We start from the raw sequence: 69,245 nt of genomic DNA on the forward strand, positions 1-69,245 counted from the left end.
TTGCCAAACATAGTTAAATTCCTCAACTATGGACCGACGGACCTTTTAACAACTTCAATGGATGAGTACCTATTAGGAGCTCGTTGGTAACTAGTGATTTGCCTTTACACTCGGTATTTTCTCTTCTTCGGTTTTTAGCGTTTATCGTGACATAATCGAAACTTTCTATCCTTTTTATTTTGTTCTTCAGTTTTATTGTCCTGAATTATTGTTGTTGGACTAATGAATCAGTTCCGCATCATATTTTATCCGACCAAGTTTTTCTCCCCCTTCCAAATCCTTTGCTGGAAAACTTGAATTAAATGGAAGTAGAATAATCATATGAATGGACAACGGTAACTTATAATCCAAATCCTCTAAGTGAAAAACACTGGCATCTGCCCTTCATTCATTGGTTCAATTCTTATTCAACCCATGATCGATACCACGGTAAGCAAAGGAGTAAACTTTTCTTCCGCACGGTGAGAGAGAATCTAAAAAAACGTGGCGAGAGATGATTGGGCAAGATGTAAGGTTGATGTTCCCAAGGGGGGAACTGCATGAGCGAGAAGGTGTGCGTGAGTGTGAAGGCCAGAGTACAAGCGCGTCAGGCGCTTGTGTCATGCGACAGACACTGCAGGGCCAGTCAAATGCTTCACGTCTGGTCCCACACGTTGCCAATACTATTCCTCGGGTCCCACGCACTACGCGTGATGCAAGATCAGACCGTCAATTATTGGCGGCCGTGCAACGTAGATATTTCTCGCGAGTGCGTTGTTTCAACTGTTTTTATATTTTCAACTTAGAATGTGTTAAGAAAATAGTTTCACTCAATCAATACACCCATTAAATTCTGAGCCCCAAGGTTAATGACAGGTTTATAGAACTGTCAATTCCGGGAGATAAAATTCGAGTCCAAATGGGACTATACTAAAAGAATCTGGTTTAACAGTGATACTTCAAGTTGAATTAGAGTAGGAGTACTTGGGTCCAATTTAAACTTTCAGACTCCCAAATCAATTTGAAGGAGACGCAGAATAGGTCTAACTATACTTCTTAGCCTAGAAATAAATAGGTCACTACACCGGGAATTAAAAAAAAAAAAAAAAACTCAAATTTTGTCTATTAATTAAGGCTTAGAGCATTCACAATGGAGGAGCCAAATTTTTATGCAAAATGGCTTCTCAAAACGCATTTTATCTAGTTTAGCTAATAAATTTTTAAAGGTCTCCTACATCCAATTAGCTATAATTTTATCTATATTATTTAAATATTATTAAAAGTGATAAAAGTTTTGGAAAAAAGAGAACTTGTGAAAGGAAAAAAAGGGAAAAGTTTTGAGAAAAAAAGAACATGTGAAAGAAAAAGTAAGAAATGATTTGGGAAAAAAAGAAAACATGTGAGATAAACAATAAAAAATAAAATGGCTCCATTGAAAAGTGCGGCTACATTTAGTTTTTTTTTTTTTTTTTTTTTTTTTTTTTTAACTCTTCCAATCAAATATCTATTTTACATTTTTTTTTTTTTTTTGGTAATCCAATGTAGGGGTTTCTCTAAACATTTGAATAGCTATTTTATATAAAAGTAACATTTGGCTCTTCCATTGGGAATGCTCTTACATTCTTCTCCAAAGAACTAACTTAGACATGCATCGAAGTTTTCTCCCAGCATCGGAGTGACTCGAAGAACGTGTGGTTTACACCATACTAGAAACTGTTCAAACATAATGAAATTTTAAATGTTAAAAAAATTCAGCCTTTCTTTAAAAATAAAAATTGATATTGATACTATAAAAAATTGTGGTTAAACAGTTAATCAAAAAACATTTTTTAATTCTTATAAAAATTGTTTTCTTATTTTAAAACTGTAAACCATTTTTTGAGAGTTTGAACTTCTTTTTTTTCAAATTGAGATTGCTGAATTTTTCCTAGAACTCACTTACATTTTTCACTGTCACTCATTTATCTTAAGACCTAAACGCCAAAAAATATTTTCAACAAAATCATTTTTTCATATGATTTTCTTGAAAATATTTTTGGGCCGATTCTTAGGATCGATCCTCATGCAGACACGTACAGTATCGGTTGATTCTTAGGGTGTTTAATTACTTTATTGCTCACGTTATTAATTTTGTGTTAGATGTTGGATGAGAACTAGTTCTTCCCCCCTTCTCCCTCTCCCTCTGTAATTGTTTAGAAAAAAAGGAAAGTTGGGAGGATTCCTGAAAAGGATCGATCCAGAACCAAGAATTATGAACCTGGGTCTGATCACTTGGAAGGTCTCCATCGTACCATTTAAGTTAGAGAGGAAAGTGGGTTTGTCTAGGTGCATATATATCTCCAATTTCGACCACATTCCAACAGGAGGCCGTACCATATATTTAATCTCCCAAAGATCCATTGCAATCAGATGTTGAAAGTACATATGATAATTGTCGAACTGTTGGTTCAACCCACCTTGCATGTGACCTTATTTTAACCAAAACCAAAATGGGCATCATTCTAACTGGAACCAAATCAAGAGACCAAATCGACAACCTTTCTGCATCACCCTTTCTTCTTATCTTCAGGTTAGGGCACATGAAGAGTTATATATGTTGAATGCATTGTACCTTTGTGTCTTGAGGTGGATGAAGATGAGCAAACCAAATATGGAAACACATGCATGTGATCTTGGGCCTTGGCAACGATTATGGGGGCACAATATCCTTTCTGCCCATGCACTCTAAGGCATTGGTGGGGTTTCTTGGATCTTAATGTACCTCCAAAGCATCCTTTTCATCCTAATTAATGATGTTGGTCTTTCAAATGCTATAGAGAAACAATTTGGGTCATCAACTAGGTTACAAATATGTCAATGTATCGGGGAGAGACAGTCCCCATCTTCTCCCACGGGTGGGTCTCGGGAGTCCCCATCCTCATAACTCACCTGAAAATCTCATTTTCTCTCTTTTATTATTATTATTATTATTGAGGTGGTAGTTTGAGGGGTTAATGCACCCAAATCACATACAATATAACTTGATTACTTAATTCTTGTCGTGAATAATAATAAAATATCCCAAAAATCATGAAACTCAAAATAAATAACTTTTTATTTAAAATAAAATTAAAGTACAATTGATTTTTAGGACACCAACCCTAACAAGATGAGTAATGGCAGATTAATTTGTTTTAATTTGTCATCTTAAAATGGTCCTCCTATCCATAAATAGCATTCTTACTTCCCAGTTGGTGTCCACATTCATTAGATGATATCCCATGCACGTAAATAAGCAACTATTCAAAAAATCAGGCACTTATTTAGCCTACCAGTTGTATATATTATGAAGAATGCCATTTATTTTGATTGTGACAACCATAGTATTTTTAGTACCTTTTTTTATATCGAGTAATACTAAAAATTATATTTTTATTTTACAATTATTTCATTCTATACTAACCTGATAGTGTTAATCCAAGTTTCGATTATTCCTTATTATTAAAAAAAAAATTGAAAAATGGGCAGCGGCATACTGTGGGATTAAAATGTAGTTTCAAACATTATTCATTTGCTATAATTTGGAATTTTTGAACAAAGAGAAAGCTTTAAATCTTTGATTTCTTACCAAGTTTTGAGAGGTGCTTTCTATCAATTTGAAAAAAACCCACAAAAAGCAAATGGATGGCAAAAAAGTTGAGAGTTAATAATATTTGTATCAATTTTGGAGAAAATCCTATAGATGGTGATCACTTAGGTTACTCAAATCACCCTTTACTTGGCTTTCTATATATATATATATATGAACAGAAAAAATATAGAATAATTAATTAAAAAGTCCCTCACATTAATAATAATTAATACTTATTTCTAGATTTAAAACACATATATAATTTTTTTTTTTTATAATCTCCATCGTTTTGGTTATAGAAAAGCATATTTACCTCTCTCCCTCTCTCTCTTTCTATCTCTATCTCTATCTGGGTGAGAGAGAAGAGAGAGAAGCAGAGAGGTAGGAGGCTCCTCCATGGCTAATTTGCCATGATTAAAGGTTAGTAGTAAAATCCAGGCTTCTTCGATAATTTACCAAAGGTGAAACGCCAATTTTGCATCATTGAAGGAGATCTTTCATCCACTTGTGTTCTTCTCTTTTTAACTGTCATTTCCATATTTTGGTAATGGAGCTTTCTATACCACTTTCAAAATTCAAACAATCATGATGGCCTTCACAAAGCAAAATGGGCCCATCAATTCTCTTAAGGGGTTTTGTAGAATCTTTTATCTCTACCGCCTGTAACTCTCATGGGTGCATGGTGAATCCTTCTGTAATTTTGTATGTCGATCTCTTGGATTCGAAGATCAAAATGTTATCCAATCATTATAAAGTTTTACCTTTTGTGCCATTGGGCGCTCCATAATTTTATTTTTCACTCATTTTATATCGATTGATATTGGGTGTTTTAAATGACTTCTATGTCAGTACGTCAAATAACTTTGATAAATGAGTGTGAACAATATCATTACGCAATCCAATCAAATTGCTAGAAGAATATATGCAGCAAAATTTTTTATTTTTATTTTTGTTTATATGCTTGGACCATAATAATTGAAGTTTTGGCTTCTATATATGGAGGGTAGGGAAATAATTATATCAAATCACAAATTTTATATCAATTTCTCCTTGTAATCTATATATATATATATATATACTAAAATTAAAAATAAAAATAAAAAATAAAAAAAGAGGTTGAACGTGTGATTTTATATAGTAGAAAACAAATAATTCGATAATAGACTCTATAAATACCAAAAAAAAAAAAAGAAAAAAAAGAAAGAAATCTGACTAAGTAGATTTTATCTACTAATATTTTTCTTGTCGTTATAACATATTATAGTCGTTTTGAATAACCAACGACCCTTCTGCCAGCTCGATCAATCGGATTTTCATACCTAAAACGCTGAACCTTCCTGTTTCCTGCCAATTTATTTCGTTAAAAACCCTTCAATCCTTCCCACCAAGAAAATAAAACCTTTTAATATTCTGATTGGGAGGTTGTTAATGGTGTAAGATTTATCATCAACTTAGACAGAAGTCGGTTCTAATTAAATTTTACAGATTTAATTAAATAAAAATAATAATATATTATCGAATAATATATTATATAATAATATAAATTTTACAGATTTTATTATTATTATTATTATTATAAAATTAAATTAAATATAACAAAACAAAATAAAATCTAAAATAATTTCTGACCATTTAATATACCATCACATGCAACTACCTAACACATAGCCTCATTACAATATTCCTGTTCCACCCAACTGTAGAATTAAATTATTCAACTTAATTCTGCAAATTCCGTGCTCTCTTCCAAAATTTTCTCCACCTTCAATGCCCCATCTTTCGTTAATTTCTAAAGAAATGCTAAATAGTGTTTTTTAGGCCACCGATAATTTAGTATCTGCCCAAAAATGATTCACATAATTGCTAGTAATTTAGGTAGATAAAATGAAAGACGTAATCACGGGCAGCTAATATGAGAGATTATATATAAGATTTATCTGCCTAAATTGGGAGTAGTTTGAGGTAAGTAATATATAATACCTAATATGGAGCAGCTAATGTGAGATTTTACGGAAGATTTATCTGCCTAAATTGTCAGTAATTTGAGCAAATAATGTGAAAAACCTCTTATAAGATTTACTTAAATAAATTTTAAATTGTCGGGTTACATATCCAAGGAAGTTGGTCTTATTATATGAGCATTTAGAACGAATTTTCTCCTTCTGGCTTTTTTTTTTACAAAAAAAAAAAAAAAAAAAACAAAAACTCACAAAATACAATATTTAACAAATTTTTTATTCAATGTTAAATTTAATTCCTGTTAATAATGCTTTCTAAATGTAAAGAGCTCAGAAGTGAAAGTTATTTATTTTTTTTAACGTTATTTCTCTTCCATACTTCTTCTTTTTTCCTCTTAACTGAAGTGGATTTTTAATGCAAACAGTCCAAATGTTAGCAATAAAATTAAATATTTAGTTAAAGTAAGAAAATATTTAAAGAATTTGAAAAATGGCTAACTAAATTTACTAGAGTATATTTTTAGAGAAATTTTGAGGAGTTTATTGTAAATATTTTAGCATTATTTGTCTAAAATTCTAACAATTCATACAATTAATTTCGGTAAATCCCAGTCAATGTCTGCCACCCACAGTAATCTATTATCCCCACACCAACATGTGGACCCGCCTGACTGACCGTGATCGGTCTGTGCACCTAAATTTCTCTGCAGCGGAGCGCATGTTATAATTACCCCAATCTCTCGAACTTGATCAACGGCTTGAAATTCGAATTTGGAAGGTGAACATAGAAGGAATGCAGCGTCGTTTCCTGATTGGGAGGAGGGATAATTTGGGGGATTGAAAAAGGAAAGATCGTTGCCACGTCACGGAATGCCAAACTGGCATTGGCTCCCATTCGGATGGACATGCACGCGCGTGAAGAGCTTTATAAAGTCTCTCTCTCACTCCCTGTTCCCCTTCATCTCCAAGGCGTGCCATTTTGCTCTCATTACCCTCTTCCTCTCTCTCTCTCTCTCTCTCTCTTTGTCTCTCTCTGAGCAAAAACTCTCTCCGGCGACAAACATCAATAGCTCTGCTACTTCATGTTTCCTTCTCTCATTCCCATTACCAAGAATTTTTCAGAGAGAGAAAAAGCAACCGAATCACTGTATGCTCCAATAATGGCCGCTTTCTCTAGCTAGCTGTTTCCTTCACATCATTTCGATCGCCATCTTTGCCAGCTTTTGAGTCTACCTTAGCAGACAAAAACTGGGAGACAAGCTCGAAATCTAAACTTCCCACTTGTCACACTCTCGGTTCCATCATTTTCTTTCACTCTGCCTCTGCCTCCCTTTTGTTAAATCTCCATCACATTTTCCATACATAAAACATGTATAGGAGGGAGAAAATACTGAGAGAAGATAGGTACAGCCTAGAGAGGAAAAACCCATCTTTCTCTTCAACTCTTCTCGACAAAATTTACCGTTCCATCGACGAAGGAGAAACAAGCACTGAAGAATTGAAATTTTACAGGGAAACAATGGGAAAGAAACAGAGCAGAGCTAGCGGCAAAAGCAGCAGAACTCTGGAAGAGGATGGTGCGACGAGTCTTCGCGGAGCCTGTTTGATCGAGAAATGGATGGATAAGAAGGCCAGCGCAAAGGTCGGTTCTCAACGACGGCAGTATTTGACGGAACTGGAGAGAAAACCGCAGCACGATCGTGATCATGACAATGATGTTCTGTTCTTCAGCTCCGCTTCAAGCTCCTCAGACTCCAGTTCCGGAGGATTCTCATCCTCTGATACGGAGTCCATCTACGGCCTGAAGTCCAGTTCCTCGTGTTTTCTACCTTCAAGGCCGAAGCCGGTGAGGACCAGCGTCTCGACTCGGTCGGAGAGATCAGAGAAAACAGAGAGAAAACAGAGGGCTCTGTTTCATGAGCAGAGGGAGGTGCATATGTTCGATGATTATCATTATAGTTCTGCTACAGGGGATGCTCCAAAGCATGACGAAGTTATGATCAAGTCAAAATCGACGGCACTAAAGATTTATGCCAATCTAAAGAAGGTGAAACAACCAATTTCACCCGGTGGCCGCCTCTCCAATTTTCTCAATTCTCTCTTTACAACTGGGAATACAAAGAAAAAGAAGAACTCACGGTCCGTTGGAGGCTACGAAGATGCAGCTGTGGAGAGGAAATCTAAGTCGGTTCAAGCCTCAACCTGTTCCTCCGCATCTTCATTCTCAAGATCATGCCTAAGCAAAACTTCACCTTCTTCTAGGGAAAAGCATCACAATGGGGTTAAAAGGACGGTCCGATTCTGCCCTGTAAGCGTAATTGTCGACGAAGATTGTCGGCCGGTCGGGCAAAAATGCCTGTACGAAGAGCAAGACTCCAGTCTAATACCGGTGTCGGTACCAACCGCGTGGAAAATCGGACGGTCAACAACGACAAGAAAGAACGAAGAAGAGCTCAAGTTCAAGGTCCCCGAGAAAACCCGGCGAGTGGAAGAGTCGGCGAGAGAGTTTTTGAGAGATTATCATCAAAATCAGAAGAAGAGCGAGTTAATAATGAGAGATTTTCGCGGGAACGATCATGTCGGCGACTATGAAGACGACGACGCTGCGAGTTGTTCAAGCTCCGATCTTTTCGAGCTTGATCACCTCGCAGTATTGGGAAACAATCGGTATCGTGAAGAGCTTCCGGTGTATGAAACTACTCATGTTGAAACTAATCGGGCCATTGCTAATGGCATGATATTGTAATTCTGATTATATCATACAGAGCAAAAGCAATATAATTTTCTTTTAATTGGGTTTTAATATGAGTTAAATCAATGCATTGGGTTTCATGCATGCTAAAATTTTCTATATGATCACTTGAATTGATTTGGATTAAGATGATGTTTTTGTGGGTGATTAAGATGAACAAATTGTTTGAACTTTTTCTCCTACATGTGTATACAATGTGCGGAATGGAGCATTTTTTTGGGAAGAACAAAGAAAAAAGCGAGTTGGGAGATTGATTGATTTATTTTTTTCTGAAAAGAATGATATGGGGATGCGTCAATTCTTGATCATGATCTAACTCTCAGGTAGATACTGACAGTTCAGTTCTGACAGGGAAGGAGGAAAAGAAAGCAAAGGAAAAAGAGGAGGAAAACGAAAGATTCGAGATCGAAATCACAAGCAAAATGAGAATGAGAGAGAGGGTTTGATGGTAAAGGGAAAGGCAGATCTTCGCCCATGGGAATAGAGAAAGCAAGATTAAAGCTTTTGCTTTTCTTCTTTCTCTGGAATTGGAATTTCCTTGGCCCCTCCCTTTACTTGAACACTGCGTTGGCATCCCTGTACCAACAACCAAGACAACAAAAATTAAAAACAAGAAAAACAAAAAACAATGAAAGAAAGAACAATTCACTCTTCTGGCTGTCTATCTCTCCAAAAGCAGACTTATCTAGTCGTCCTACTCTTTAATTTATTTAGAGCAATTGGTTGTGTGCGGGTGGAAACGAGTCTTGTTGGGTTAGGTCAAATAAGTTGAACATGTTGCATTTGGGTCTAAACGGGTCAAGCGAATCAAGCTTGTTATATTGGGTTATTTGCGAGTTGGGTTCAAATTTAAGGGTTTGATCCGTTTAACTAAATGGTTTGAATTCGGATTTATCCTTACGGGGTTAGCGGGTCAAGCAAGTTGACCTGAACCCGTTTTGTCGGCCTTAATTTGGAGTGGTACTGTAGTTGAATTGCCCTAATGTTATAAAGGCAGAGAATTTACCCTAATTCATTGTTCTGGGTGTCTATCTCTCCAAAAGCCTCCTCAATAATTTATTTGGAGTGGTAGTGCGGTTGAAAGTTGAGGAATTAGGAAGATAATAATGATATGTACGTAAAAACAAGAGAATTTGGTTAGAATTAGCCCTAATTTTATAAAAGCTATTAAAATATTCTCTTCATATAATGTATATACAATTTTAGGCAGTACAGATTCTCTTTCCCTCTATAAATTTATTCATTTATTTTTCTTCCTTTTTGGTAGTTCAAAAGTTAATGTAATACATATTGTAGTGTACAGAGTTAGAAGAGAATATGGGCTCATTCAAGCAAGATGCTGGGGTCCCCAAAATAAAAAAAACCTTCTACTCCAAGGCATTCTTTTATAAGACCTCTGCTCGTAAATGGTACTAAAAGCTTGAGTAATTCGAGAAATTGGTAGCTAGGGTTAGGCCACCTCAGATCGATAATTTATAATGGGAAATAAATAGTATAATATGAAATTAACTATAAAAATAACATGTGTAGAAATAAGGCAAGGACTAGAAATATATATATGATATTAACTATGAAAATAGTATAATGGGAAATAGTACAATATGACATTAACTAAGAAAAGAAGATGTGTACATATAAGGCAATAAAGGCAAGGATGATAAATATACATATAAGGGGTAATTTGACCGGCCGATTTGGGGTGGCCAAATCGCCAACCTTTTTGGGGTGGTTTGACCATCTTCGGTGGCCTGTTTAGTGGTGATTGAACTACCCTTCTTTGGCCAAAATGAGTGATTTGGTCACTCTCAAATTAACGAGCCAACTAATGAAGGTGGTTGAACACTCTTGTGGTAAAAGGAGATGGTTCGGCTACTCCAACAGTTATTATTATTTTCTTTACTTTTTAGGATTTGAACTGTTTATTTGATATAAATGACCTAAATAAGAGATATTGCATCCTAGTACAATATGCTAGGTATATGGTGCATCAAGCCACCCGATCTTGATTGTGTACAGTTTGATTTACTCATTACCTATGAGTAATTCTCTAAGAGAAATGCTTTTTCACATTCTAATGTATATCTCGCGTACATTTCCATTTCATCTACCATTGTTGTTCTTTTTTGGCAAAATAGAGTACTCTAAAATGCAAAGAAGCATTTCTCATTCTCAAATTCCCTTTTGCTTTGAATTAAGTCTCTTGCGGGCCTCACCAAGGCAACCAAATTGCAGTTAACTCCATGGTGAAATCAAATGGCGCCGTAGATTCTTGACGATGAAAGAGTTGAAACATGGTTAAAAAATGGACATGCTTAAGCAAATATAGAAAAGAAATCCCTACGGCCGTTCATCGTTAGTAGACCTAATAATGGCCTATCAATATATTATTAACATGTTCATTAAAAAAACCGAGCTAATTATATAATAATATAAGATTACTACGTGACAAGCATGCAGACTGTTGTTAAATGTTAAAGAGAAGACCCACTTCGAAGAATCTTTTTCTCTAGTCAAAAACCAACATGATCATCCCATTAAAAACTGAAAAAACAAATCAAACCTGTTTTTGTTTAAGGTGGTGGTGGATTTGTAACTTATTCGGTAAATGTTGGTAGACCACAATCTTAAACTTTTTTTAATGGGGGCTTTTATGATTGGCAGTGTTGACAAAGGGTTTGTTGTGAGATTTATAATGAAGTTTAACAGGTTAGATAACTTAGATGAGTAGATTGGTATCAAATTCTTTTAGAAGATCATTTCTCTAATCTTTCTTGGTGCTCTGAATGGCTTATTCAATTTATCTGGTTTGAACAGAGTTAAAAATATTTGATTCCAATCCAATCTAGCAATGATGAGAAGAATATTGTTTGCGGGGGAAGAAGATTGTTAAATACACAAACCCCTCTATACGAGTGGATCAATTTCTATATATGCCGGCAAAGGTAGGCGGGGTCTCCACACTTCCCATCAACTCCCTCTCTATAAGGGTGGAGCTACCTCTACGTCCTCTTCTGTAGGGATGTAGGGTTAATCTTTACCTTTTTTTTTTTTTGTCTTCTATTTTTTTTTTTTTTTTGGGGACTTAATTGCCAATGTGGCATGATAAAGTGGAGTTAAAACTCGAAGTTTGAAAGTTTGACCCTTATTTGTTGTAAGGATCGACGCAACTCAAGAACTTATAGGACAATTTCATTTTAAGATTTTACATAAAACCAACCACAACATAATAATATTAATAATAAGAAACAAATTAACCAACAAAAATACCACAACCTTCTCGAAACGTTGTTGGCAAAGACAATATTAATTATTGCAGCAAGATCGATTGTCTTAAAGAAATGACACTTAATCTTGTTTGAATGATTGAGTACAAAAATCAATGTGTGGTGATGGGAATAAGGTTCATGTTCTCATTCAAACTTGGAGAAACCACGTAAAAGTTGTACGTCAAAGATACGATCACACTCAAAACCAGACACTAGTTAGAGAGATGGACCACCAGTTTCCACTTTTGCTTTGCTAGTAAAAGCCAGAGGTATGTGATGGGCGATCCCAAGGTGAGTTTCCATAAGACTTGTCAGCAGCTTTCCCTTTCTCCTACAAAGTAGCTAGGCTGGGAGAAATTAAGATAATCATATTTAATTGCTCTACACAAAAAGAATCTTACGAAAGTGGCAACAAACAGAACTATGATCGATCGATTTGGACAAATTAAATAAAAGAATCTTCACGATTAATTTTCATCCTTTGGAGATCACTATTATGATTTTAACCCTTGAAGCTTAATTGACACGTACTATCAACAACAACACTCTTTCGCAAATCTTATCAAACGCTAATTAGCATTTTTCAAATGGCACGTTTTAGACGGTTGCAACAAACAAAACATCGTTGTTAATAAAAGGACTGCCGGTTGATATATACTAGAACTTACAATGAAATTTGCTAAGTTTCTAACCCAGAAAGGGTTCAAAAATCATTTGCTTGAGATTTGAGAATGAACACTGCAAGATCATTTACTGCTGATATATATATATATATATATATCAACGTGCAATTTTATCCATCTAATTCTAAGCCAGCCCAAATGTTGTTCCCATTAGTTGTTCTCCTCAGATAAATGTCGGAAATGTCATAGAAAGTGTCGCCTGTTATTTAATAATGTACGTAACGTAAGGCTAGGTTCTAGCTTAACAAAAATTACATCTTTGTAACAATCGTTCTCAAAATTAATTTAATTTTAATGGGAAAACTTAAAATAAAAAAAACATGTAATACAAGCATATATCGTTCTATCCTTCCTGCATATATAATATATAAAAGAATTTAACACATATTATATCGACGTACTAACATAGACGTTTGTATTTAAAAGGAAGAAAAAAAAAAAAAAAAGCCATACATTTATTTTTTTTCATAACAATTCCATATGTATATATCTTGGCTTAAATATGAAATTCCTGAGGTGCCGGATTGGCGTTATGGCATATATGCTTGTCACGTATTTGGAAAGCTCATCACAAAATCCGCCCTAGATGTCGTTTGCAGCAGTAAGCAACAAAAGGTGCACATATATTATAAGCACCAGTACATTAATTTGATTTAAGATGAACACTCTCAGCTGATTCCTGATCATCAGGATATATAATGATGAACATCGGAGGCAGTAGTAGTAGTACCTCTCAGCAGAGGAAGGCCGCTGCCGCTGCCACCATATTCAGGCCTCCAGCTGCAGCGAAGCAAGGATCATCAGGTAGATTTTGTAGGGGACTCATCAACGACTGCATGTGCATGGGCTCTATTGTCTCCACAAACCAATCTCCCCACCACGCCCACCAGCAGCTCATTTCCAAATTGGTGCTGCAGGTAATTTATTTGGATCACAGTATATATATAGTAGCTAGCTAATTAGACGAATGAATCAATACTATACATATCATTATTATTACTATTATAAATTTATGATCATATACAATTACACTTATTATTATTATTAAATAGACAGCCAATGTTTTGGGGTTCCACATATTTGAAGCCTATAATTACAACCTGAATCCTTTAAAAGAAAACGTACTTACCAAGCTAGTATATGTTGGTTCAAAAAAAAAAGTTTATGATCATTTTGCAAATTAGACACTATTTTGAGTCACTTTTCCGATCAATTTGACCCAATTAATTGCTGCCTTTCAAATGATTAGAATGGAATGGAAGAAAAGGCGCCAACGTAATTAATTACTTAGAGGTGTCAATGCGGTTACGGTTAACGGTTATTAGCAAAAACCGCTAAACATAACGTACCGCCTTAGCGGTTATTAAATTTTACTAATCGCAACCATAACCGCCTAGTAGTTAGCGGTTAGCTATTAACCACCGCGGTTAGTAAAACATGTAACCACCCACTATAACCACTTTTTTTGAGTTTTATTTTATTTTATTTTTTATTTTTATCTTTTTGGGCTTTCTCAAGATAAACATATAACCAATTTTCAGTTTTGGGCCTTTTTTTTGGGATCACTGTAGCATTTTTCCCTCATTTGTTTTTTGCATTTTTAGTGTATTCTTGGGCCAAATTGCTATAAAAAGAACCCATATTGAAAAATCAAAAATATTTGACCCCAAATTTACATTTACTTGTACTTTTAAAAAAATTCCTTAAATATAAATCATAACCTGTTAAAATTTAATATGATTAACTTGAATAAAGTATTTGAATTGTTATTGAATCATATGATTAAGTATTAACCTTATACATTTATATTATTTATATGCATATATGTATAGTTATAATTTATAACATATATATATATAGACTTATAAGTTTATAACATACATAGAAATTAAGTCTCTAGATACTTAATTGTTGTATTAGTATGAACTTGCATGCTTATGACTTACGAGTTATGTCATATTATATATGTATAATTTGTTATTATATCATCAAATCAATTGATTATGTGATATAATCATATAAATTATAGTGATAATATATTAATACTAAAATTTTAATTTAATCATCTCAAAAAAAAAAAAATTGTGATTTAATAATAAATTGATTATGCTATATGTATAAATATTCTTATAATTATAATTATAAAAATATATTATATAAAAAAACGGTTAGCGATTAAGACGGTTAAGCGGTTAGCGGTTAGTTGTCGGTTAAAAAACCCTAATAATCTCTACAGTATTCTTTGCTTTTTTATCTACTCAATAGGCTACAGGAGGAGTAGTTCACCCAATTGCACCATTATGTGGAAGGTGGCTAAAAGCCTAAAACAGAGCAAAATTTAAGCCTTTTTTACATCACTGACAACGGTGGCAAACTCCCTGTGATCATTTAGGTGACTTGAATTTCCTTGACCATTTTATGTCACCGGAATCAGACAAAAAGTTTCTTACATTTTGGCAGCTTGCCTGACAAATTAATAGCTGGGGAAGTAGTTACTAGTTAGGGGGGGTGTGAAATGGATGCCGGCATAGGCATATTATTTGAATTGAAATTCCATAATCTTCATACTCATTCAGAGATATCCCCTTGTTAGGGTTCATGGGTCGGGTCTTCACTGTTGTCCATTTTGGCAATACCATGTCTCTCTTTTATTCGGGTTCGTTTGCGTTTGCTTGCGTTTGCAATTTCAAAAGGTGTGATAGCAATTTTAAAATGTAAGATTTGAAAACATGATTTTTAAAAACGCAAAATCACAGTTTAATCTTTAAAATCGTAGCTTAATTTTTAAAATTGTGTGTTTTCAAAAAAGCATCAAGATTTGAAAACGTAAATTTATTATGTTTTTCAAATTGCGATTTTTTAAAAACGTAAACCTAAACAATCATTTTTTTGCGATTTGGTTTAAAATCCCATTTTTTATCTATAAAATCGCAACGTCAAATGCACCCTTAACATTTTTATTTCATAGCATCTCATAAGAAAAATGCAAGGCAAACTCCCACTCTCCCACTCACATTCTCACACTTTAAGAGTTAATTAAGACTGTTACTTCAGTATTGTAGAATAGTTGTGAAATAAAAATGTAGAATTAAGCCCAAACATGTTTTTTTTTTTTTTAAAAAAAAAAAAAAATTACATCCAATCCCACCCCATTTTACTAGATTGAAGTGGCACTGTTCATCCACTTTTTTTTTTTTTTTTTTTTTTTTTTTTTTCCATCATTTTAATAAAGACCGATAAGGACTATCACCTCAATCTTCAATCCAATAAAATTAAAGTGTGATTTTTTTTTTTTAGGAGCACCATTTTTTTTTTTTAAGGTGAAGTGGGGAGGGGTCAAAACTAAGCCCAAGCTCAATGACAATAACATCATGGAGATTGGGCTTTTATGCATCTCAGGTTGGTCCACCTTTAGGTGGTCATCCGTGCTTGAGCCTGATCCTAGTCTACTTTTCTCAGCTAGTGATTATATTTATTCCGCTCTTTCATTTTCTGAGAGCGTGTTTGGAATTGTATTGAAAAATGAAGTTTTTAAGGTAAAAAATAGCTTTTTATGAACAACTTCATTTTTAAATTTTTTTCCAGAAATGCGTTTTGACCATTATAGTGAAAAAAATAAATAAACAAAGAAGTGCTTTAAATTTTTTTACCAAATGTGTTAGCTTTTTGTTTAGCACAACTTTTTAGATACTAAAACTACTTTTTAAGTTTTCTAACACAATTTCAAACATGATTTGAATTGATGTGGTAGTATTTATCAGCTCTTGAATTTTTATTTTTTATTTTTTATTTTTAATAAATGTTGATGCAATAACAAATTGGCATTGCTATATTAGCCCATTGGTATGAGAGTGTGACAAAAAAGTGAGTATCTAACATTAATCTTAATTGAATGATTCATCAAACCAAACAAAATAAATAAATAAATGCATTAAATGAAATCAACATATCTAATTTTTTTTTCTAAGCTAGAGAATTTTTAAAATTTATATTAATAAAGAAAGAAACATTAACAAAAACATACCCGATAAATGGTATACCTTTAAAAGTATCATCATGAGTTCCATTTACTTAGGAAACTTAATTAACCTTCTTTGTTCTAGTATGTAACTATGTATAGCATCAAATCCTATATATGTTTGCTGCCCTAAAAAAATGATTGGTGTTAATAATTTGTTTATATTTTTCTCATCTCATTTTATAAATTAATCATTAAATTTGTAGACTTACGTAGACCCTACATAAGTCAATAGTGAACTGTACAAATTTAATGGTTGATCTATTGTATTTGTAAAGGAATATGAGAAAAATAGACAAATTATTGACGTCAATCATTTCTCTTCTCGAAATTAAGCCACCAATTTATGAACATCGTATAGTAGATCAACATCCAAATTCTTCAAGGCACATTAGTCTTCATTTATGAGATAAATTTAAAATTTTACTAAATGATGAATAGCTAAAATGCTAGCGAATATAAATGCTTTAAAAAAGTAGAAAAATGTATTCCCTAATTAAACATTTCGAAGCCCATATACGTGAATACTCGAGCTTTCCTCCCAATTTATATTTCTTCTTTTTACAAATTATGTGCTTTTTTTGGTATACAAAGGTAGCCGAATTGGAAAAGGAGGTAGAAAATCAGAAAGAACATCGGCTGATGTACAAGAAAAGATTGGAAAGAACACAGGACTATTTAAGGTACTGTCTCCAGTCAGCACAAGAAAATGGATTCTTGCATCTCATTATTGACGATAAAGATGATGGACAGCAAAGTCTTCGTCTTTCCTCCGACATCGTTAATGCTCCCAGCCCTCAACTGCCAACCCCGCTCCACCAGCATTCTGATTTAGTGGCCATGGTTGATCAAGCCAAGCTCAATGGATGGCACATCCATCCACATCAGGTCAGTCGACTCTTCAATGAGTACGTTCCACAAACACACCCACAACGCATGTGAATGAGCACTTTCTTGATTGACCCCTGTGGGAACAGATTGAGTTGCAAGAAAAGGTAGGCCACGGGAGTACCGCAGATATTTACAGAGGAACATGGCGTGGACTTGACGTTGCGGTGAAGTGCATTTATCCTGATTATTTTCTCTCAAATGTGAATGGTGTCTCCTTTTTCGCTCAAGAGGTGGAAACCTTATCTCGGCAGCGCCATCCGTTTGTGCTCCACCTACTGGGCGCGTGCCTTGAACCGCCCAATCATGGGTGGGTGGTGACGGAGTTGTTGGGCATGACACTCAAGGACTGGCTTCATGGACCGGGAAAGAGACAGAAGGAGAGAACGGTGCCGTGTCCTCCAATCCAAGAGAGGCTTGGTGGGGGCGCTGGAGATAGCTCAAGCAATGCAGTATCTGCATCAACAGAATCCCAAGGTTATTCACCGCGACCTCAAGCCTAGCAACATTTTCTTCGATCATTCCAACCACGTCAGGGTGGCGGATTTTGGTAATGCCCGTTTCTTGAGTGATCAACAGATGGCGCTCACCGGTGAAACAGGGAACAAATCTCACCTATTTCGCGCACTTATAATACTATTTTTTATACTGTCATCAGTAATAGTAATGTTATAAACTTTATTTTTATTTCACAACTATTTCATAATATTGACGTATAAGTTTTAACTAATTCTTAGATCAGTATTTATTAAAAAAACAAATCACTAATTCAGGAGTGGTTGAAATTGCCATGCATATTAGTATTGTAGGATAATTATGGAATAAAAATATAATATATAGCATTACTCTTGAATACACTACAAAAAATGATTTTTCTTTTAAGGGTGTTTTTTACGTGTTAGGTGATCTGACATGTCTCTAAACTTTATTGACGTGTGTCAGGAATTAAAATTATGGATGTCAAAAATGAGAATTTTTTTACGTGTCACTGTTTGACATGTCAATAATTTATACGTCTCACTCTTTAATGAAATAATATATATTATCTCATTCACCTTCCATTTCAATTAAGAATAATATTAGAAATTACATTTTTATTCTATAATTATTCCACAATGCTAACGTGGGTGACAAACTTGATCAACTTTTTAAAAAAGAAAAAAAATTAATGACCGATCTAATAGTTAGTTAGGACTGCCACGACAACATTACGAAATAGTTGTGAGATAAAATCTAATTTTTAGCATTACTTTTTAATTAAATATTCTACTTTGAATAAAATCCCGGTTTAATACTATATATCTACGTAACCAAAGTTTGATACGTAAAGCATTCCGCCCTTTTTACTAGACCAAAAAAACATGTTTTTTTTTTTTTTTGTTTTTTTGTTTTTATTCCTTTTATATTTTCAGGAACACTAGTGTACATGGCACCAGAAGTAATCAGATGTGAGCCCTATGATGAAAAATGCGACGTATACAGTTTTGGTGTCATGCTTAATGAGATCATTAGTGGGGAATATCCATATATTGAGACAGATTACAGTCCCATTCAGGTAAATATTATTCAACCTTATCCATCTCAACTTCAAAAATTCTACCATATTAATTAAAGGAATCTCTGTTATATATATATATATAGTAATGGCTGAATTTAATACTTTTTAATAGGATGAATTAGTATAAGTCCGTTTGGGGTTGTGATTTTAAAATATGCGTGATTTTTAAAAACGCAATTAAGCATTTGGCAAAATCACAATTTTCTATTTAAAAGCATAATTTAGTCTTTAAAATTATGCGTTTTCAAAAAAATATGTCATTATCTGTGATTTAAAAACGCAAATTTTTTACATTTTCAAATCGCAAATTTTAAAAAACGCAATTTCAAATAGTTTATTTTCTGCGATTTAATTTAAAATTGCATTTTTTTTATTTATGAAATCGCAAAGACAAATGCATCCGGTATAATTATTATTTTCTTTTCATGCAATGAGTAAATATTTACATTGTTTCTTATTTCTACATTAGATTGCCATGGAAGTTGGAGAGGGTAACCTGAGGCCTAAGCTTCCTGAGGACGATGGTCAACTTGGAGGGCTCATTGACCTCATTTGCCTTTCATGGGATAACGATGCTAATAGTAGACCATCCTTCGCAACAATCACTTCTGCTCTGAAGAAAATTCAAAAGAGTCTTGTAGATACTGTTTAGTTTTTTTTTTACCCCCTGAACTTTTACACATTTTAAGAATACTCTCTAAAGTTTAAAAACTCTTAATTTCAGCCTAATTTGATGTAATCTCTCTCTCGGGCGTTAAAACAAACGGTAAAAGGGATTAACCTTTATAATCTTGCAAATTTTATAAAATTCTAAATTTACCCTTAATTGCAAATTAAAATTTTTAAAAAAAAATAAATGAAAATTCAAGGATATTTTGATATTCCATTAAGAGTTAACACCAAAAACTAACGAAGGGAGTAGATTGCATCAAATTAAAAGTTCGAGAGAGTGAAATTAAGAGAATACTAAAAAAACCTAGTATTCCCCATCTTTTAATCTGGTCGATTAATTATAATTTTAACGCAAGAATGGTATCACATTAAGAGCATGTTTGAAATTGTGTTTGAAAAATAGAGATTTTAACTTAAAACGCGTTTTTTTTGCAAAAGCTTTATTTTTAAGTTTTTGTCAAAAATACGTCTTGGCCATTTTTTGGCTTTTTGAACCCTTAAAAGTTATTTCATTTTTTTTTTTACCAAAAAAAAAAAAAAAAAGCCTAGTGGATTCAGATCAAAAAAAAAAGAAGACAAAAGGTAAGTATAGTAAGTATAGTGATTTCAATTTTTAGCCTAGTGGTGCTACAGTCGGTTTCCAAGTATAGTAAGTAGCTAGCAAAAGGCAATACTAGTTTGGGTAAAGAAAAGTTATTATTAATTAAATGATTTATCAAGAGACTTTCTATGTATTTCTTAGTGGATTCAGATCTTTTGCTGATGGATTCTAGAAGCCTTTCCACTGCGTTAATGGCTGGCTAGATGTGTAAATACAGAAGCTATTAGATTAAATTTATTATTTTTTATTTTTTATTAGTTTAAATTTTTTTTGGTTAATAACTTTTTTGGTACTTAATTTTAATGTTTTTATTTTTTTCTTCTTAAGTTTTAAAAAGACAAATATAGTACTTCGAATTTTGAAAAAAACCGAATTACTACCTCCGTTCCGCAGGGGTTCGGCCACGCTTTTTTGGCTGGCCACCCTCTGCTGTTAATTGGAATTGACGAAATTAATGGAGATGGTAATTTGGTCTTTTCTAAAATCTGAAGTACTAGATTTGTCGTTTTTAAAACCTAGGAAAAAAAATAAAAAGATTAAAACCCAAGTATCAAAAAAGTTATTAACCCTAAATTTTTAAGACAATTAGTTGTTAAATATGGTTTAGAACAAATTTTATCTCTTTAATTCACTTGTTAAAATTCAACATTTTACGCGTTGAATTTTACTTTGAATCAACATTTGAGTAAATTGTTAAAATATTTATTAAATTATTAAATTTATCTTTATCTTTAAGCTTTATAACAAGGGTTATTTAATAAATGAAAATAACTTCAAATAAATTTTTTTTTTTTTTTTTAAAAAAAACATTGCCATGAGTTTTTTTTTTTTTTTTTTTGACATGTCCGCATAAGAGGGGGGAGGGAAATTAGAACTAGTGACCTTCGCTTCATTAGGCGTGGTCCAAGCCGATTGAGTTATCTCTTGGGGACACATTACCATGAGTTGAATAGTGGTCAAACCACAAAGTTTTTCCAAGATGGGTAATGGCTATGTATCCATACGACGAATATTGATCTTTATTATTATTATTTTATTATTATTTATTTATTTTAAGCTCAATCTATCATCGTATCTCTTATAATTTTTTAAAAAAATTGTAGATTTTCAAATTAAAAAATTTAGGCTATTTTTAACACTTAGAAAATGCGATCTTTTAAAAAAGAGGTATATTACAATTGAGAATTGAATATATTTTCATAAGGTTCTTACTATATATATTGTGAAAAAAGTTTTAAGCAAAAAATTGTATTTTAATTTTCTAAAGAAGCGTTTATGCAAAAGTAAAGAATAAGGTTTTTTTGAGGGAAAGTTTTTCTTGTGCCTCAATAACATGCCACAATTTTAACGGCTGGCATTTTTCAAGCTTTTCAATATAAATAAATGGCTTAAATCCCATGATAATCTACACTTTTTTTTTTTTTCCCGAAATTGTATAAGATCCTACTCACTCTCAGGATGGGCTATAAACAATAAACCCCTCATTTTACAACATCAAATATTAATTTGACAAATAAGCTTGAAACACGAATTAAAATACGTACGTACAAAAACACTGGATCAACAACCCATCCTTCATTATTGACAAAAGGGCTGTTGCTTTTTTTTTTTTTCTTCAGAAATCAGATCTACCTGCTTTATATTAAATTACTTCTTGTTTCAAAAGCTTAATCGGATAGAAGATGTAAATTTAATTATTTAATTTATACTTCAACACCCTCCCTCACGTGTGGATTCAAACTCTTTTTCTCCTATCACGTGTAAGTTCAAATTCATTTTTAATAGGTAAGATCTAACACGTTAAATATTTAATTTAAATTGTGGTGAATCGATGGAGTCAAGGTTCGAACTCATGAGTCATGACTTTTGACTCTGATACTATATTAAATTACCACTTGTCCTAAAAGTTTAAACAAATAGGAAGACGTAAAATTAATTATTTAATTTATACTTTTAACACTTACCACCTAATACTGCGGCTGAAGCCACTGCACCGCCTCTTATATATGTATATATATATAACCACTCCTATTTTTCTGTCACTCACCCTTCTCTTCAACCCTAACTCTCTCTCGAAAAGCCACCAGTACATCATCGTTGCTCTGAACCCACCTCTCCATGACCTCCATAACCACCTCCCTGGCCTTCCAAACCCATAAGATGTCAAAGCTAGACATTAGCTCCAATCCAAACAACCCCAAGCAATCATTGTCACATGTATTATCTTCACAACATGTCAAAACAAATAATTGCAAAAGAACAAATGGAGAATAATTTGCCCGACACAATTATAAAATACATGCTACACGGAACAATCATATGAAACAGACAAACCGAATGGTGGCGGCTCAAGACGATGGCCTTAGCTAGGCAGATATCGGCGACATCATTTGGCAAATTACTGGAGAAAGAGATGGTTTCTCTTGAATGAGTGCTTTGTTTGTTTGTGGACGTTCTCTTTATTATTTATTATAAAAGTTGAGGTGTTAGTTTTTATTAGAGGATGTAAAATATCCACTTTATACCAAGAACTAATTGAAGTTATTTTTTTTTTCTTCTATTTAATAGAGGGACAAACAAAAGTTAAAATGGGAACGTCTTTCTTACTTTTGATCTAGATAAAAGAAATAATAAATATTAATTGAAAATACTTTTCAAACATAAGATAAGAAACAACCCACTTAACTAACCAATTTGCACTAAAATTAGCACTACCAATATTGATCTTAATAGTCTTTCTTGATGATTCGTACTCCTCTAATATCGTGACTAAAGTCAGCAAGTTGATTTAACCTTTTCAAGTGGCACACAAGTACGAGATTAAGAAGTATTATATTTGGACATAATGATAATATATGGTCCACTACCTAAAAAAAAAAAATAATATATACAAGTAGTGATTGACAATCACATCATATGAAAATATATATATGAGACATGCTATACATCATTTTTTTAACCATCTCTTAATTATTTATAAATTTGTATGTGAATCTTATAAATTCAACGATAGGTTTACTATTCACGATAAGAAATGGAGTTAGCTTGTGAAAGATTTGTGAGTACGACAAGTATGTAAAAGTAATATTATCTTAAAATATAATGATTTTACGTGTATAAATTGATCAATCAACTATAACATACATATAGTAGCGTATGACAACATTATTACTTTTTTAAAAAAGTCAAAATATAATTAGAAATAAAATTTATTCACAAGTTGAGTTATAATTTAAGAATTATTAGAAGTGGCTTTGTTCGTTAAATCATTTTTGTTTTCCCTTTTTCAAATTTTAAAAATTAATAAACAATTTAAAACACTTAAATTTTTTTACATCATAACACTTCTTCAAATAAAATATAAAAAGCACCGTCCAAAAACGTATTAAAAAACAGAGACTCCCTAAACTATCCTCTCATCGCCACGAATAACACCAAACCAGATTTTTTCTGGTGTGGAAAGTTTTGTTTGAACTACAAGCAAAGGTCAACCCAATTGAGTGTTGCACACTTGTTAGTTTTTGAAGAGATAGATGTGATGCCCAAAGGCAAATGCTTTTATGCATTCTCCCACCCATCTCCCCACCATCTCCGCTCTCTTTGACATTTTTTTTTTTTTTTTTTTGAAAAAAAGAAGATGAGAAGATGGTGGAGAGATTGATTGGGGAATGCATTGCAGCAAACCTCGATGCCCAAAATACCAAAACTCTAAGAAATAGATGGGATGCCCCAAAATACCAAAACTCTATGAAGATGATTTATTAAAAACAATAATTTGTTTTAATCAATAAACGCCTCATTAATTTTGAAGAACTTTGATCATTTAAGTGCAAGCTTTTTGGGAGAGAACCTTTTATTTGAAAAACAACCAAAAGACCAAAAATAGTTTATGGCTAAACATTCACTGGGGGACCACCAAACATTTGAGACCAATCCTAGCTAGTGTAAATGTTCCCAAAGGGACCACACCAAATGTTTGTTGACCAAATTGTAAATCGATGAGTATTGACCAAATTTAGAAGAATCTTTTCAAATTACGTAATAGTTCATGTATCATTTGTAAAGTTTATCCTTAATTTTAACTTTATAGCAAGAAATGATATCACATTAACCAAGAGTGGGAGCTACAGGCACTTTCCACTCTTGGTTAATGTGATATCATTCTTGCTATAAAGTTAAAATTAAGGATAAACTTTACAAAAGATTCATGAACTATTACGTAATTTGAAAGAGGAGTGCTACACATCTCAAATTTTCTTCCTAAAAGTTAGTTCTCAAATGATGTGTCGCCATCTCATGAGATTTATTATTTTGGGAAGTGTGTTACCAACTCATGTGATGGTGACACATTATTTGAGAACCAACTTTTGAGAAAAAAAAAAATTGAGATATGTAACATTTCTCGTTCACTTATCATTTCAATTCAACACTTTACACGTTGAATTTTACTTTGCATCCACCAATGAGTAAATTGTTATATATATATATATATAATTTTTTGTTTTCATTTTTGCCATAACTTCCTAGCAAAAGTTGTTTAAAAAGGACAAAACAGACATTGAACTACGATTTGTTGGATTGTGGAAACTCATTTATCTTCATGTGGCGATTCTTGAAGAGTAGTGATATTGAACCTATAACGTGGTCCTCCACGTGTATTAAGTACGGAAGGTCGAAGTCAAATTATGAATTCCAACTCAGAAAAGTGTTGCAATACTTTCTATATTTGTGATGCCATCCTATTTTGAAAAAGAAAAGGAGCAAAAATAGTTAATGAATAAAAAAAAAAGAAAAGAAAAAAAAGGAGAATATCGTTTGGTGTTGTAGCTTATATATATATATATATATATTTGTTTCAAGCTTAAACTTGTCTAATTGAACAATGATGTAAAAAAATTGAGGAATCAAACTAATGTTAGTTAGTATCCATTTATTTATGCTATTTATGAAGCTGTACATGGTGAAATAATATTTTTAGGCATCAAATTTTATGTTTATCACAAATTTCATATTAGTAAGATCTTGTTTTTAAATAGTTTGTGGTTTAGCTGGTAGATGATTGGTTTTTTTAATTTTTTTTATAATAGCAACTTCAAGTGATATGTAGTATTAAGTTATAGGTTTCTATATTACATAGTTTTTTTTTTTTTCTTTCATTAAATGGATATTCAAATAAAGAGAAAAAAAGATAGGAAATTAAATTACATGAGCACCCTTGATGAGGAAAGAAAAAACAAAAAGTAAAAGCTTCAAAATACAAATTGTATATAAATTGAAGCCAAGGATCCTTTGTGTTTTGATTTTCCTGTATTTCTTAAGCATTTAAATAAGAATAAAACTAAACTTTTTATAGGAGCCTGAGTTTTTTTTTTTTTTTTTGACCTGTTCCAGTCCTTGTTATCGGAGAGTATCAGGATCAATGATAAAAACTTGAATTACAGAAATCACGTTACAATAGTCACATAATTTGTCTTGCATTTAAATCCCACTAAACTATTCAAAAATTCATAGGGAAAAAAAAATCAACATACCTAAAATCACACATTTCATATTCTATTAAGCCCATGAGAATATAAAATAAATCTTCAAGAGTGTTGCAAGAGTGTTCTCCCAAAAACAATCATCAAGGGCAAAATGGTCATTTCAAGTTCAAACACAAATGCACTATTCAGTCTATTCCTGTGGAAAAGCAATCATCAAGGGCAAAAGGGTCATTTCAGTCTCACGGTACTTATTTATAGCTTTATATATATATATATATATATATATATATATTAAAACCATTGTGACGAGCTGAATAGTGGCCAAACCACAGTTTTTCCAAGATGGGTCAAGATCTCTTATAATTTTTAGAAAGTGTAGATTTTTAAATTAAAGAATTTAGGTTATTTCTTTAATTACATCAAAATGTTTAGAAAATGCTATCTATTCAAAAAGTTGCATGTTACAATTAAGAATCGAGTATATTTTCATTAGGTTTTTGTTATCTCTATTGTAAAAGAAGTTTTGAGTAAAAAATTGTATTTTGGTTTTCTAAAGAGAAGCGTCTCAGAAAAAGTGAAGAATAGGCTTTTTTGAGAAAAATTCTTTCTATATACTTCAATAACATGTCATAATTTTAATAGCTTGCATTTTTCAAGAGTTTCGATTTAAATAAATGGCTTAAATTCCGTAATTTGGGAATTTACACTTTTTTTAAAATATAGAGGATCCTAATCACTATCAGGATGGGCTATAAACCCCTCATTTTACAGCATCCAATATTAGTTTGACACATAATCTTGAAAAAAAATAAAAAAAAATAAAAAAATAAACAGAGACTGGATCAACAACCCATCATGAAATATTTAAGTTAAATATTGATGAATTGATGGAACCAATGTTCAAACTCATGATCTTTAGCTCTTATACCATATTAAATTACAACTTGTCCTAAAAGTTTAAGTTAATACGAAGAGGTAAATTTAATCATTTAATTTATACTTTAACACTGCCGCCTCCTCCACCTAATACAGCCCGCCGAAACCACTGCACCGCCTCCTATGCATAAAGCCACTCATCTTTTTCTGTCACTCACCATTCTCTTCAACCCGAACTCTCTCTTTTAAAAAGCCACCGGCACATCATCCTCTCTAGTACCTCCCTAATTAACCACCTTCATGGCCTTCCAAACCCATTAGCTTCTACTCCAATCCAAACAACGCCAATAGTGATCATTGTCATATGTTTATCTTCACAAAATGACGAACTAGATAATTGCAAAAGAACAAATGGAGAATAAATTGCCCGACACAATTAGACAAACCATGCAAAATAGAACAATCAAATGAAATAGACAAACCAATTGGTGTCAATTTTTTATTAGAGGATGTAAAATACCCACTTTACACTAAGATTTGATTAAAGTTATTTATTTATTTTTTTACTAAGATTGTTTTACTTTCATCTAGATGATGAAAGAAAGAATAAAAAATTAATTGAGAATACTTTCAATCTCCAGTAAAGTTATTGATCTTAGTAGCTTTCTTAATGATTCATACTCCTCTAATAAAGTGAGTAAAACCAGCAAGTTGATTTTACTTTTTTACGCAGCACACAAGTACGAAATTAAAAGGTATTATATTTGGACATAATGATAATATATGGTCCACTACCTACAAAAAATATATCTTAAACCTAAAGCTATAAAAAGCCACAGATTCCCTCGTTATTCTTCCCTCCATTCTGACAAAGATACAGCTTCTTCTCTTACCTCCTAGTGAGGGCTTTTGTAAGTTTGTTCTTTCTCTATGAAACAGTTGGTTAATGTTAAAAGAAAAAAAAAGCACCGATGCCGATGTCGGTGGAATAGTAAAAATTTTGTTTGAAACTAAAATTATTATTTTAACCTTACTCATTGTTTTGTCATCTTAGAAAATTATGGGCATTGAGTGTCTTATCAAATATTTAGGTAATAGGCACTTTTTGCTTTTGGTTTGCACAGAGGTAGGCGTGAAACATGACTTTTGTGGACTAAAGTTACTATTTTGGCCTTGCACATTATTGCTTTGTCATCTTACAAAATTATGGTCAGCATTAGTATCTTATCATATGTTTGGATGATAGGCACTGTTTTTGATGGCTTAGAGATAAGCGTGAGAGAAACATTTTATGGGCAATTTGGTGAATCACCCTCAAATGCATCATTTCAGCAAAGCACAGCAAGTTCGGTTATGAGGTTTTTGAAGATTTTTTCACACCTTCATGATCTCCATCTTGCACGCACATACATGGAAAGAATAGATAGAGAAGAGATATGGATTTCCATTCTTTTTGCTGCAGAGAAATATAGTACAAAGAACCGTAGATTTGATTTTAAAGAGGCGAAATACATAGTAAGGCAAAAATCAATTGTTTCAGAAAGTCGGAGAGATGCAGGCATGCAGCTGGATTTTCGCAGCCCTTTCATATATATATATTTCAGCTATTTTTTGGGTCTTATATATATTTTTTGGGTGTTCATATCATCTCTGTTTCTACGCTTCTCTCTGACAAAGAGTTTTTTTTTCATTATAATTTTATTACTACTACTTCTCAGTACCAAACACATTCGTGTACCAAAATTTGTGTCTGTTACTGGGTCTCTGTGCATTTCTGCTAGAGCAGTAGATACTGATTTTTGTGATTGTTGTTCCCTGTCCCTGTGCGTGTGGTGATTGATGTTGGGTTTTATGTTTTTTCAAATATATAGTTCCTACTTTAAGATTGTTTTGGCAATGGATTTTGAGTTTCTGTCTTTTGGGTTTCAAGAATCCTTTTGTAAGTTTGGCTCTGCCGTTACTTTTCGAGGAAGTTATGAAAGAAATAATTAATGCTTGCTTTCTGCTTAGAAATGTCATTTGGGTGCAATTGTTTCTAGTTTGCTTAAGTAATTATAGCTCCTTTTTCTTCCCGGATAAGAGATATGTATGCTTTTGAAATACCTGTCCATATATTGTACGTGTTGCATCATTTTCATACTATTAATAGACTTGCTAAATTGGGTTTAGTTTCTTAGGGATCATGGGATTGATGTTTGAAGAAAATATCATGTTATGTTACGAAACTCTTGGATGTTTAGCAATGAAAGAAATAAGTATTAGATGGGAGGTGATCGAGGATCCGGTTGGCTATAAAAGGTAGATTTAAAAAGACTAGAGAAAATGATATTCTTTGTAGTGCTTGGGATATAGATGGGATATTGGTTTAATCTTGTGGGTTAATTTTTTGCTTGTATAGGTGTTTTTAGCTTTAGCTAAGTGATTTAGCTTTTCTTTATAAAGTGTTTAGTTGTTGGTTAATGAAAGTTACTCATTCATCATAAAAAATAAAAAAATAAAAAATAAATAAAAATTGGATAACATTAATGGGTTTAAACTCATATTTGTTAAATTACGTCAAACAAATATGTGCTCCTATAATTGTGTTTAAACATTGTTATGGTTTTCAGACGACAGCTCATCTTGGGCCTTTTGTTATTGCACACAATTTTTTTTTCTTCTCATTTTTCCGTTTGCTCTGATGTAAATCATGCACGAATCTCTCTTCTTCTTCTTCTTCTTCTTTCCCTGCATGTAATTAATATTAATATAGGTGCTATTTATGTACTTTATTCTAATTTTATTTAGGTTCCATTGCAGTTTGAGGCCTCCAATTGTTCTCAAGATATCATCGCCCGTTCTTGGATCGACTACCTTTTAAAGTATGTTATATTATTGAATGTAGTCTAAGTCTGTTCTGTTTCTATTTGTCATATTTTATATAGAAATCCATCTTTTCTTGCTATTTATCATGTTATATGTACAAATTATGTTCCTTTTTTTTTTCCCTTGTGTTCAATAAATAATATCCACTTCTTTTCCGTTGAAATTTTACTAAATGAGACATATTTCTTTACCTGATTTTTTGTTTGCCTGGTGATGGTAATGTGTGTTTATATTTGTAATGTTTTATGAAAAAAACAGATGTTGTATTTCTTAATTTTATAGTCAAATGTGTGTGTTATATAGTCATTGGGTCCAATAGTTTTCGTGACTGGCGCAACAATGTTTGATTGGCGGGTCACTACAGGACGTATATTATTAGTAGTATAGACCACCCGAGGTCGAATTCGGTCAAACTACTAATTATAGATGATCACATTCAATGAATGGGGGCACTAACATTGTATTACAGGTCCTTCGGGACATCGCAAACCCTACTGAGAATGTGTAATATTTCGGATAGATCATACATGATAGTTATGACTTATTAAAATATTAGTTTTCTGTATTAAAACTTATAGGCAACTGTTGTTGGGATTACACATATACCTCTTAGAAATCAAAACTATATTTTGTGGTATAATAACAGAGGCAACACCTCATTTACTTGCTACAACGAAATACATGTTTATTTATGCCAATAACAAACTCATTTCATACTCGACTATGAGATTTATTTACTAAGTCGTTACACTTATGCACTTACTGCGGCTTGTAGGTTACCTATTTTGAGGGGACTTCCTTATGAGAAGAGGCCTGTGGTGTGTTCGCTACATCACGTTTGATTTTTTTATTCCCAAAGGTAAAGGATTCAGAGGTCCCATAATACTTATTTATGTGGTAAATAGGTCTTGTGAGGCAATTAGAGTTAACTACTCGTTAGCTAAATTTCAAGGCATTACAATATCTTCTGCGACATTTGGTGGCTTTCCGCCTTAGTTTACAGCGGTTGATGTTGCCTACCAAATCGAACTCATGATTCGATTTTGTTGTGCATCACACTTGATTATTGCCCTAGTTGAGTTCACATCCAACCTTTTGTTGATGTCGTGTAGGATTGCAACCACTTTCATCAGTCAACTTTTTTATGCATGCCACGTTAGATCCAAACTAGGAAAAAAAAAATTTACATCCTTCAACTTCAAACTCTAGCTTCCAAAATCTTCCACATTGAGTTTAACCTTGAGTTTAAAGGGATGTTAGAATTTGGACGAAATAATAATTTGAGGGGGTAAAAAAAAAAAATGAGGGGAGAAATAATACATTTTTTTAGAGATTTACTTTATTAAAAAAAAATGTTAAAAGAATTTGAAAATTTTTTAGGGACTTCGGTTCCCACTCAAAAGTTTGGGTCTACCTCTGTGTTATAATATATGATACATTCCATAGACTAGTAGTACTATGTACCACACCCAATGTGAGCGAATAGTATTCACGTCGGGTGAACAGTATGTATGGATTTAAAAAGAAAAGAAAAAAAAAAATTGAAAACAATGAATTTTTTTTTAAAACCGTACATATTGGTCACTCTGCATGAGTACTATTAACTCACGCCGGGTGTGGTGTATAGCACTATTGTATTTCATAACAGGTATGCATTTTTTATTGTATAATTGCGTTCTAGAATTACAATCAAGTTTGATGGTAATCAAATTAAAATACTTATTTTTATCTTCACTTATCCCAATTCTCCTATAAATATGAGCGATTTGTAATATGAATTTCATCAATAATAAGAGCACAATGTAGTGCTATGGGGCTCTTTCATAATGGATGATATAGATGTTTAACACTGAACCATTTGTAATTTATTATCTCTATATTTCACTTTCTTCAACTTTTCCCAAGTTTCTTTCTTGTTTTCCTATATATTATCGAATCAACATTACCTTCTCCCACTCACAACAAAAACAAATGACCAGCACCACCCCCAGCAAAAGCTTCCTCTCTGCCGTAATTTCCAGTGGGTATCCCTGATCAAGTGGCTCTTACGTACCGAAAAGGGGTTCCCGAAATATATTTTGTGAGATTCGGATATTTTTCGGTGAGCCAACCCATTTACATATATTTGTTTTATTTTAAGTAAAGTCGCATGCATCCCCCCTCCCAGGTTCTCATTCTTTCTTCACCTACAAGCCATATCAACCTTTCGATCACAAGATGATTCCACTTTAAGGTTGTGTATTTTTTTTTTTTTTTTTTTTTTTTAAACGGGAAACCTCAGGGCCCTTTGGATCGACTCTTGTAGAGTAAATCTCGGACTCGTGCACAACACCCATGAAAGTTTCCCTACACAGATCAGGATTGTAACACTCCACCCCAATGACACACAATATTGTCCACTTTTGGCTCTCCAAAACCAGACTTCCCAGGAGGTTACCCATCCTGGTACTATTCTAGCAGAAGCACGCTTAACTGCAGAGTTTTGATGGGATCATGATCATCACGGCTTTAAAACGCGTTGTTGTCATTAAGGGTGGAAGTATACACTTAAGTCCATTCCCATCTCCATACACAGGCGATGTGGGACGTCACAATCACCCCCTCTTAGGATCCAGCGTCCCCGTTTGCGACCCTCATGGGATTAGCCCATTCTTGGCATCCATCCCAGCGAGTGCCCGCTAGCGACCTTCATGGGATTGTGCACGCTCCCCCCATCTCAGGATGGGCAATGGCTCTGATACCATTTGTAACATCCCACCCCAATGACACAATATTGTCCGCTTTTGGCTCTCTCAAACCAAACTTCTCAGGAGGTCACTTATCTTGGTACTACTCTAGCAGAAGAATGCTTAACTGCAGAGTTCTGATGGGATCATATCATCACAGCTTTAAAGCACGTTGTTGTCATTAAGGGTGGAAGAATACACTTAAGTCCATTCCCATCTCCATACCCAGACGATGTGGGACGTCATAAGGATTACTCCTTTAAACCACCAAGCCAACCCCTTGGGGTTTTGTGTTTGTGCCTTTGATTTTTCAATTTCATGATTCACCCCGGCAAGACTAAGGCTTTGGATGTTAAAATTTGGTTTATTTCAATGATTGATTTTTTTTTTTTTAATTAAGCATATATGATTTAATTTCTTTTTTCGTATTTAGGTCTGAGATCAATTGTCCACGTGCCACTCCCAACTGCTGGGCTTATAAGGTACATTGTTATATTGAGTAGGTGCTTTTGTGATGCTATGAGAATATCATATTAAGATTTTGACGTAGAAAAATTATACAAGTTTTTGTTTTTAGCTTTCATTGTTAGATAATTTTATAGGTTTAAATTCATTAATTTATTTTGATTCTTTCACTTATTAGTGGTAATAAGAAATGTTTCACTTTTTAAATAAAGATGCATAAACACATACAAAGAAACAGATAGAAATTTCCTTCAAACTAGTTTAAAAGAAATTTCTTTCAACATTATCTAATAAGTGCCAAGTGTTATCCTTCACATGTTTTTTTTAATATTTTAAGAGTAATTTATTGTCATTTTACTAATTAATCTAGGAACTCAAACATTAATTTTTTATAAATTCAAAAAGGTTGAATGACACTTGTCACTTATTACAGTAGTTTGGAGAAAATTTGTGTCAATTTAATAATGACCATCTTATATTCAATGGTGATTTTAAAAGTCACGTCACTTTTTACCTCTATTTTTCTCTTTCTTTCACCTTTTTAATTTTACGTAAGTCTCTTTCACGTTTCCTATATATTATATTACTGGATCAACATTTCCTTGTCCTACTCAGAACAAAAACAAACGACCACTACCACCCCCAACAGAAGCTTCCTCTCTGCCCTACTTTCCCGTGGGCATCCCTAAGTGGCTCTTACCGAAAAAGGGTTCCCGACAAGTATTTTGTGAGACTTGGATATTTTTCGGTGAGTCACCCATTTACATATATTTGTTCTTTTTTTAAGTAAAGTCACCTACAGACTACAAGCTATATATATGGCAAAATTTTGTTGTGCATAGTATTTTGGAGCGAAATTAAGTTCACTTTGATATTTTTTTATTTTTTTATTTTTTCTAAGCAGGAATTTTATTGAAGCAAAATCCCTAACAGGAGTTTTAATTGTATGATTCGGTAGGTGGTTAAAAAAACTACACCTATAGTTTTTCAACAAATTAAGATTTAATCTCAAGCTTAGTTATGGAAACTTGTGGTGTTTGATGTGCCACGGCTTTGACTGATGGATGTTAAGCAAGCACCTCTAAAAGGCAGTGGAGTAGGCATGGTGGAAATCAAGGCCCCAAATGAAGGTCAAGTGGTCGTTGAAATCAAAGGGGAAGAGACTTCGAAACCCATTACAGAGTCTACCCCCAAAGCCCCGGAATCCTGTAAGCAGAGCAAAGTGGCCTCCGAGTCTACTATTGGGTACTCAAAATCGGTCCCTTTTAGCTGCCCGTCTCCAGAGATCTCCAGGCTCTATCCCAGCCCTAATAAGCCTCCGAAAATTCGGACCACCTATCAGAGCATTACACAAAGACGGTCTCCAGCAAGGTCGGTGTATTCCAAACCGAAATCAAGAATTGTGGAACAACCTTATCCTACGTATGGCAATATGTTTGATGAGAACGGTTCAACTCCTAGAAGGGTGTCGATACCTCAAAAGCCGCGATTGATGGAGTCTCCAGGGCAGGATATGGATGAAGAGATTTACAAGGTGATGAAATTGAATAAAGAGAAGCATAGGAGAGTGAAGATTAAGTTTTCACTTGAGGTAATTGCTTTTGGGTGCATATTGGGGTGCTTAGTGGCTAGCTTCACTGCCAATGGATTGAAGACTTTGATTGTGTGGGGTTTGGAGTTTTGGAAATGGTGTGTGCTTGTGATGGTGATCTTCTCGGGAATGTTGATTACCAATTGGTTTATGCGTGTGGTTGTGTTCTTGATTGAAAGGAACTTTTTGCTAAGGAAGAAGGTGCTGTATTTTGTCCATGGGCTGAAGAAGAGTGTTCAGGTCTATATTTGGTTGAGTTTTGTTCTTCTTACATGTGTATTGCTTTTCAATCACGGGGTTAAGCGATCAAAGACCGCAGTCAAGATTTTGGGTTATGTTACCCGGACTCTAGTTTCGCTTCTGGTTGGATCATTTTTGTGGTTAATGAAGACTTTGTTGCTAAAGATTTTGGCATCGAATTTCCATGTGAACACCTTCTTTGATAGAATTCAGGAATCAATCTTCCATCAGTATGTACTTCAGACCCTTTCGGGGCCTCCTCAGGTAGTGGAGGCAGAGAGCATTGGGAGATCGCCGGGCGCTGGTCGGTTGACTATCAGGAGTAAGAAGAAGAGAAAAGTCAAGAAGGAGAAAGAGATAATCGATATTGGGAAACTTCATAAGATGAAACACGGAAAGGTTTCTGCTTGGACCATGAAGGTGTTGGTTGATGCAGTGATGAGTTCAGGGCTTTCCACAATCTCGAATATACTTGATGAGAGTGTTGATGACGAAGATGGTGAGCGGACAGATAAGGAGATTACCAATGAGATGGAAGCAAATGCCGCTGCCTATCACATTTTCTGGAATGTCGCACAGCCTGGTTGCAGGTGAGAAAATCTACCTTTTATACAAGTTTCCTTTCCCCTCTCTCTCTCTCTCTCTCTCTCTCTCTTTTGGTCTTTTCTCAACATCTTATGTTTGTAAGTAGTTACATTGATGAGGACCACCTTCTGAGATTCATGGTTAAGGAAGAAGTGGATCTTGTGTTTCCACTGTTGGAAGGAGGAGAGACAGGAAGGATCGACAGCAAAGATCTTACAGACTGGGTGGTAAGACAATTTCTTTTTCTACTTTTGATTTTTTTTTTTGGTTGTCTTGTGAATCTCTTCGCAGACCATGTTACTAAATGTGTGTGATTGTGCAGGTCAAGGTTTACAAGGGCCGCAAAGCACTAGCACATGCTTTAAACGACACCAAAACTGCTGTCAAGCAGTTAAACAAAATTGTGACAGTCATCTTGATTATGTTGACCACTCTTCTGTGGCTTCTTTTGATGGAAATTGCGACAACAAAAGTTCTTCTTTTTCTCTCGTCACAGTTTGTCGTGGTGGCTTTTATCTTTGGAAATACCTGCAAGACCATATTTGAAGCTATAATATTTGTCTTTGTAATGCATCCATTTGATGTTGGAGATCGATGTGTCATTGATGATATTCCGGTAACCTTCAAAGCACTTTTTTCCTTTTCTTCCCCCCTCTTCAATGTATTTCATCTTGCTTCATTAACTCTGTTTGGTGTCTGGTCCTGGACAGATGATGGTTGAAGAGATGAACATTTTAACAACAGTCTTCCTGAAGCTGGATAATGAAAAGGTTTATTATCCAAATTCAATTTTGGCCACGAAACCCATCAGCAATTACTACAGAAGCCCTGATATGGGTGATTCTGTTGAATTTGCGATTGATTTTATGACACCAGTCGACAGGATTGGGATGCTCAAAGATAAAATTACACAGTAAGTTAACTAAACCCTTGCCCTTCCTTTCCTTATAAATAATGATGCAATTATGTGAGACTATTATGTTTACATTGTCGCAATTAAAAGTTTGAGGGAGACATTGTTAATTGGGTAGTAGTTTAAGGATAGGATCCTCTCCCGTTCAAATGAACTGGAGAATATCCAATTAGCTATACCTAAGGGGTATTTTTGTCTTTTTACTTTTTGAGGGAACAAAAATACGTCAATATAACTAACTTAATATTCGAGGACCCTAATTCGGTAGTTTAAGGGTATGTGTACTTTTTCCTATATATTATTATAATGCATCAATATGATTACATGCCTTATTTACTCGTCAAAAATGATGCGTGTGATTTATCATGCTTTTATAAAAGATTGAGTTCCCTGCATATTGACATGTTCACTTGTACTTAACTCATTAAGACGTGGGCTTACATTTTATCTTTTACACCTGTAAAACAACAGCTAGTCAGTCTTTAGAAGATGGTTCACGGGGCTTTGCGCAGGGGGATTTCAATGGATGACTTGGCTACACTTATCTTTGTGGCCTCTCTCCATATCTAATGAATAAACACTTTCTAGACTTAGCATCTAGTTTACTCAGAGCATTAGAATTAATATGAACATTCAAAATACAACCAAAAACTTTGAAATGAGAAAGGTTACCCAAAAACTCCTTCCGGTAATATGTGGCTCAAGGGAATGGAAGGCCTCCTATTTATCAAGTATGCAACAGTGCTCACTGCATCAGCCCAGAAAGTCTTTGGCAACCCAGCATGCAATCTCATACTCCTAGCATGCTCATTGTGAGTCCTGTTCATGCACGCAGCCACGCCATTCTGCTATGGAGTTCCTCGGATAGTTTTCTCCATCCTAATCATATTCACTGCACAAAACTATTTGAACCCCCCATCTTAGTATTCTCCTCCATTTTCTGATCTCAGACACTTGAGCTTTAAGCTCATTTCATTCTCAACCATGGCCTTCCACTTTTTAAAAGTATTAAATACATCATATTTACCTATCAGAAACCATATTACATGATGCGTGTGATTTATCATATTTTTATAAAAAAAAAATTGAGTTCACTGCATATTGACATGTTTCACTTGTGTTTAACTCATTAAGTCGTGGGCTTACACTTTATCTTTTACACCTGTAAAATATCTTTGTTTTATAGCCGGTCAGTCTTTAAAAGATGTTTCATAGGGCCTTAAGTGGGAGGATTTCAATGGATGACTTGGCCAGGCTTATCTTTGTAGCCAACCGTGAGATGGTGGCCTATATTGAGGCCCATCATCGAGAGTAAGGCTTTTCTTTTCTAGTTCTTGAGTGGTAGTGGTGGTACATAAGCATTGTTTGGGACTTATGAGGATTAGTTGATGGACCTAAATTATTTCTTCTGTATTTGGGACTTATGAGGATTAGTTTTTGGACCTAGGTATTTCTTCTAGATTTTGATATGTATTATTTTGGAAACCTAGATTTGATACCTGGTCTATGACGGAAATACTTGATATTATCCTTTGTACGCTAAGTTATGTTATGATGACTTCAGTTATTTTGCTTTGGTTATTTATTCACGTGACTTAATTCTATGACTAATGTGTGGGAAAAAAAAAGTTGTATCTTCTCTTGCATTTTTCTCTCATTAAGGAATCTATGTAACTCTTTGGGTTATTTACTTGTTAAATATGCTAGGGAATGTTATGGTGACACTTGGAGTTAATTACAATTTAATTAATTTCATTGGCATCACAATGGCAATAATAATGTGAATAGTTCTCGCCTAGTTATAAAGATTAATATTTACTCGCTAGAAAGGGATATTAATTGCGAAATTAGGTTGTCATTGCATTCTATATATTATGGTTTGTAGGTTTCATATTATATAGCTTGTTTGTAAAATTACTATACCCTAACCGTGCTCTTGTTTTCCAGATTGAAAGAATCGTCATCTTTTAGCCCTCTTGCCATTATTCTGAATCAAAACAAATTGACTGGACCAAATTATCTAGATTGGAAGCGTAATTTGGATATTGTGCTAATTGCTGAAGGGCACAAGTTTGTGCTGACTCAGCCATGTCCCGAGGTCCCACCTCTAGATGCCTCTCAAGAGGACAAGCAGCGATATGATCGTTGGAATAAGTCCAATGAGATGGCCAAGTGTTACATTTTGGCATCTTTGTCAAATGTACTCCAACATCAGATGCAAACCATGTCACTTGCTTCAGACATCATGCTTAATCTAAAGGAGATGTTTGGTGACCAAGGTCGTGCTGCTAGGCAAGGCATGATGAGGAGCCTTCTTAATGCTAGGATGACTGAAGGAACTCAAAGTCGGGATCATTGTCTAAAAATGATCGCCTGTTTAAATGAACTAAAGGTTTTGGGTGCAGAGATTGATGCAGAATCTCAAGTGGATATGATCCTCCAGTCCCTACCAGATTCGTTCAATCAATTCAAACTTGATCTTTCTATGAATAAAAAGTCTTATACTTTATTTGAATTGATGAATGAGATCGTCGCAGGGGAAGGCATCATGAAAGACAAGGAAAGTGTGAATAAGACTCAAGCTTCCACTTCTAAGTCTCAACTAAAAGGCAAAGACGAAAAGAACATACAGGGAACCAAGCAGGTAGGAAAGCAAGGTACTCCAGAAGTGAACAAGGTTGAAAACAAGGCAACAAAGGGTAAATCAAAGGGGAAATGTTTCAAATGCGGTGATGCGGGGCATTGGAAGAGAAATTGCCCTAAGTATCTGGCAATCAAGCATCACGGTGTGTATATTTCCTTTTTTTACTTGAACCATGTTTTGTGATGAATTTCATGAGTTCCTGGTGTGTGGATTCAAGGTTTAATAATTATTCTGCAATATGTTGCAGGGGTTTCGGAAGACCAAACGATTGAGTGATGAAGAGATGTGCATGACACTCAAAGATGTGCTGTGAGTTCTAGTTTTATCTATTGGAGTTTTTCATTTGTATTTTGAATGTAGAGTTTTAATTTTATCATACTATCTTTATGTTACTTTTATTTATAGAAATTTGACTTCTTTGACTTATTTGGGTAAATGCGATTGTACTTCGATTTGGAAGGATATAGCAATAACAAAGAAAGGTAAAATGTTTATCTATTCTAGTTCTATTACTTATGATCTGTATCTTATTACTCCTTATTCATATACTCCTAATAACTCTGAAATATAACCTAACTCTATCTTTTAGGTTAATTACCTTTTTAGTAGCTAGGTTTGCACATTTTTATTTTTTCCCACCTGGGGTTCAAATCCTATTACAAATGGCATCGGACTTACGAGAAAATACCAACTTAATACCTCTGTTAGGTTATGTTTATTTTTTAGGATATGTGGCATTTGTATGTGACGACACGTGGCATTCTATTAGTTTGAACTAATGGAACCTAAGGGAGGTACTAAGTTGGTCTTTTCCCATAAGTTAGATACCATTTGTGATAGGATTTGAACCACAGGTAGAAAAAAATAAAAATGTGCAAATTTAGGTACTAAAAAAGTAATTAACCCAATTCCTTTCCACTAAAAATAAAATTTCATTCCACTAATGATGAAAATTAATGGTACTTACGTATTGGACATATTAATCCCTAAACAAGATTCAAAGATTGTTCAAAGACAGGCTTCTAAGCCCATTGGATCTTGATAAGTTTTCAGTCTGCGGTTTGGAAGGTAAAATGATCAAGAGATCTTTTGTCACAAAAGGGTATAGAGCTAATGATATGCTTGAGACAATGCACACTAATGTGTAGTCCTATGAGTTTCTGGGTAAGTGGAGGTTTTGAGTATTTAATCACCTTAACAATAACAAAAGAATTAAGAAAAAGTCCACATGTTCTCTCAAACTATCACCCAACTGACAATATCCTCCAAACTTTCAATTGGGACAATGTCCATATCTTCGCTTAAATACCAAATTCTTATGGTGCTTGTAGAAAAATACGGTATCTAAAAATAAGGAACAACTGATTTTCAAGTAGTGCAACAAAGTTACAATAGCCCAATGACTCACAATCAAAAGTAGAAGAAAGATCAAAACTAAATAGGAAAATATACTTCTTATTTTAAATATTACATCAATAGAAAAACTTGGGTCAGACCACACTTGCACAAGATAGGAGAAGGTTTTGGTGAGATATGATGGAATGAGACGCTTGGAAACATGCCTAGAGTATATATAAGGGTTAGGGAAGGGTTCTAGAGTATTCTCACACTTAATTAACAAGATAAGTATGACTTTTCATGTGACCAAGGAAGAACTACGAATTTTGTATAAGAAATGATAATAATGTTTTATGAGAATTTGTAATGTTGAATTGAAAGATGAAACGGGTTGAATGAGGATAGTAATGGTTAGATGACCAAGATAGAAGGTGGTAAGGTGAAAAGGGTAAACAATGAGAGAATTACATGTGTCATCCATCATGTATAAATGAGTCCCCCCACATTTAAACTTACATAAATTCCTCACTACATCACTCAAATCAAAGAGAAGAAAATTAATAAATGTGGATTCTAAAAAATACACTTTTTATTTGGGGAAACTACATTTTGTCCCCATGAACTACAACACATTTTCACTTTGCCCCCATGAACAACCAACTGTGACACCCGACCCCCATGAACTACAATTTTGTGCCCAAAACCCCCTTCTGCTAGTCAAAGGCCTCTTCTGTCAATTAAAGGCGTACGGTTAAAGCGACAATGAGTTGTAGTTTATGGGGGTAAAGTGATAATTTTAGTTTATGGGGGCAAAGTGACGGGTAAATCATTTGAGTTAACGCCTTTGACTGACAAAATGAGATTTTGGGCACAAAATGGTAGTTCATGGAGGTCGGGTGTCATAGTTGGTAGTTTATGGGGGAAAAGTGCCAAGGCGTTATAGTTCATGGGGGCAAAAGGTATTTTCCCCCAAATTTTAACACTCCCCCTTAAAGTGATTTTCTAGAAATGATACCAAGCTTCTCTCTTAGGAATTCAAACAGACCTTTGGAAAGTGACTTGGTGAAGATGTCAGTGATGTTGTCCGTACTTCTCACCTCCAAAACTTCAATTGAACCATAATCACATTTTTCACGAATAAAATGATGCTCAATCTCAATATGCTTTGTCCTTGCATGACAAATTGGATTTGTTGTGAGCTTTAAAGCACTTTAATTGTCACCATAGATAATTGTTGGTGAATTGATGAGTAAATATCCTCGATCAACCGACATAGCCAAGCACATTCTTGTGCAGCAAAAGAAACCGCTTTGTACTCTGCCTCAGTTGTTGGAAGAGATACTGAATCTTGCTTCTTGCTACACCAAGAAACACAAGATGAACCATATGAGAAAACATAACTGGATGTAGACTTCCGGTCATCCAAGTCACCACCCAAATGAGCATCAGAAAATCCATGTAGCTCAAAGACGCCTCTTTTCTTGTAGAAAAGGCCATATCAAGTGTAGAGTATACATACTTCAAGATACGTTTTGTTGCCTCTAAATGTGATTTTCGTGGTGCTTGCATGTAATGGATAACAAGGCCAACCAAGAATGTTAAGTAGATCAAACTTCCTACAAGAGCCTGATAAGGACTAGGATCGAGAATAAGTTTACCTTCTTCATTCCTTGGCTTAATGTTCACATCAAGAGGGGTGGGGCACCACTTGCTTTGGTTCAGCCCAAATCTTCCCACAAGCTTCTTTGCATAACCTTGTTGTGACACAAAAATTCCACCATTGAGAGAGCTAACTTCCAAACCAAGAAAGTCACTAAGCTCCCCCAAATCTTTCATCTCAAACCGAAAAGAAAGTTCAGCCCGAAGTTTGCAATTTCTTCATCATCGTTGCCAGTAACAATCATGTCATCAATATACAAGAGAACAATGACATGCACCTTGCTTTGTTTCTTAACAAACAAACTAGAATCTGAGTTAGAAGCAAAATAGTCACAAAATTGTAAGTATTCGGCAATCTTACCATACCAAGCTCTATGGGCTTGCTTTAATCCATATAAGTCGTTTTTAAGCTTGCCTACATATTACGGGTGCGCTTGAGAAACATAACCAACCATGTGGATATCTTTGTTAATTTCACCATATAAAAAAGCATTTTTTACATCAAGTTGCCATAGCTTCCAATCATGATATACTACCAAGGAAATGACTACTCTAATTGAAGTCATCTTTGCAACCGGACTAAATCTCAACATAATCCTTCCTATACTTTTGAGAGAATCCACGAGCAACCAACCTTGCCTTTTATCTATCAACACTGCCATTTGCCTTACCTTTGATTTTGTAAACCCCTTTGCAACTGATAGGCTTCACTTCGTTAAGTTTTGCCTTGATTTTTTATGAGAGCATTCATCTCATCATTCATAGCATCATCCCACTCCTTAACATCTATATCTATGTACGCTACCGCCCATAACACTAGCAGCCTACTTGATCGAATCTGACCTCAGGTGGCCCACACTACTAATGATTTACGTCATATTGTGATCCGCCAATCAAACATGGCTGCGCCAGTAACGAAACAACCACTGAATCTAAGAATGAAGTTTATATAGTAAGCTCATGATCATTATACCGCACGTACCGGGATACCATGTCATACCTTGCATCTTTATTAATCAGTTATTAAGGCATTTACGAAGTTGCATGAAAAGTAGTTATGCTCATATATACCGTGCTCAGTTAGTTGACATATCGTACGTTTTTAAGGAAAGCAGTCGTAAATATTTACTAAACTCGTACGCTCGCTCAAATCCTCCGACATCCTAAGTTTCTGTTATAACAAACTTGGTTTATCATTATTCGCAGTACTAAATAATCTATTTGAACAAGTAGAGCCCTAATCGAGGACAACTAGCTAGAAGGTCACAAAACCCTAATTTTACTCATTCTTGACATTGATCGAATGTTTGGTCAGAGAGCATGGAACGTTAGGTTAGAATGCCAAGGTTCATGCAAGGCTCTTATTTTCAAATCAACACGTAGCAAATCTCATCCTAGGCCTTTAGTGGGTTCCTACAAATATACTAGGGCACATCATCATGCATGCTCAGGAAATCATGGAGTGGCCTAAAGCATTTAAAAACCCTTTTGCTTTTTAAAGAAAAATTATAACACAAGCTTAATCATGGTACTGTAAAACTGGCAAAAAGTATGAAAACAACTTACTAGCAGCATGAAAACCAACTTAGTATAGAGGGCTTACCTCAAGGAGGGCAAGGCAAGGCTTAAATCGTCTTCTCTCGACTTTAGGATTCCTCTTTCTAGGTTTAGGGTTAGTGGAAATGTGGAAGTGAGGAAAATTGGCGGAAGGTTAGGGTATTTATAAGGGAAGGGGTGGTGCATACTAGACAAAGAGGAGAATGAGTTAAAATTGCTTTTCAGATTGTCATCGAATGTTTAGTACTATGCTCAAACGTTTAGTGTATTATTGCACACTAATTCTAGGGTTTCAGATCGAACGTTCGGTGTAGTCTTTGGTCGAATGTTCGCATTAAGGTTAACATCAAACATTCGATGGTCCCCTACTGAACATCCAATTAGAGGCAAAAATAAGATTTTTTGTTGTTTTCCTTAATTCAAAAAGGGTTTTTAAAACAATTGCAAATAATTGTTGTTTTATAGAGTGTTTACCAAAAATATTTGTTTTTCCTTAATGACCATGATTGGGTTTTTAAAGTTTTTGTGGCATCACACTTATGTTGTTATTTTAGGTGTCAATCTTGGTTTAAGCATGGGTTAATGTTTCATTCTTGTTGGATGTATTTTCTTTTTCATGGAGATGTTATTTTGGGCCAAGAGTATGTTAGGGATCTTGTTGTGGCCTTAAGACTAGCTTCGAAGTGATAAAAGGGTTGTTTGGTTTCAAATGAATTTTCTGCCTAGCAGAAAATGTTCGCTTCCTTCTAGCCAAACATTTGGCTTTGAGCCCGAACATTCGGGCTATCTTGACAAAACGTTCGGTGGTCAAGAAAAAACTTTGTTTTGGACATGTTTAGGCCTATGACTCGTTTTAGCTTAGATTTAGAACAAATGATAGGTCTTTTCACATATTTGAAGAGTGAAACATTTGGACGAATATTTGGAGGAATAATACGTCCCGAGTGAATACAAACTCACTTGGATACTTGTTGCTATTTTCCTGTATTGCACGACTACTTTATTTGTACCAAACATGTATCTTTACAACACTCATGAAATAAAATTTTGATCTATTTTGTGAAAACGTGTGTTGCTTAAGCAAGATAATGAACATTGTGAGATTTGTAAGAACATTCATATAAAAGACAAATAAGACTAATTGCATCGTATCACATGGTATACCAGTACTTACGGGATAACGGCCATGAGATTACTATATATATTAACTCTAATCTCAAATGTGTTTATGTTATATGTGCCTTAAATCCAATAGTTGTTTCGTAACCGGTGTAGCCATGTTTGATTGGCGAGTCACTATATGACGTACATCATTAGTAGTGTGGGCCACCTAAGGTCAGACTCGGTGAGGCTGCTAGTATTATGGACAGTATTGTACAAAGGCCGGGGCATCGACATTGTATTACAAGTCACTTGGGACAGTGCTAACCCTGCTAAGAATGGGTAATATTTAGGTAGACCATACAGTTTGAAATATGACATGACTTTCATATTATAACATATATATTATATCTATATTGCATCCATAATAAACTGTTATCTTATAATGCTACATGTGATTTATAAATAATTGAGTTTATCATTTAATGACACGTACGTCATGTGCATTTTTACTCACTAAGTCTTCGGACTTACCCTTGTTTTCTTTCCCCTCCATTATGTATATTTGCATTGTTTAGCTAGTTTAGCTAAAGATGGACCCAGGGAAACATCTGGTTATTATGAAGGACTTGATTTGGATCATTTTTGAGGACCTAGACCCTATTTAGCTCAAGTCCATGTGGGATGCTAATAGATCTATTCATTAGGAGTTGCTCGAGATTATCTTTATGCTTTATTTGGTAAGTGTAGGCCTTAATTTCATTTAGAATAGTTAGGAAAGATCTATATTATATTTGATGACTGGTCTCTGACCGATACACTTAGTGACTTATTTATGTTCTGATGTTTTCAGTATCACTTTGATTGTTATAATTGTGGTTTTAAATTATTACTATCTTTGTCCCTTAGTCAAAGTCTTCCGATATAGTCTCTCTTTGGACACAATGAGATCCCTGAGTTTTTTTTAAAAGGAATAAGGTTGGGAAGTGAACCATGGAGTCAATTATTAGTTAATTGATTCAACTAGGGCGTTACACTCACGGTGTGCATGTGTAGATTGCGCCACATACCATCAGAGATGAGGGTGAGGATGCCCCACTGCCCTTCACCCTACTAGCGGAGGGTACACACAACCAATGGGCATTGGTGAGTCACAATCCACGTCCTTTGCCAGATGGCAGTGGGGTAATGGACCGACCCTAACCTCTCCTCCATTGGTGATTGGGTTCCGACCCACCCACACCATTTTAGTCAATGGGTGGGTCACCCCACTCACCTACACCCAATGGTGACGTATGTGGGTGGGTAGTGAGTCTAGTGACTCACACCCTCCACCGGTGGACGGAGTGGGATGATTGGCAACCCCCATCCATGGAGGGTGTGGGTCATAACCTATCTATGTCCCCTTCATTAGTAAGATGGTGAGTGGGTCACCCCGCCCATTCAAGCTACTAGTATGGGTGGGCCGTTGGGGCTTTTGCTAAATAACTTAATTAACTACATGATAATGATAACCTGTATACTATGTGTATTATTACTCACTAAGTCTAGAATTCCATTTATATGGGACATTGAAATAACCTTCCAAAATTGAAAATTATCATTATTTATCCTAGTGCGTATACCATCAATTCCTCGGTTATGAGAAAAATTTAAAATTTCCTGATTAATTTTACCTTATTATGCTGTTATACAGTCTTGTGTTCTTCCCAACCTTTTCCTATACATGAGCCGATGCTCTTTCTGATTTGTATAACAGCATAATAAGGTACTGTGATCTCCAAAAAGCACAAAAAAATGGATTCTTGCACCTCATTATTCACGAGAAATTAAGACGATGGACATCAAAGTCTTCTTCTTTCCTCCGACAATTAATATTGTTAATGCTTCTAGCCCTCTACTGCCAATTACTCTATTAATTCCACCAACATTCTGACTTAGTGGCCATTGTTGACGAAAGCCAAGATCAATGGAAGGTACATCCACCCACATCAGCCATCAGGTCAGTCGACTCTTCAATGAGTACTTCCACAAACACACACACAACACATGTGATGGAGCAGATTGAATTGCAAGAAAATCTAGGCTTCCAGCGCATAAAAGAGATAGAAAGATGAGGGATGGCACATGGCTTCCAGCGCATAAAAGAGTCTTGTATAAATTGTTTAGTTTTGGTTTTTTAAAGCTACATTTACCGACTGATGAGAGAATGAGAGCATTCCCACAGCTGCCTTTTCTTCCATGTTTTATGTGAATTAAGACTGAAGAGTAGCAGCTCAAGATCAGGTGCATAAACCTATAAAATTAGCTTTTGAATCATATGAACATGCTATATTATGATTTTTTTTTATAAAAAAAAGACTCACTAAATATATTAATCTCCCAACAACCGGAGATAAAATAAAGAATCAACTTTTGGCATTTTTTATCTGGCTTCTCTGCAACTGGCATGACTTGGAAACGCTACAACGGGAACGTGTCAGCAAAGCACGGCAGTGATGGTCATCACGACCAGTCCTCCTTTGTCTTTTTGGCTTTTTTCCCTTGGAGACTGGAGTAGGTGAATATTTCGTGTAAGAAAAGCAAAGCATCCATCCTCATGATCCGCTATTCACATCACATGGCCATCCCATTTGCATCCATCCATTCAAATGATCCATCCACACCACAATGACTTTCAACTTTCAAATCCCGTGAGCAAAATTTCAGTTCTACCTCCTTAACGTTTACTTATGTAGCATGTTCTACTTTTTTCAGACATGTTTGCCTGTACAATATAGTTATCTCAAGCATAAAAACAAAATTTACAAACAATTTTTAACTACCCCATGAGCCATGGGGTCACTTTCTGGGTCCGCGTTAATTAATTTCTTATTCATGTTGACTCAATTCATATTAATATTATACTTGTTTAGTTATTTTCCTAGAATCATGTGTTTAAATCTATCAATTTTCCTACTTATCTTCCGACTTCCTCGGCATGTGGACTCTCCTGAGTCCTATCTCTCTCAAATCTCAACAATTTTCTACCTTTCACACTGTTTATTCGTAGCAGACCATCATAATCCATTTATTTAGCAATAATGGTTAGGGTTAAATACTAAATTAGTCCCTAGGGTTTTATTACTTTATTTTTTCTTCTCTAGGGTTTCATTTTTATCATAAGAGGTTCATGTGGTTTTCATAATAGACCAAGTTAGTCCTCCATCAGTTGACCGTTGGTTGACTTAACGGAATTCCACATGAACCAACCAAATGTTGATACGTGACACTTGCTTAATTTTTTTTTAAAATTAAAAAAAAAAAGTATTTTCGAAAAAAAAAAAAGAAAAAAAATTGGTGGTGGCTAGATCCAAGGGGGTGGCCCTTGATGCCCAAGGAGGTGGCCAAAGCACTGGCCGGGGGTGGCCGAAACCACCCCCAATGGTGGTTGGGGGTGGCCATCCGGCCAGCCATGGCCAAAGGGGGTGGCTCGATTATTTTTTTTTTTTGGAAAATATATTTTTTTAAAAAAAAAATTTCTAAAAAAAATTTTAAGTAGGTGTTACGTGTCAACATTTGATTGGTCCACGTGAAATTTTGTTAAGTCAATTAATGGTCAACTGACTGAGGACTAACTTGGTCTATTATCAAAATCACATGGAGTTCATGTGATAAAAATGAAATCCTAAGAAAAAAAAAATAAAGTAATGAAATCCTAGGGAGTAATTTAGTATTTAATCCTAAGGGTTACCCAAAACCAAACCTAACGTTCTAATATATGAACATTATTAAACAATCAATTACAATTACAAAAAAAAAAAAAAAAATTATTAAACAATCTCTGCCTCATGTTGGATTTTTGTGAACCTCGTTATTGCATCAACATCACTACCTTCTCCCACAAAAGAACAAATACCTGCCACCCCCACCATTAAGGTTTTCTTTTTGGCCTATTTTCCCGTGCTGGGCAACCCTGAATGGCACTTACCCAAAAAGGGTTTCTTTCACATATCTTGTGAGACAAGAAATTTTCCGGTAAAGTCAGTTACCCATATACATATGTTTGTTTTTAAAGTTTTTGTTCACAGTATTTTGGCGCGAAATTAAGTTTAGTTTTGATACTGAGGATTTGGTAATCTTTTTCTCTCTTTTTTGTTTTGTTTTTCTGGGCAGGCATTTATTGAAGGTGAAACTGCGAAAGGAGATCGCAGGAATGAATATTCAAGAAGTTTTAATTCACTCAACAACCGAAAAGTGCGTATATTTAAGTTTGATTCTGATACGGTGACTCACTAGCTTGGTGCGTTTGATGCGCCGGGGCTTTTGACCGATGGATGCTAAGCAGACAGCTCTAAGAGGCGGCGAAGTGAGCATGGTGGAAAACAAGGCCCCAAACGATGGCCAAGTGGTTCTTGAAATCCCAGAGATCAAAGACGCAAAGGGGTCTTCTCCCAAAGCCTCTGAATCCTGGAAGCAAAGCCGGGTGGAGTCGCCTCTCAAACCGTCCACTGAGTCGACTACTGACTTCTCAAAATCGGTCCCAGTTAGCTGCCCGTCGCCGGAGATCTCGAGGTTCAGTCCCAGCCCCAATAAGCCTCCTAAAGTTCCGACCACCAATGAGAACCTTACACGAAGACGGTCTCTGGCAAGGTCAGTGTATTCCAAACCGAAATCAAGATTTGGGGAACAACCTTATGCTACTTACGGAAATATGTTTGATGAGAATGGTTCGGCTTTGCAAGAACAAACTGGCGCCGGCTCGCCTTATAGGAATTCTTTTAATGTGGCGTCGCCTAATAACAAAATGTCAAGGAGCACTACTAGAACGGCGTCGATTACTCCGAAGACGCCGTTGATGGCGTCTCCGGGGCACGATGAGGATGAAGAGATTTACAAGAAGGTGAAATTGAATAAAGAGAAGCATAGGAAAGTGAAGACTAAGGCTTTGGTTGAGCTAATTGCGTTTGTGTGCATTTTGGGGTGCTTAGTGGCTAGCTTAACTGCCGAGAGATTGAAGACTGTCGCGGTGTGGAGTTTGGAGTTTTGGAAATGGTGGGTGCTTGTGATGGTGATCTTTTCGGGAATGTTGGTTACCAATTGGTTTATGCATGTGATTGTGTTCTTGATTGAAAGGAACTTTTTGCTAAGGAAGAAGGTGCTGTATTTTGTTCATGGGTTGAAGAAGAGTGTTCAGGTCTTTATTTGGTTGAGTTTGGTTCTTCTTACATGGGAATTGCTTTTCAATCGCGGGATTAAGCGATCCAAGACTGCCACCAAGGTTCTGAGTTATATTACCTGGACTCTTGTTTCACTTTTAGTTGGAGCATTTTTGTGGTTATTGAAGACTTTGTTGCTAAAGATATTGGCATCGAATTTCCATGTGAACACCTTCTTTGATAGAATTCAGGAATCAATCTTCCATCAGTATGTACTTCAGACCCTTTCGGGGCCTCCCCTTATAGAGGAGGCTGAGAGGGTTGGGAGAACAGCGAGCACTGGACAGTTGAGCTTCAGGAATACAAAGAAGAGTAAAGGAAAGAAGGAGAAAGAGGTAATCGATATGGGGAAACTTCATAAGATGAAACAAGAAAAGGTTTCTGCTTGGACCATGAAGATGTTGGTTGATGCAGTGATGAGTTCAGGGCTATCCACAATCTCGAATGCACTAGATGAGAGCGTGGATGACGAAGGTGGTGAGCAGACAGATAAGGAGATTACCAATGAGATGGAAGCAACTGCCGCTGCCTATCACATTTTCAGGAATGTCGCTCAGCCTGGTTGCAAGTGAGAAAATCTACATTTAAGAGAAGTTTCCTGATGTCCTAGTCCTTTCCTCTCTATATTGGTCTTTTATCGAAATATTATATTTATGAGTAGGTACATTGATGAAGACGACCTTATGAGATTCATGATTAAGGAAGAAGTGGATCTTGTGTTTCCACTGTTGGAAGGAGGAGAGACAGGAAGGATTGACAGAAAAGATCTTACAGACTGGGTGGTAAGACAATTTCCTTTTGTACTTTTAAAGTTTCAGTTCGGTTTGCAGTTTCTTTTGTTGTCTTTTGAATCTCTGTGCTCATATCATGCTTGTAGTCCCCGAATACTCTTTCTTGGTCACTAGGATATGCAACACGGAAACTGCAAAAGTTTTTCACCTTGTATACTTTGAGAAAGCATATAAGAAGCATATTGTAACTAGGGAAGTCAAAAGAGAGGTTGATAACCTATGCTTGTGTTCCAAATTTACTTTCTGTTTTCTTAATCTTTTAGGTGACAATACAGAGATAACAAAAATTTTGAAGTTTCTGATGTGTCTAGTTGATTATTCTGTTTGCTCAAATCTTTCATGTAACTGCAAGACATTGGAAACACCATTTCATAATTATGCATCGGTTTTCAGTTGTCGCAACATGGTGTTTCTCAAGGTTAACCTGTATGGGTTTCTACCAAAGAAATACAGTAAAAAGAGTTGACGAACTTAGGAGGTGTTCAACGTAGAGAGCCATGTTACTAAATGTAACAGCGACGGAAAACTTTGGCAGTGGGAAAACTTTTTCATTCATATCTGTGATTGTGCAGGTGAAGGTTTACAAAGGCCGCAAAGCACTAGCACATGCTTTAAATGACACCAAGACTGCTGTCAAGCAGTTAAACAAACTCGTGACAGTGATCCTGATTGTTGTGACCATTCTTGTGTGGCTTCTTTTGATGGAAATTGCAACAACAAAAGTTCTTGTCTTTCTCTCGTCACAGCTTGTTGTGGCGGCTTTTATGTTTGGAAATACCTGCAAGACTATATTTGAAGCTATTATATTTGTCTTTGTAATGCATCCATTTGATGTTGGCGATCGATGTGTCATTGATGGTGTTACGGTAACCTACAAAGAACCTTTTTTTCTTCTTTCTCCTTTCAATGTATTTCATCGTGAGGCGAATACTTCATTAACTCTGTTTGATATCTGGTCCTTGACAGATGATGGTTGAAGAGATGAACATTTTAACAACAGTCTTCCTTAAGCTCGATTTTGAAAAGGTATATTATCCAAATTCAGTTTTGGCCACGAAACCCATCAGCAATTACTACAGAAGCCCTAATATGGGCGATTCTGTTGAATTCTCGATTGATTTTATGACACCAGCAGAGAGGATTGGGATGCTGAAAGATAAAATTAAGAAGTAAGTTAACTAAACCCTTGCTCTTCCTTTAATTATAAATAATGATGCAATTATGTGAGACTATTATGATAATTTGAAACTAATGTCTTTGTGCTTATTGGCTTTTAAAAGTAAAATTGGGGGAAATAGATAAATTGGGCATAATCTAGTGCAATTATGTTCTTTTAAAGCAAGTTGTCTGAGCATCAAAAAGGTGTTGCAGATTTATTCCTACTAGAAGTAACTTCAACTTAGATGTACACTCCCCCTCAAAGGGTGAGTAACAACCCCTCTTCTAAGCATGTTCATATTCCCTCTAGGAACATCTTGTGAAACATCTAGCTTGTCCAGCCTAGACTCAACATCTTTCATCATTATGACAAGCTTATCTAGATTAGTCCTAGGAGGGGGACTCTCTCTTTTAGGTTGGCTAGAAATAAATTGGTAACAATGAGGTTGAAAGTTATTCATTTTACCACAGTGATAACATTTAGGGACAAACCTTTGCGGGGGTTGTCTCCTATGAGGGTTGATACCCTCAACCTTAGACTTTAAGGCAACCCTAACACTATTCCCTTTGTCTACCACCTAAGACATCCTTCACCTTATCCACATCCTTAGGACTAAGATCATCAAACACAAACAGGAAGCACAAAATTGATCTTCCCTTGGTGGATAGGTGTGGCTTTGGAAGAAGATGCATTCTTATCAAAACCAAGGCCACACTCATCACCGAGAGGGAGAGGCTTCTAGAATGGCATTTGTGTGAGAGACAAGAGTGAGTTAGGTTGGATATGCCTCTTTGGTTTACCGACCCCCTAAACCCAACTCCCAACCTGTCTGTTTCAGAAATCCCTTTTCCCTACCAACCAATTGATTGGGAGAAGAGGAAAGCCAGCCAAACCTTGTCAGTACAAGTCAGAAGTGTTGGGTGGATTGGTTTGGACTGACCCAATGACAGCCCTGGTGGTGACTAGGACATATGGCTTATCAAAGTCCAAAGAGGAATAATTTACATAATAAGATGAAAGAAGAGGAAGAGGGAAAACCACAAGAGGTTGCCATTGAAGAGACTTCATTTAATTATGGAGTATGTACCATTAATGATTTGGAGGAAGACGAATAAGATGCTTCTTTCCTTTCTTGTTAGGCGCATTCTAACTACTATTGTTTTTCAAAAGCTGGTCCGATGTGGAAATCAAACTTAGAAACCTATTGTTGATGGTGAAAGCTGCATGAATGTTGTGCCAGCGTGTAGGATTTATCACCTTAAGCTTCCAATTGAACCACTCCCTCAACCATACAATACAAAGTAACATGGATTGATAACACCTTTATTCCGGTAACTCAACTTGTCTTGTTTCTTTTTCTTGTTGTACTTATAGTGATTCTATATTATGTGAAGTGACTCTCATGAAAGTCGCACATATCCTTCTTGGTCGACCTTGGCTTTGTCTTAAGGCCTATATCTAATGCTGAAATCAAGAAACAGGGTAAATTACACTTTGTACCCCTCCCTAAACTACAACTCCATCTGCACTCACACCTCTAAACTTGGTCTCACTGTAACTTGACCATTTTGTTCCAAGTTGCATCCTAGGTAGATTAGGTTGTTAAATGTAGATGGAAAACATGTCACGTGTGTGGGGCAAGATGCAGTGAATCAAACTTTAGAAATGTGAGTGCAAATGGGGTGGTAGTTTGAGGGGAGGGGTACAAAGTGTAATTTACCCTACAAAATATTTTGTATTGTGTATAAGAGTCTACGCCACGTGAGACCTATGTGTGATGGATTCTGTCAACTTTAATGACCCAATTTGACCTGCAGTGCAACTCGGAACAATATTGTATTTCATAGGAGGGAGTTGTAGTGAGTCAAATTTTGGAGGTATGAGTACAATGAGGTGATAGTTTGAGGGGCAAAGTGTAATTTACCCAAAGAAATATGAGGAGTCATGCCACAAAAGGTATTGTTAAAAATGAGAAAAAGTCTTCTGACCTACTTTCAAAGAAGCAGTTTGAAATCAAAAGCAAGGAATCTAATGTTATTTATGCCATTGTGACCATAGAAGTGAAGAAATCTACATATGGTTTTGAATCTAGTATGCCTTTATAAATGCAGAAAATTGTTGTCTAAATTTTGTGATATAGCGCCAGAAGAGTTGCCTAATGAACTCCCTCCTATATGTAGTTCCAGCATGCAATTGATCTTGTACTGGGGTCCCAATTGTCTAGTCTTCCAACATATCGCATGAACCCAAGTGAGCATGCTGAGTTGAAAAGACAGGTGGATGAGCTGCTGTCCAGGGGTTTTATTTGCAATAGTTTTAAGTCCATATGGTTTCCCTGCTTTGCTTGCACCGAAGAAAGATAGTACCTGGTGTATGTGTGCCAATAGTTGTGCTATCAACAAAATTACCATAAAGTACCGGTTTCCTATCCCACGGCCGGATGATATGTTAGACATGATGACTGGTTCTATTATCTTTTTGAAGATAGATTTGAAGAGTGGATATGATCAAATACGCATAAGACTTGGAGATGAGTGGAAGACTGCTTTCAAGGCAAAAGATGGTTTTTCCAATGCACCTAGCACATATATGCTTTTTATTACCTAGGTATTTCAGCCTTTCATTTGTCACTTTTTAGTTTTTTATTTTGATGATATCTTAATCTATAGTAAGACCAATGAGGATCATCTCTTTCATCTCCAACAAGTCATGAGAGTTCTTTACAAAAATATGAAGTGTTCCTTCATGAGTCATAATCTGGTGTTTTTAGGCTTTTTTATTTCTTCCAAAGGTGTGGAAGTTGATCCAGATAAAGTCAAAGTTATTCGAGAATGGCCAATTCCCTCTCCTTTGAATGAAATTTGTAGCTTTCATGATTTGGCCACATTCTATAGGCGTTTTATTCTAAATTTGAGCACTATCGTTGTGCCTATCACCAATTGCATGAAGAGGGGACAATTTATTTGGACCATGGCAGCATCACGAGCTTATGAAGAGATAAAGAAAATAATGACTGAACCTCTAGTATTGAGGTGGCTTGTTGACGCATCACATGTTGGAATTGGAGGTGTTTGGTCAAGAAGGCCACCCCATTGGTTATTTCAACTAGAATTTAAATAAAGCCAAACAAAAGTACTCCACCTATGCAAAGAATTCTATGGTGTGGTTCAAGCACTTCATTATTAACTTCTTTATCTCATTCCAAGGAGTTTCTGTTGTACTCTGACCATGAGTACACTTTTGTTATCAACATAAGGTTGGTGTTGAGAACAAGCCAGCTGATGCGTTGAGTCAAGTGGTATTTATCTTTTCCTTGATGTCTATTCAAGTTGTGTGCTTTGATTCGCTTAAGAGAGACTACCCATCTTACAAGGATTTTACCATTATATATTTTGATTAATGGCTGGACACAGTATGCTGCATATTCTGATTATTCCTTTCATGAGGGCTATCTCTTCACGTGAACTCGGCTTTGGGAAATACTTTCTAAAGGAGCAGGTCATTTTGGGAGATATAAGACCATCACAATGTTTGGGGATCGTTATTATTTGTAAAACTAGATGTGGCAAGAGTTGTCTCCCTGTGTTGTACTTAGATATCAAAGGGTAGGAAAAAAAAATACGGGTTTATACATGCCATTACCAATTGCCCATAAACCATGTCAAGATCTAAGTGTGGACTTTGTCCTATGATTGCCAAGAACCCTTTTGTGTCATGATTCTATTTTTGTGGTGGTGGATCGATATTTAAAGATGGCTCACTTTATTCCTTGTTTGAAGATGTCTGATGCTGTCCATATTGCTTAATGTTTCTTTGAAGAAGTTATTTGACTTCATGGGCTGCCTAAAACCATCATCTCGGATTGTGATGTGAAGTTTATGAGTTACTTTCTGAGGATTTTATGGAAATTTCTAAATACAAGGCTGGAGTTTTCTTCTTTTCATCCCCAAACTAATGAGTGAACAGAAGTTGTTAATTGAAGTTTGGGTGATCTCCTTTGATGACTTGTTGGAGATTGATAGAATATAGGAGTTTTCCATTTTGGATTTGATTTAATTTCCTTATTGAACTCTTTACAATAATTGTGTGTTGTAATCAAATCCTAAAGATTTGATTATCTATCTTCTATTCTCTTCACCTACCACAGTTCCCTTATAAATAGAGACTTTTGTATTATAAACATATCAAATTGAGTAAGAGAAAAATGTAGCCCTTGGGAGTGGTAGCTGTAGGCCTCTAAGGTTGAACCACTTCAAATCTCTTGTCTCTCTTTCCTTCTGCTATCTTCCCCAACATTCTCATTAATATTACATTTTATTACAAAACTTTACATGGTATCAGAGTCTGATTTTGAGTTCGAACCTTGTTTCCGTCATTCGAATCTATTTCTATTAAATATTCTACATGTTAGGCTTACTTATTAAAGAGGATTTTGAGCCTACACGTGAGGAGTGTTAGAATATTAATTAAAGGATTACATTCACCCATTCTTATTAGCCTAAGCTTTTGGAGATAAATGACCTGTCTTTTGGCCCAAAGTTGACCCATTCTCGGCTTTGTTTTCAGCCTATAGTTTGCCCATAGTCGGCCCAGTTTCTACCATTGTCCGATCGTCACCTCCAGCCACTGACTATCATCCACCTCTTGGTCTTACACCCAGAATTGGCTTTGCGTTGCACTTAATTCAAGCCCCGTCCATGCTCACATCCGAGCTTTTGTTCCTGCTGCACAGAATTCTCATAAGCTTCATCAACAGATAAGAAGGCTGACCTCACGTTCAAACATTGGTCCTTGTTGCACTAGATCCCTTTCAGAATAAATAAATTAAATTATTTCCTTTCCAAACTCAAGTTTCCACCTTGAATTTTAGGTGGGGGTGTTAGAATATAGAAATTTTCCATATTGGGTTTGGTTCAATTTTCCTTTTGAACTATTTACCAAATTACCATAGTTGTGTATAGTAATCAAATCTCTGGGAGTTGATTACCTTTCTTGTATTCTCTCTACCTACCACAATTTCCCTGTAACTAGGGAATTTTTTATTGTAAGCATATTAAGTTGAATAAAAGCAAAATGTAGCGCTTGGTGAAATTCCAGTGGTGGATGTAGGCCTCTAAGGCTGAACAACTCCAAATCTCTTATCTCCCTTTCCTTTTGGTATCTTTTGCAATACTCTCTTTAATTTTATATTTTATTACAAAACTTTGTAGAGACCATGTTGATTGGCATCAAATACTTCCTATGGTTGAATTTTGGTCTACAGGTTGTAGCCCCTTCGAGAGTGTAATGGGGTTTACTTCCTAGGAAGCCAATTGATTTGGTTCCTTTACTTATTCAAGCGCACCCTAGTGTAGAAGTTGATGCTTTTGCAAAACATATGTGTGAGATACATGATGATGTGCAATATAAGATTGCAATCAGCATCGAGAGCTACACAGCACATTTTGGTTTGGAGAACGTTTATTGAATTCAAGGAATCAAATATGGTGATGGGTCGAACTAAGAATGAAAGATATCCGAAAGGCGTGTATAAGAAGTTTCATTCAAAGTGTGCTGGCTCTTACTTCCATTTGAAGAGGATTAGTTCTTGACGTGCCGGAACATATGGGTATAAGTAATCTCTTCAATATTGAAGATCTCACTTTATGCCGAGGGCATGATGAGGATGAACCTAATGATGCTATTGTTGTTAAACTCCCTCCAGCACCCTGTGTGGAGGGAGAGATTGAAGATGTTATTGATCATCAACTCGTCTCTACTAATGGAAGCGGGGGCCATCAAAGGTATCTCATCAAATGAAATGGGTGTCTACTTTTGTATTGTACTTGGATCACTGATACTAAGTTCCAACGCCTCAACCCGATTTCATGCCCTTAACTCGTCAAGGTCTGAGTTGTCTCAAACCGGGGAGAGATGATGGAGACAAATGGAAGCACCCTTATAAAGTTTATAAAAGGCATAGAAAAGATGCTTCCAAGGCCCAACTTTAATTTAGCATATGCTAAATGATGTGGAGCCTACTTGGGAGCTTGTATAATTTAGTTTCAAAGTCTAGTTAGGTTTTATTTTTGTATTAGGCTTCACTAGTTATTTGGTTTAGGCTTAGTAGTTGAAGCCAAGGAGTCCAAGTCCATTAGGGTTAGGCATTAGATGCCTATAATTAAAGATGTAAGGATTTTCTTCGATGATCATGATTGAAGAATAAAAATTCCATTAACTATTGCCTTGTGGATTGTGTGATGCAACCTTATCCGAGGTGTGATGTCACGAAATCCTAGGTGTGATGCTTAGGTTTGTCTTTCTCATTTATGTTTTCCTTTGAAATTTCCAACAATTTTCTAGGAAATCTTTGAAATTTAGACCAATGCTTTCTTTAAAACCCTAATTTTTTAAAATCCTAAACCCCCCAAATTTTTATGACAGGTTCAAATGGAAAATATGTGTCATGGACTCATGGGTACTCACGAGGTGCACGACACAGTTTTGTTGTGCATCAAATTTTGGTATCAGAGTTTTTGTTCTACATCAATTTAGGTATCATAGTTTCAGTTCTATATCAGTTTCATAATCCAGTACGTCAAATTTCCATCTCCTAGGAGAAATCACAGTGAAAAATCAATTCTTTATAGTTCTGATTTTGATTTGCATAGTCTCTTTCTACTCTACCATTATCTGAGATTTAACAACACTCTAATGGAGGAGCCTGATGATCCAGAGTTTGTTTATCATCTCCCTTAGAAAATGGGGACTTGTGATTCCTTTGTGATGCCTGACTCAAGTGTAAACCTATAGTCAGGAAAAAAATAAACTGTAAAGAATTGATAGAGGTTTCAAACTAAACAGGCATCACAAAGGAATCAGTTTTTCTAATATAACCTGAGTTGATTGGTAGAGAGAGTGATATAACAACACCCAATCTTTATTTAAGAGCCTGAATTCATCTTGATACTACTAAGTTCTTCCATAAATATGTATCTTTTGCCTTAACCTTTTTCCTGTTTGCTTTTGTTTGGTCAGGTTTTTGGAGAAAAATCCACAACACTGGCATGCTAACCACAATTTGGCGGTGAAGGAGATCGAAAATGTAAATAAGATAAAGATGGGCCTCTTTGTCTTCCACACAATAAACTTTCAAGACGTGGGAGAGAAGACCAGGCGAAGAACAGAATTAGTTATGGAGATAAAAAGGATTTTTGAGGAGCTTAATATCAAATACAATCTCCTGCCCCAAGCAGTTCATCTTGCCAATCCTGGGTCTGAAACAACAAATGCAACCAACAGATGATTTTTGCTCATCAATTCAGATGGCTTTTATAATCTCCAAGTACGTTCCTTTTCTTCCTCTTCTGAGGAGATTAATTTGTATAATTGATATCACATTTCAGTTGGCCATGCAGCCAATGTTATATATGTTAGAGTGGATCTGCAATTTAGATTTGGGTTGGATATGTGGGACTTGAGTTACTAGTTTTCTAGTGGCATTCCATTACCACTGCATGTTATACCAAATGCATGAATTTGTGTATGTCAACTGCGTTTATGAGCTTCTCTTGACTATCAAATCAACTGAGATAAGCAGAAGTCCACGGCCGTACTAATCCGCATTGTTTAAAGCCCTTGCTCACTATGGATCTTCAATTAAATGTGAAATTTCAGATAATTTTATTTAAGGATATGGGGGACCTCCTCAAAGATGGGTGTAATTGAACAGTTTAGAGTTATGAGCTTCTCTTGACTATCAAATCAACTGAGATAAGCAGAAGTCCGTGCCGTACTAATCCGCATTGTTTAAAGCCCTTGCTCACTATGGATCTTCAATTAAATGTGAAATTTCAGATAATTTTATTTAAGGAATATGGGGGACCTCCTCAAAGATGGGTGCAATTGAACAGTTTAGAGTTAAAATTATTGAAACAGAAGTCTTTAATATTTGTTTAGCTTGAAGGCAATGCAGCTAGAAAGTTGACTGGACAGGATTTGTGTTTTTGCGTGTGTGTGTGTGTTGGGAATATGTTATCTTAAATTTGAGTTGTAGTAATGTGTTGAGTTTCCAGGGTTTGGGTCCTTAGGGAGCTTCGTACTCTCAAAAAGGCATTGAATCAGTAATGAAGCTCAGCAGACTGGACATCCTGACAAGGCTGATTTGTTTAGGGAAAAAAACATATATAATTCTTTTTTCTGTGTTATTTTGTATTTTCTTATTTCCTAGGTGTTAGAGCTGTAGTGTAGATAATTTAATTTCCTAGATGATTTTGAACTACGAAAGACTTATGGCGTGGATTGTGTGGAAGTGATAGAACTGATTTAAAGAGAGCGAAATATGTATGAGGGTATTTCCATTCAACCGTATTGATACATATAAGGTCTCATTTGGCATGCAGAATGAGTATTCTGTTAGGACAAGAAATAGTTATTACTGAGAATGGAGGATAGTAGAATTGAATAGCTATTTGTATTCTTTAGTTTGTTAATAATATATATGCTTTAGTTTAAGGGTTAAATACCTCAAACTCCTCTAAAGTTTACCAACTTTATTTTTTTCTCCCTGGGGTTTCATTTTTATCACAGGACCCCCTTGGGGTTTTGATAAAGGACCAATATAGTTCATCCGTTAGTTGACCGTTAAGACTGACACGTGGACCAATCAGATGTTGACATGTGGCACCTATTTAATTTTTTTTTTAATTTAAAAAAAAAAAAAAGAAAAGAAAAGGAAAAGACTGGGGGTGGCCGAGCCACCCCCTTGGCCATTTGGGGGTGACCGAGGAGCCCAAGGCCACCCCCAGTTTTTTCCTTTTCTTTTTTTAAAAAAAAATTATACTTTCTTTTTTTTAATTTAAAAAAAAATTAAATAGATGCCACGTGTCAACATCTGATTGGTCCACGTGTCAGTCTTAACGGTCAACTAACGGATGGACTAAATTGGTCCTTTATTAAAACCCCAGGAGAAAAAAAATAAAGTTAGCAAACCCTAAGGGGGTATGAGGTATTTAACCCTTAGTTTAAATTGAACCAAAATTACAAAAATATAAACATTATCTCTTTCTTTCTTTCTTTCTTTCTTTTTTTTTTTTTTTTTTTTTTTTTTTTTTTTTTTTTAAGAAAAAAGCCTTAAACCTAGGAATTTAGTGGGTGACTGACCACCCCATTATAGTAGTTGAGAGTGGTGCGACCATCCCCAAAGTGCCTTGAGGAGGACCCCTGAGGTGCTCTGGAGTGGCCATGACTACTCTTGATAGGCTCTGAAGGTGGTTTTGGCTACCCCAAATGCACCATGGGTGGTCGCACCACCTCAAGGTTCTGCTGTGGCTAACCGACCACCCAGCCACCCATAGAAATCAACATTTTCATTTTTTTTGTCTTTTTCTTTTTCTTTTTTAGTTTGAGAGAAAAAAAAAAACATTTGTAATTTTTTTTTGAAAAAAAATTATGTATTCCTCTGTAAATAACTATTCTTCTCATTTTTTAGAAGAATATATATTTCTCTTTGTAAATGAATAGTTATCCTCATGGAATATCTATTCTTAGGAATAGGTTATTGATGTAGCTATTATTTTATTCATTTGTAGCTATTCCCATTTATACATGATGTAGAAATATGTAATAGGATATATGGAAGGAAAGAAAAGGGTTACATTTTAAAAAAAAATTTAATTGAATAAGGAAAAAGGGTTAGTGAGGGATAATTTTCACTCTTATCCGTAAGGAAAAGTTAGTGGACAATCCTAAAAATGAAAATGGAGTGAGCTCTCCAACAACAGACTTAAAACAAAAAATAACAGTGCGAAAATATAAACAAATGGTAGAAAATGGATCAAACAAGTGATTCGATCCTCTCAAATGACTGCACGAGGCGATTTCAGAAGTAAAATTAGCACAGATTAAAGCAAGCATATCCAAACTCTCACTAGGAACCAGCAACAATCTCTAAAAAGAGGCTGAAGCCGAATATGCAGTACAGATCAGGGAGACAAGAACCCATAAAACCAACAAGCAGCAAATAGCAAGAGAAGCTGCAAAGGAATTAAAATAAGTGATATTTATAGGAGAATTAAAAGTTGTGAACAAGAAAACTCTAGACTAAATAAGGAAGAAATAGACCTACAAAGAAATATAATAAAGGCCTAAAATAAAGAATATTGATAATATTCTAAAATAGTGAATATTAAACTATTTAAAACATTTAGATGAGATGATACGTGAATCACATCAAATCTTTTAGTGGAGACATGTCTCGCACACTTTCACCCACTTTCATGTTTCATGGTCTTATCCCAATAATCCCATCTTTCTAGATTGACAACTATCATGAAGATTCACCTTATAACTTTTTTTTGTTTTTTTTTTTTTTACTCGATCGCTAATTGGGTTTTAAAAACTAAGATATCATTTGAATTCTTTTTTATTTTATTTTATTTAAACTCAAAGAGCACTAGAATTAAACGTTAAGGTATTAATTTTTGGGGAAAATTGACTTAGAGGTATCTCAGGTATCATTTCTTTTTTTTTTTAATCAAATCACTTCTTAAAGTAAACTCTCTAAGATTTTAATTTATTTGATAACAAATCTTAAAGAGTAGATCAATAAACTTTAAATTTTAGGGAGAAATTAATATGATATGCATGGTTTGACAACTCAATTGCAACTACTTGTAATAAATTACAAAGTGCCTTAAATATTTGTTTTAGTAAAAACAAATCGCATCAGTTGATGAGAATTCCACCTCCTAATCACTTCATTTGACATGTAAATAGCCAACCATTATCTCCAAGCCCTAACCCTAAATCTAATTCTATTGGATCAAGCTAGGAGGATAACCTTATCCTCCAAACCCATGTGGAGAATCTGCCATGTAGGACAACCTCCAAGCGACACGTAACCCACAAATCTCTAATTTCCACCTTCCATCCTCGTCCCTTCATTTGTCTATCTAAACCAACACAGTCCATCGCACACCAAGCAAACACTACACGAAAAAGGAAACAAAAAAGTTGCACTCAGAAAATGGCTGCTTCCGTTTCAATGGCTTTGCCGATAACTTCTGCCGCCCGGAGCAAGCTAAACCGGCCGAGCTCCGAGTCCTTCTTTAAGCCATTACCAATAATGCCATCAAAGAAGCGTATGTTTGTGAAGCCAGAGTCCTCCAAAGGCAAGCTTGGGGTGCAGGCATCTCTTAAGGAAAAGGCGGTTACAGGCCTAACGGCCATCGCTCTGACAGCCGCAATGGTGATACCAGAGGTGGCGGAGGCAGCGGGGCCAGCAGGCTTCTCCCCATCTCTCAAGAACTTCTTGCTCAGCATCGTTTCCGGCGGAGTGGTGATCTCGGCGATTGTTGGAGCTGTTATTGGCGTTTCCAACTTCGATCCCGTTAAGCGGAGCTGAGTAGAAGCTTTGATTTGTTTGCTACTCGATCTTCACTTTGTTGTTTTTGGTTTATGGGGTTTGTGTTAGTATTATGCAGCTCTTCTTCTTCCTATTAATATTATTGCCATGAAACTTTTAAATTTGGAAATTTAATGTCTTTCACTTAATTGGGCCATTGGCACATAGCATACATATATACTTAGTTCAAACACATACGTCTCTGCTGGAACGGAGGAATTTCATTCGCACAATGAAAACTAGGAACCAGTGGCAATTTGTGTTCGTGTGCCGGTTTCGAGTTGAATTATAATCTGACTCATTTAATTAAACAGGTTAAACCTTTTAATTTTAATCCTCTAATTTTATACCGGATGGTGTCGGGTTCGTGGGTCATTTCAAAAATTATCAACCATTATGTCATATGTCGGATTCGAGCTGTGTTGAGGCATAAGTATAAGATTATATAAATCAATCATAACCCGATTCATTTAATTAAACGGGTTACACTCTTTAACTCTAATCCTTTAATTTTGTGTTAAGTTTATGTCGGGTTCGCGGATTGTGTCAAAAATTGCCAACAATAAAAACCAAGAACATCTTGAAAAAAAAAAAAAAAAAAAAAAAAAAAAAAAAAAGAGAAAGAGAAGAGAAAACTACTTCCATTATAAAAATCTGAATGGAGGAATGCCTCATATTCCTGATAAAACAAAAAAAAATGTTGGGGCATTTACAATTTTTACTATAACTTCTTACAAACTCACTTAACATAACAATTTACATGTTATGAAAATAAGTATTATCTAATCTGTCATTGTGATAGTTCACATTTGTCGGATAGTGTGATAAGTGTCTTGTAGATTCACACGTCATGAATTTGTAAGAAACATATAATAAAATCCATAAGTCCTTAACATCCATTGTTGAAAACCAATGCGTCAATGATTTTCCTTTGCACAGCAATAACCCCCCTAAAAAAGAAAAAAAGAAGCTTGTGACTTTAATGGCGGTAAGCCACCCCATGTCCATGAATGAATCTTGCACTTTCTTCAGTGTAGATATGCATTTCGTTCAACAACCTAAAATCAATATATGAAATATTTAATTGAAATAGAAGGTGAATAAATAGAAACATAAATTAAAAAAAATATATATATATATATTTAATTAATATTTTAACACACAAAACTTACGATAACGAAACCGTCTTATTCATGGTGGCAGAGGAGAGGAAGGAAGCACCATTCAAATAGAGTAATTCGCCATCTATTCTTGCATCAATCCTTTTGTCCATATCCTCAGCATTAATAGAAAAGGGTTGGTCTGAGGCCTGCATTGAAACACATATATTTAATTAAGTAAACAACCAAGCAAATTAATCCATTAATTTCTACACAATTATACAAACAAAACAAGCGCGCGTGCGTCTCTTAACATACCATAACCCATCCCCATGTATCTGCAAAAGATGGCACGTGAGCTGTGTACACCATCACATCTGCAAACATGCAGAGGAGATCGATCGATATATTTTATTAAACCTTTCACCAAGTAAAGGACTGTTTGGGGTTGAATGAGAGAGTCTAGCTAGAGTACTTACACTTGAAGACCTGCTTGATTGTGTTGTATATGGAGGTGAAAACCTCCTTGTGGGTGAAAATGCCTGCTGGTCCAGCCTATAAACACATGATGTTTTTCAGATTCTGGTAATTTTTTTGTCGGGGGCAAGCAAAAAGAACATGGCCTACCTGGGTGACGAAGATGCCATTGTCATTGAGCTTGGGTTTGAGAATTTTCTCGTAGAAAGAGTTTGTGTAGAGTTGATAACAAGGCCCTCCTTCAACTGGGTCTGCTAAATCTCCAACTATGATATCGAATTTCTCATTCCTCTTCTCTAATTCAGCCCTTTAATATATATTTGTTCAAATATTACAGTCAGCTTTATGTCATATAATTAATGTCGTGTGATTCGACCATATGGGAAGTTGAACAAGGAGCAAACAACTTACTTGGCATCATTAATAACAAGATTAAGCTTCTTGTGGCAAAAGGTCTCCTGGTTTACTGTCAAATATCTACGACAGAAATTGACCACCTCCTGCAACAATTTGTTATTTCTATTAAAAAATTAAAATAATCACAAAAGAAATGGTTGGTTGCAGAGGTGTCACCCTAATTGATCCGTATAATTATCATTTAAACAAGGTTGTCTCATTACAAGTAGCGACCAAAATGCAGTAGATTATAAAATGAAGTAGGTTTTTTTTTTTTTTTTTTTTCAACAAACCTTCAAATATAGGCAACTTAACTTTCCTTAAATAATTGTGTTTACTATTTAATTATTTAAACAACCGCCACCCCTCTCCCTTGGTTGGCCAAATCAGTTAAACGACACCCTACCAGATATGGTTTTATATATAATAAATTGCCGGTTTCAGTTTTAATTAAGAGAAAGATACGTACGTTACACTAACTAATTTATATATTAGATTTTGTTGATACAGCACCGCCTGGCCTCTTCCCGCAGCCCAAAACAAAAAGGATTTTGATGATCCATGTGGCCGGATATTCCTTAATTATTTATTTTTCGTTAAACAAAATGGGAAAATGCCAATTTCCCAGTGAATCTGATTCCAAGCCGGCGGCCTGGCAGAACTACAATACAAACTGAAATCACACTGGCGTGCTTGAACAGTAAGCACGCCAGTGTTAAAATATTATTATTATTTTTTAACTGTTTAAATATTATTTTAACACCGGCGTGCTTACTGTCCAAGCACGCCGGTGTACTAAAAATCACTACTCCAAACTACTTGATCTGTTTTTTTTTTTTTTTTTTTTTTTGGGGACCAATCTGAATTATTACCTGGTCAATATCGCACATAACTACTTTCTCCATTGATTTGTGCTTGAGTGCTTCCCTGGCAGCGGATCCCTCGCCACCACCCATTATAAACACAGTTCTGGGGCTGCACATAATTAATAATTAAAAAGTTGAAATTTTAGGCCATATAATCCGACACAAAGTCCGACAGCACAAGAAATAAAATAAAATAAAAGCCATTTTGTCAAAGTCCCATGCATTAACAAAAAAAAAAAAAAAGAAGTGTCTTAGCTTTGATGAACCGGAGCCTCTATCAATGGTGAATGACTAATTAACAAATCATATAGTTTATGAACCCATGTATTTTTTTTCGCAATCATCATGAGCGCATTCTTTTCGGTTGTAAATATCATTTATAGCTGCTTCTCAAAACGACAACTATAGAACCAAATCCTTTTGTTTAGTTTAAATTCTTTGCACTGTTATAACTATATATAATAGGATGTTTGTTGAATCCCCACCTCGTCCTTTTATAATTTTATTATTATCTTGCTCAGAAATAAGAGAGGACTATTTTAAGTATTAAATAGTTTTATTAGGGTGTTTATTGAATCCCTCTGTAAGAGGACTCTTTAAATATTAAACAATAAATAAAGTGCAGTATATATACAATAATGGGATTAGCCATATGGGATTAGACTCACTCTGGGTGACATAAGAGAGCAGGATGAATCAAGCATTCATGGTAAATAAACTCGTCCACCTCGGCACTCTGCATCTTCCCATCAATCACCAAAACCTGTATCCAATCAACCCCCAAAAAAGATGATGATATATAGTACTACACTACTGGACCAGCATCAGAGAGGATCAAATCTCAATCTCAAATAAATGCAGATTAAAGTTACCGAAATCCACTTGCCACTCTCAAATGACAGCTCTTTTGAAAATTTTAGGCCAACAACCATATAAATAAAATATATAACCTGTTCTTCCTATCACCTCATTATAACTTATAACCTCCATTAACATTTGGATTAAAATGGAAAAGAAATGCGCATTTGTGTCACACTTTGAAGATTTTTTTTTTCTTTTTCCTTTTTTACTTTAAGTTTTCAAATGCTCTATGTTATTAAAAGATAAAAACAACTAAAAAAATATCTAAAGAGACAGCCGACTAACCCTATTCCATATTTAGGGCGGTGCACACAACCACCCCTTTAATTTTTTCAATTATTTTTACTTTTACTAAGTTCCAAGGATAATTTAAATAATTCAAATTAAAAAGCATGTTCGCATGTGACATTTTTTGTCCTTTTTAATGTCATATATATGCTAACGGAGGTATAATTTGTAATGGGTCTACTAATTAAATGGAGTCAAATGTCACATTTTAAACTTAAATGATGGAAATAACAAAGGTTGGTAGTTTAGAGCTAGGTGATAATTGAGATTATTTTACAAATAAGTTTTTCTTTATTAATGTAAAAAATGAAAACGAGACTCCCTTGACGTAAAAACTTATAAAATGGAACCGCAAATACCTTCCCAAAACGCTTGGTATCTAAGAGAGCTATGTCTTGATACTCGCTTGTCCCTTTATGGAGTACCCTGCAAACACGACAGAGAAATTAACATCGTTAAAGAACAATTATTGAGAAAGAATAATGTTATGTAAATTAATCAGGTTATGAAAATATTGATGAATCTCGATCTAGCATGGCCTCGGGAATTCTTTTGTCGAGGGCTTGAGAATAACATTCATAGTTGGAGAGATGTGTTGATGGACGGAAGATTTTGTGACGAACCTATTCAAAGCAAACGACCATTTGAGATCATCATCAATCAGTTCTTCATACCAACTACAGTTGTGAAGATTGTCGAGCTGGTTGTCTTCTTCACAGTTCTTTGAGAACCCATTGGCATACCCATTGGCGTGGAAGAACTCAACAGCCTCACCCATCTTTGTAAGACGAAAGGAAAACCCAAAACATACGAACACACAAACACACAAACAAAACACAGACACCTTGAGAGACAGAGAGAGAGAGAGAGACAACCGAACAAGAGTGGACAGTAGGAAGAGAGTCACAAACGGGGGGGTTTTATAGCAGTACTATAGGCAGCCAATAATTCTGTCGCCTTCGATCACTGTGTTGTTGGTTATACGTGCTGTTATTAAATGTATGTTATAGTTTAATTAACGATCAATATTGAATCTTAAAGTTGACTTACTTTTACAAGCTTTTAATAAGAGAGATTTTGAAAAATTCAATTTTGACCGTTGATTAAACTACAGCATACATACTGTTATTTTAATAACAGCTAGCCGAATCCTATATTATATTGATATATATATAAGGGCCATGTGATACATCACCTTGTTGTATCTCCCATCCTTTCTCATTTTTCAAAAAGGCTACGTGACGTAAACCCTCATAATATTTGGTTCATGAAACGTGGTTTCTTTTATTTGGAAGACCATGACACATAAGTTTTAAGTAAGAGATAATACAGACCAACTTTCGTCATTAAAGAACACTGACCACACTCCATTGTGAAATTAATCAAGAAATTAAATTGAGTACTCTAGAATTAAGAGATAATAAATTAAAGTGAAATTAAATTCGATGAGCCCTAGAAGAGCCCACCGAGATGCTCTAAGTGCTTATTTGAAATCTCATTGCGAACTCCAGGCGAATCTGAAGCGCATGGATACAAGTTATGCCTTGGAATGAAAGACAATTCCAAATCCGCTTTGTTTACGAACAAGGAAGCTATAAGTAATGCAACTATGAATCTCATGAAGAGTTCGATCCTGGCTTAGGATGAACGGTGGCGGCATGCTTAACACATGCAAGTCGGACGGGAAGCGGTATTTCCAGTGGCGGACGGGTGAGTAACGCGTAAGAACTTGCCCTTGGGAGGGGAACAACAACTAGAAACGGCTACTAATACCCCATAGGCTGAGGAGCAAAAGAAGGAATCTGCCTGAGGAGAGGCTTGCGTCTGATTAGCTAGTTGGTGAGGTAATAGCTTACCAAGGCGATGATTAGTAGTTGGTCCGAGAGGATGATCAGCCACACTGGGACTGAGACACGGCCCAAACTCCTACGGGAGGCAGCAGCGGCGAATTTTTCGCAATGGGTGAAAGCCTGATGGAGCAATGCTGCGAGGAGGTAGAAGGCCTACGAGTCGTGAGCTTCTTTTCTCGGAGAAGAAGTAATGACGGTATATGGGGAATAAGCATCGGCTGACTCTGTGCCAGCAACCACAGTAATACAGAGACTGCAAGCGTTATCTGGAATGATTGGGCGTAAAGTGTCTGTAGGTGGCTTTTTAAGTCCATTGTCAAATCCCAAGGCTCAACCCTGGACAGGCGGTGGAAACTACCAAGCTGGAGTACGGTATGGGCAGAGGGAATTTTCTGTGGAGCGATGACATGCGTAGAGATCGAAAAGAATACCAATGGCGAAAGCACTCTGTTGGGCCGACACTAACACTAAGAGACGAAAGCTAGGGGCGTAAAGTGTCTGTAGGTGGCTTTTTAAGTCCACCATCAAATCCCAAGGCTCAACCCTGGACAGGTGGTGGAAACTACCAAGCTGGAGTACGGTATGGGCAGAGGGAATTTCCGGTGGAGCGATGAAATTGGTAGAGATCGGAAAGAATACCAACGGCGAAAGCACTCTGTTGGGCCGACACTGACACTAAGAGACGAAAGCTAGGGGAGTGAATAGGATTAGATACCCCAGTAGTCCTAGCCATAAACGATGAATACTAGGTGTTGTGCGTATCGACCCGTGCAGTGCTGTAGGTAACGCGTTAAGTATCCCACTTGAGGAGTACGTTTACAAGAATGAAACTCAAAGGAATTGACGGG

The 69,245-nt window shown here is 35.4% G+C and overlaps 5 protein-coding genes and 2 pseudogenes across 8 annotated transcripts; 6 read left to right on the plus strand and 1 right to left on the minus strand.

The window, feature by feature from the left end:
* Positions 1 to 6,546: 6,546 nt before the first annotated feature.
* LOC132184517 (protein BIG GRAIN 1-like B) lies at positions 6,547 to 8,358 on the plus strand. Its single transcript, XM_059598180.2, has one exon. It carries the CDS (start codon positions 6,917 to 6,919, stop codon positions 8,291 to 8,293), a length of 1,377 nt encoding a protein of 458 aa, XP_059454163.2. The 5' UTR covers positions 6,547 to 6,916; the 3' UTR covers positions 8,294 to 8,358.
* Positions 8,359 to 12,949: 4,591 nt separating this feature from the next.
* LOC132185114 (serine/threonine-protein kinase STY46-like) lies at positions 12,950 to 19,364 on the plus strand (annotated as a pseudogene).
* An 8,238-nt stretch (positions 19,365 to 27,602) lies between these two features.
* LOC132183811 (mechanosensitive ion channel protein 10) lies at positions 27,603 to 38,880 on the plus strand. 4 transcript variants are annotated; one of them, XM_088518411.1, is made up of 11 exons: positions 27,603 to 27,902; positions 29,144 to 29,205; positions 29,985 to 30,068; positions 32,369 to 32,417; positions 33,016 to 33,148; positions 33,305 to 34,821; positions 34,923 to 35,043; positions 35,139 to 35,432; positions 35,527 to 35,729; positions 37,677 to 38,515; positions 38,621 to 38,880. In XM_088518411.1, exons 6-11 carry the CDS (start codon positions 33,461 to 33,463, stop codon positions 38,647 to 38,649), a joined length of 2,847 nt encoding a protein of 948 aa, XP_088374537.1. In that variant the 5' UTR covers positions 27,603 to 27,902; positions 29,144 to 29,205; positions 29,985 to 30,068; positions 32,369 to 32,417; positions 33,016 to 33,148; positions 33,305 to 33,460; the 3' UTR covers positions 38,650 to 38,880. The 4 variants fall into 4 exon arrangements, with proteins under 4 accessions (XP_088374537.1, XP_059453229.2, XP_088374536.1 ...); XM_059597246.2 differs by lacking the exon at positions 29,985 to 30,068 and having other exon boundaries at positions 33,305 to 33,354; positions 33,473 to 34,821; XM_088518410.1 differs by lacking the exon at positions 29,985 to 30,068.
* Positions 38,881 to 47,933: 9,053 nt separating this feature from the next.
* On the plus strand, positions 47,934 to 59,180 carry LOC132183810 (mechanosensitive ion channel protein 10). Its single transcript, XM_059597244.2, has 6 exons — positions 47,934 to 48,045; positions 48,184 to 49,794; positions 49,888 to 50,008; positions 50,590 to 50,883; positions 50,984 to 51,186; positions 58,194 to 59,180. Exons 2-6 carry the CDS (start codon positions 48,341 to 48,343, stop codon positions 58,459 to 58,461), a joined length of 2,340 nt encoding a protein of 779 aa, XP_059453227.1. The 5' UTR covers positions 47,934 to 48,045; positions 48,184 to 48,340; the 3' UTR covers positions 58,462 to 59,180.
* A 2,933-nt stretch (positions 59,181 to 62,113) lies between these two features.
* Positions 62,114 to 62,708, plus strand: LOC132184858 (uncharacterized). The gene has a single exon (XM_059598638.2). The coding sequence runs from the start codon at positions 62,182 to 62,184 to the stop codon at positions 62,557 to 62,559; it is 378 nt and encodes a 125-aa protein (XP_059454621.1). The 5' UTR covers positions 62,114 to 62,181; the 3' UTR covers positions 62,560 to 62,708.
* A 476-nt stretch (positions 62,709 to 63,184) lies between these two features.
* ACL5 (S-adenosyl-L-methionine-dependent methyltransferases superfamily protein) lies at positions 63,185 to 67,410 on the minus strand. The gene is made up of 10 exons (XM_059598545.2): positions 67,171 to 67,410; positions 66,907 to 66,973; positions 66,067 to 66,161; positions 65,405 to 65,507; positions 64,548 to 64,636; positions 64,287 to 64,443; positions 64,139 to 64,214; positions 63,978 to 64,036; positions 63,732 to 63,868; positions 63,185 to 63,617 (listed from the first exon to the last, which is right to left on the minus strand). Exons 1-10 carry the CDS (start codon positions 67,323 to 67,325, stop codon positions 63,539 to 63,541), a joined length of 1,017 nt encoding a protein of 338 aa, XP_059454528.1. The 5' UTR covers positions 67,326 to 67,410; the 3' UTR covers positions 63,185 to 63,538.
* Positions 67,411 to 68,167: 757 nt separating this feature from the next.
* The window catches only part of LOC148584656 (18S ribosomal RNA), a 1,687-nt pseudogene continuing 609 nt past the window's right edge, over positions 68,168 to 69,245 (plus strand).

The sequence above is a fragment of the Corylus avellana genome, chromosome 7 (genome assembly GCF_965113065.1).
Source record: "Corylus avellana chromosome 7, dhCorAvel1.hap1.2, whole genome shotgun sequence".
NCBI lineage: Eukaryota > Viridiplantae > Streptophyta > Magnoliopsida > Fagales > Betulaceae > Corylus > Corylus avellana.

Bases quoted from the DNA above. Each gene is read 5' to 3' on its own strand.
- LOC132184858 (XM_059598638.2), top strand. From the start codon at position 62,182: ATGGCTGCTTCCGTTTCAATGGCTTTGCCGATAACTTCTGCCGCCCGG.
- LOC132183811 (XM_088518411.1), top strand. From the start codon at position 33,461: ATGGATGTTAAGCAAGCACCTCTAAAAGGCAGTGGAGTAGGCATGGTG. The intron at 34,822-34,922 runs GTGAGAAAATCT...GTTTGTAAGTAG, and splicing joins GTCGCACAGCCTGGTTGCAG to TTACATTGATGAGGACCACC. The intron at 38,516-38,620 runs GTGTGTATATTT...AATATGTTGCAG, and splicing joins TCTGGCAATCAAGCATCACG to GGGTTTCGGAAGACCAAACG.
- LOC132184517 (XM_059598180.2), top strand. From the start codon at position 6,917: ATGTATAGGAGGGAGAAAATACTGAGAGAAGATAGGTACAGCCTAGAG.
- ACL5 (XM_059598545.2), bottom strand. From the start codon at position 67,325: ATGGGTGAGGCTGTTGAGTTCTTCCACGCCAATGGGTATGCCAATGGG. The intron at 66,162-66,906 runs GTATTTGCGGTT...GATTGGATACAG, and splicing joins ATACCAAGCGTTTTGGGAAG to GTTTTGGTGATTGATGGGAA. The intron at 63,618-63,731 runs GTAAGTTTTGTG...TATTGATTTTAG, and splicing joins AATAAGACGGTTTCGTTATC to GTTGTTGAACGAAATGCATA.
- LOC132183810 (XM_059597244.2), top strand. From the start codon at position 48,341: ATGGATGCTAAGCAGACAGCTCTAAGAGGCGGCGAAGTGAGCATGGTG. The intron at 50,884-50,983 runs GTAACCTACAAA...GGTCCTTGACAG, and splicing joins GTGTCATTGATGGTGTTACG to ATGATGGTTGAAGAGATGAA. The intron at 51,187-58,193 runs GTAAGTTAACTA...TTGTTTGGTCAG, and splicing joins CTGAAAGATAAAATTAAGAA to GTTTTTGGAGAAAAATCCAC.